The sequence below is a fragment of the Saccoglossus kowalevskii genome, chromosome 15 (assembly GCF_978046115.1).
Source record: "Saccoglossus kowalevskii chromosome 15, keSacKowa6.1, whole genome shotgun sequence".
Lineage (NCBI taxonomy): Eukaryota > Metazoa > Hemichordata > Enteropneusta > Harrimaniidae > Saccoglossus > Saccoglossus kowalevskii.
The window spans coordinates 14,116,540-14,179,239 of record NC_140655.1 but is presented as its reverse complement, the minus strand read 5'-3'; the positions used below and the strand labels follow the sequence as shown (position 1 = coordinate 14,179,239).

General features: G+C 35.9%; 5 protein-coding genes across 5 annotated transcripts; 3 read left to right on the top strand and 2 right to left on the bottom strand.

The window, feature by feature from the left end:
* Positions 1 to 13,786: 13,786 nt before the first annotated feature.
* On the top strand, positions 13,787 to 20,002 carry LOC146733970 (uncharacterized). Its single transcript, XM_085490478.1, has 8 exons — positions 13,787 to 13,864; positions 15,503 to 15,581; positions 15,798 to 15,819; positions 16,473 to 17,051; positions 17,574 to 18,146; positions 18,434 to 18,675; positions 18,806 to 18,839; positions 19,936 to 20,002. The coding sequence occupies exons 2-8, from the start codon at positions 15,504 to 15,506 to the stop codon at positions 19,950 to 19,952; spliced, it is 1,545 nt and encodes a 514-aa protein (XP_085346604.1). The 5' UTR covers positions 13,787 to 13,864; position 15,503; the 3' UTR covers positions 19,953 to 20,002.
* LOC146733971 (apolipophorin-like) lies at positions 18,845 to 20,002 on the top strand (the record flags this gene model as incomplete). The annotated part of the gene is made up of 2 exons (XM_085490772.1): positions 18,845 to 19,083; positions 19,705 to 20,002. Coding segments are annotated over 2 exons (249 nt in total), but the record flags the coding sequence as incomplete, so codon positions are not given.
* A 4,738-nt stretch (positions 20,003 to 24,740) lies between these two features.
* Positions 24,741 to 25,900, bottom strand: LOC100367665 (apolipophorin-like; the record flags this gene model as incomplete). Its single annotated transcript, XM_006815036.3, has 2 exons — positions 24,741 to 25,037; positions 25,659 to 25,900. Coding segments are annotated over 2 exons (252 nt in total), but the record flags the coding sequence as incomplete, so codon positions are not given.
* Positions 24,741 to 30,934, bottom strand: LOC146733969 (uncharacterized). Its single transcript, XM_085490477.1, has 8 exons — positions 30,871 to 30,934; positions 29,155 to 29,233; positions 28,918 to 28,939; positions 27,691 to 28,269; positions 26,596 to 27,168; positions 26,067 to 26,308; positions 25,905 to 25,936; positions 24,741 to 24,809 (listed from the first exon to the last, which is right to left on the bottom strand). Exons 2-8 carry the CDS (start codon positions 29,230 to 29,232, stop codon positions 24,791 to 24,793), a joined length of 1,545 nt encoding a protein of 514 aa, XP_085346603.1. The 5' UTR covers position 29,233; positions 30,871 to 30,934; the 3' UTR covers positions 24,741 to 24,790.
* An 8,475-nt stretch (positions 30,935 to 39,409) lies between these two features.
* On the top strand, positions 39,410 to 50,024 carry LOC100367357 (uncharacterized). The gene is made up of 8 exons (XM_085508302.1): positions 39,410 to 39,538; positions 45,585 to 45,663; positions 45,987 to 46,008; positions 46,463 to 47,041; positions 47,581 to 48,153; positions 48,418 to 48,659; positions 48,782 to 49,059; positions 49,722 to 50,024. The coding sequence occupies exons 2-8, from the start codon at positions 45,586 to 45,588 to the stop codon at positions 49,729 to 49,731; spliced, it is 1,782 nt and encodes a 593-aa protein (XP_085364428.1). The 5' UTR covers positions 39,410 to 39,538; position 45,585; the 3' UTR covers positions 49,732 to 50,024.
* The last annotated feature ends 12,676 nt before the right edge of the window (positions 50,025 to 62,700 follow it).

The window sequence follows — 62,700 nt, the reverse complement described above, 5'->3', positions numbered from 1 at the left end:
CGTACACTACCTTCCCCTTTACTAAACCTAAGCTACACAAATTGGACTTAAATTCGATGAAATATTAATATAAATTATAAAAATAGTGAGGGTCTTCACTTGGTAAGTGTAGTTAAATGAAAGTCGTCACAACATTGATACCACACACGCTCACACACACACACACAATACCCCAATAATATGACAGAACCAAATGGCCAACAACATTACAAGCTGACTCAAAACAGATAGTTCTCAGCTCAATGTGTAGTGACTCCATTGACTAACTTATGACAATACACTTCTAGGACTAGGTCTGTACACTGGTGCATGGCACACTGGATCCAGTCACATCTGTGACCACATCTTCCATGTTTGTCTCACAATATGCCTTCAGTTCAGCCATCAAACATCTTACAACTTGCTTCTTGTTGTCCTCCAATTCACTTTTTATCCAAGCATACTGCTCTGTCTTAGACAGCTTTAGTACACCATCACACTGCTGTGCACTGTCTATAAACTTATAAAGCCTTGCATATGGTCTATGTTAACTCTAGGATCTCCCCACACCCTAATCCACAGATGTTGCATCACTGGCAATTGAAGCTCTCAATTCAGCCGAAGGTTCTTGTCATAGGCAAGTTATCCTATGTAATTAGTACTTCAAGTGCAGAACCACATAATCGCTCTGGAAAAATAAAAGTAAACCACTTGTTCATCAACATCTTTCTTTCCCCGTCTGTGGAGCACACCATTTTTCAAGCACAGCATTCCTAACTTCTTGAAGGTAGTCTCACATCAGTAGTTGTGCGTTGGTCGATACTCTTGTTGTACTGTCTTCGTGCATACTTTGCAGTATCCTCGTAATAACCTCATAATATGTTGCAAATTACAGTATCCCACATAATCCAATGTTAGCATCATTTTTTTCTTGTTCATAAGAATTGACAATGTGTTTAAAAGAACTATGAAGTTCAAAATTTCCCCCACCATAGTCATATTCACCCAGACAATTACAAAAGTGGCAAAATGCTGAAAATTGGTTGTCATAGCTATGCCACTAAGCTACCACTTAAAATGTCTATCTCTAAGTGTTCTGAATATTCCAAAATAGTGTGATAGCACCTACGAATACAGCAATTGGTGCCAACAACCTCTCTGACTGGTGACTTAATTTTTGAAACAATATTTGTGCTGCCAAATTTGATATTTTGGTTAATTGCTCTCACTAATTGTTTTCTGTCTAGGGATAAAATTAGTAGGACATTTTCAACTATAATTCCATTAGGTTAGCAAAAAAGCCATGAGGATACAACCTCAGCCAATACATAAATTGGTGATTATATTGGTGTAAATTTTAACAGGTTTTGCGCATATTCCATATGATCAAATAGTGCAAATAATAGTTTAAGATCGCAATTAATCTGTATAGGAATAATCTTAAAAATCAAATTTTTATATGAGCTTTCATGGCATGTAAATTGCATATAATTAACAAAAAAGATTATTTCTGTAAACCAAATAATGCACAAATATAAATGGGATTGTAAGCCGTGTTCACAATATCCAAATGAATTAATGGGTTCATTCAAACCAAATCTCCATCAAATAGTTGGCGTTTATATTTCTCTGTGTATGAAAGTGAACACAACACTGGAAAGAATACATGAACCAATGTCCTCGTATGTCCTGCATTTAAACTCATAAACTCAGATGTGTCAGTCTATTTAATGCTACTGTTGTGAATGTGTACCCATGTGAAATTATTTTGCTTAGTGCGTGATTCAACTGACAGTAAGGAAACAAAAGAAAGCATAACAGATGGACCTGATGTCACCAGTTAGTTTTTGTTTTTTTAAATTTTTTTGTGCCAGGCGACAGTTCCGGACTGCGACCAGTTAGTTTATTGCAGTTCACCCTCCTCATAACATTTATTTCTCTATCACCAGTGACCACAACAGGTATCATTGAGCTATGTAAATATAATAACATCTATCTGACTAAAAAACCAATACCACAGACTGGAAGTCCTACATAAGGAACACACACCACAGAACAATGTCCACCAAAGTACATATCATAGTACCACATATCCCATCGAGGCAACAAAAATGTCATATGCACAAACAAGACACATCACGGCAATCAAGATGACTGGACTATAAGCGTCAGCAACCCCCCCCCCCTCCTACGATCACTGAATCAACTGTATGGCTTGTAATCCATTATAAATTGTACGCTAACCCTTTTACTAAACCTCAGCTACACAAATTGGTCTTAAATGCGATGAAATATTAATATAAATTATAAAAATAATGAGGGTTGTCACTTGGTAAGTGTAGTTAAATGAAAGTCGTCACACCATTGATAACACACACGCTCGCACACACAATGCCCCAATAATATGACAGATACCAAAACAAGGCAAAATGGAAAGGTCAAATGGCCAACAATATCACAAGCTGACTCAAAACAGATAGTTCTCAGCTCAATGTGTAGTGACTGCATTGACTAACTTATGACAATACACTTCTAGGGCAATGTCTGAACACTGGTGCATGGCACACTGGATCCAGCCACATCTGTGACCACATCTTCCATATTGGTCTCACAGTGTTCCTTCAGTTCAGCTATCGAAGGTCTTACAACTTTCTTCTTGTAGTCCTCCAATTCACTTTTTATCCAAGCACACTGCTCTTTCTTAGACAGCTTTGGTACACCATCACACTGATGTGCACTGTCTATAAACTCATAAAGCTTGCATATGGTCTATGTTAACTCTAGGATCTCCCCCACACCCTGATCCACAGATCACTGGCAATTGCTCTCCATTCAGCTGAAGGTTCTTGTCCTAGGCAAGTCAGCAAAAAAGCCATGAGGTTACAACCTTACTCATTAAACAAATTGATGGTTGTATTTGAAAATTGTCCATCTATGTATTGGTGTAAATTTTAACAGGTTTTGCGCATTTTCCATAATATCAAAAGTGCATATAATAGTTCAAGATAGCAATTAATCTATATGAATAATCTTGAAATCAATTTTTATATGAGCTTTCAAGGTATGTGAATTGCATATAATTAACAAAAAAGAATATTGTCTGTAAACCAATTAATACACAAATATAAATGGTATTTTATGCCGCGTTCAAACAAGTTCACAGTTTCAAAATGAATTAATAAGTTCATTCAAACCAAATTTCCATCAAATAGTTGGCGTTTATATTTCTGGCGTGTGGAATGTGAAAAAAAAATTACTTCGGTGTTAATATTTAACAGAAATTTATGCTAATACTTGACTCTAGTCTTGTGTTTTGTCTTATCAGAGCTGGTATTACATTTGTATCTGTACATGATTGTTATTGGACACATGCATCTACGGTGGACATCATGAATAGGGTAAGATTTCCAATTACACATTTGCAGACAATCTTAGAAGCTTTAGATTTACGTGCAGTAAAAGAACTTAGAAGTCAATCATTAGTTTGATACCTCAGACTGCTTCTTTAGTGTCAACTCTTTAACCTTTGAGCACTTATTAAAAATAATAATTTCGGACCAAAGACAATAATTTCTTATTGGCTGCAGGTTTTGATAAAAAGTTCTGAAAAAATTGTTTATAATTTGTTTATGGTGACAGCAAAAAGAACAAGGGAGTTGTGAATTTTCGTAGCTTGTTTGCTTCAGATAATTTTCAGACGACTGTTTTCTCGCGTGTCTCATGCTTTCAGATTACTGTGGGGTATTTTGTTATTGCACTTACTAAGCCGGCTGGTTGCCATTGGTTGCCTTGGTAACTAGTGGTCACATGGTGCATATATTAAATGCTAGATGTGTGTAATATCCTGGGATCTTTGTTCCCATGGAGATAAGAAATTCAAATCTTACTTTTTATTCAGTCGAAAAAAGTTTGACAGCTTAGCTGTTTTACCTTCCTAATAAATAATTTGTTTTTAGCTTAGACTTTTATTTACAGATTGAAATGTTTTGTAAAAATGCATGCAACATACCAAATAGTTTGACTTTTAATTGAAACGTGCGGAGCTATCTCAGCCGACAGGCTACTTGTGTTGGCTTACATTTGCTATAGCTATTTTGCACTGTAATTGTTTTTAATAATTTCGAACCAAAGAAAGTAATTTCTTATTGGCTGCAGGTCTTGATAGAAAGTTATGAAGAAATTGTTTAAAATTTGTATATCGTGACAACAAAAGGTTAAAGGGAGTTGTAACTTTTCTTTTGCTTGACATGACCGAACTTCCCCATTTTAGATATTATACTGCAATTTCCTTTTTAGTAGCATAACCATTAGCAGTAATAGCCTCATTTTCATTTTATTCATCTTTCTGGAGAAAATGCAGTACCCACAACTGGAATTTTTAATATTTTGAAGAGTAAAAGGTTCTATCAAACAAATAAAATTAAAAGAAAATGTTACCAGTACTTGTTTCCATGGAAACGGTGACAATATGGTTTGAGGCCATTTTGAATTGAAAAATTGTCAGAATACTAAGAGTTGAGGTTTATAATTGATAAATCTTTGGTTGAAAGTGTTAGCTGTGTCCATCTTTAAACTAATACTACTGATTAAATGTTATTGCCCGAAATATAAATTCTGAGATTTTTATAGATGATAGAGATCATCTATAGATACTGGTACAAATTCACTGTCAATAGGACTTTTCAATTTGTTTTATAAATAAATTAACAAGTTGTCAACTCGTGTCCATATTCTCATCAACGTAAAATTTGTTTCAACTTTTTGTAACAGATATGCAGAGAACAGTTTGTTTCGCTTCATCGAACACCAATTTTAGAGAATCTATCTGGCTTTATGGTGGACAAGTATTCACACCTAGACGAGTAAGTATGGCATTAAACATAAACAGACTTGATTGCTGCATTTCTCTCTTGACATAACCAATTGTCTTGTTTGTAGTCATTCCCAATCAGGTCTTTCGTCCTCTTCACTGTTATTTCATATAGAATATACATGTATATGTCTTTGTGTGAATAATTTGCATTACATATGATATTGTTTATTTTGTAGCCATGGTGATTTGACTGAACTGCATCGAAATGTGCCTGGTAAAGGGGAGTTTGATCTGAATAATGTGATTCAGTCTACATATTTCTTCAGCTGATATTGTACAGTGGCCACATGAACATTATGATTGGTATTCGTTTCCATGAAAATATGTTGGTCAGTTCCTGATTGGTTGCCATGTGAGCAGTTTCTGATTGGTTGCCATGTGAGCAGTTTCTGATTGGTTGCCATGTGAGCAGTTCCTGATTGGTTGCCATGTCTATTTACAATGTTGTAACAAATTATTTCTTGTCATGTATTTAGCACAATGCAAGTCATTTGGCAAGCAGATGGAATATTCCATAGGAACCGCTTAAACTGCAGATGTGGGGGGGGGGTGTATATTATATCAATCTTACAAAATTACTAATCAACAAGAATTATACACAAGACACAAATAGAAGCCAAGATCTTGAGAGTGAGAGAACCAATTGGAACTTGATTCTTGCTAACAATTACATCTCTGTCCTATGTAACCCTAAGAGAATGGATCAATATTTTAGGAGTGAAAACAAGTTTTGTGGCACACTCCACAAAATGTTACCAGTCATTGTCTACAATCTATTGCAATTAAAAATATGCCTTCAGATTTTCAAGTTTTTTAAGCGAGCTGTGTCATTTAAAATTCTTCTATGTGGTTAATTTATTTTGGTGAATAAATCCAAATCACTGTCACCATTAGTCACATGGTAAAACGTGATGCATTATTTTTATTATGTACAGAAAATGTTCATGAACAATTCTTGTTCCTGCTGAATGCGTTTTGATACATTTTATGTAGTAGCAACACTTGTAAATACATGTAGATTAATAATGTAGATCTATTATTACATGTTGTATTAAGCATATATGTGTATGTATTTTAATTTTCTTTTCTCTGGTGAATAAATCAATGGTATTCACTGTAAATTAGATTTTGTTCTTGTGTTGTTATAATAATCATCATTCAATTTACCTTCAATTACATATTTTCTATATGTATTTCAGACATGCCTTGACCCAATCGCATTTCTACATCTTGAAATGCTTTGCGCATCATTCGTTTTATGAACAGTTGTCAGCCACTTTAATGTTACTGCTTCAAAATAAAGCATTTGTCCTTTTTTCTATATTTAAGAAACGTTGTTTACTCCTGGTTGGTGGAATTACAGATCAAGCGAACTTTAAACATGCGTTTTGTTCAAAAAAGAACTTCTATAGGAGCTATATTCAGACCAAATAAAAATAATGAATCTTATTTCCAACTAGTGTTCTATTTCAGAGTACAGTCAGAGCACAACATTTAAGCAGCAATATTTTCAGTCTTGCGATGCTGTGTTCTTGATCTGGTTGTAATCACGCAAACTTAGTCACAGAATGTACATTATGTCCATTTGCATCATGAATATTTTTAGTTTTTATGTTTTGACCTCTGTGTGTCCATGTGTGCGTACGGACCTGTATCTTAGAAATGCTTGGACTAATCACAATCAAACTTCACACATGCACATCAATGCGTTTCACGATCTGATTCAAGATGGCCGAATGGTGGCCATTTTTGTGCTAAAAATCATCAAAATCAAGCATTTTTCAGCTGTTACAGATGGATTTTGTTCAAACCTTGTATGTATACATTAGACATTATAGGACCTTGATGCAAATAATTTTTTTTCAGATAACATTTTGTTTTAATGATTGGGCTTCTAGAGCCATATCTCATAAATGCTTTGACTGGTTATATATGTTCTCTCAGGTTCAGATCTCCAAATAAGGAGTTGCAACTTTAGCTATACACTTGTGTGTACCTTCAGCACACTTCCCGTCTCCACATTACACAGATATTTATAGCTACTGGGCGATACTATTCAAACGGAAGCGTACCTCGTACTCTCCCAATGTGGCAACAACTTGCAAACATTAATTATTAGGAAGAGCCCGTTACACCTCAGTTTATCACAAGTAAATACTGTGGGTGTGACACAATCTTCCTCCAAAGTTCCTGGCAAGATTTGTCTTTGAATGTCGAATACCATGAGCAACATCAACAACTCCTCATAGACAATCATCTTTGTCTTCATCTAGTCTTGTTGATTATTTCCATCTTCGCCATTGAGCTATGTACAAATATTAATATGTGACTAAAATAGACTAGCACAAGCCAATCTGCATATCACAAAAGTGCTCTAGATAATTAGTCTCTGTTCGAACGAAAACGGGGACTTATAATTCAGTCTCAGTCTGTGCGTCCGTCCGGAGTCGTATTTCAGAATCCGTCTGACAGATTCCATTCATTCTTTGCATGTGCCTAGTACTTTATGTGGGATATGTGCACATACAGTGGTTTAGCGATTCGCTTCAAAATGGCCGACTGGCAGCTATCTTGTTTTTTTGAAAATGTTGTATTTTGGACATGCTTTGTCAGTTTTCATTCAAAATTGGTACATAGATTATACATGTTAGGATACATGTCCATGACAATTTCTTTTGCAATTTGGTTGAAGATGGCCGACTGGCAGGCATCTTGTTTTTTTTTAATGTGGTGTCTTGGACATGCTTTGTCAGTTTTCATTCAAATTTGGTACATACTTTATACATGTTAGGATACGTGTTCATGACTATTTGTTTCAAAATCCGACCAAGGATAGCCAATTGACAGCCATCTGCCTTTTTGGCTTTACTACTATATTTCCAAGATTTATGTACCATTTGGCACATACATCATACATGTCACTTTGTTTCATAATCAGATCAAAGATGGCCGAATAATGGCTGTTTTTATTTTTGGCCATATTACTATATCTCTGTCACCCATGTATCATTTTCATTGATATTTAGCATTTTCAATGACTTGTTTGTTTTCCCATCTAGATATAAAATTAAACTTGAACCCTCTCTTCATATTCATAAACAAGACAACACGGCAATCAAGATGACTGGACTATAAGCATCAGCAAACACTTTTCTCCACAATCACTGACTCGACTGTATTCTTTTCTTCCTGGCTCAATGAAGTAGTTTAGAAGTACAGCACAATAAGATATATCAATGTCAGTGTCCCACATAATAATGGAACAAAAACGCGCGCACATGCACACGTCTTGCCATCGTCATGACGCTCATTGGATTAAATTTTAATATAATTGCATTCTAGTTGTATTAAAACGTGACTCAATTGGAGTTTAATTAAACTCAACATAGAAATGTTTGCAAAGCTCAAGTTTAGTAAAGAGGGTTGGTACGGTACAATTATATTGATATAAATTGTACCTTACCTCCACCTTTACTAAAACCAAGCTACACAAATTGGACAGCTCAATGTGTAGTGACTTCATTGACTAACGTATGACAATATTCTAGGACAAGGTCTGAGCACTGGTGCATGGCACACTGGATTCAATCACATCTGTGACCACATCTTCCATGTTGGTCTCACAACTTGCTTCTTGTAGTCCTCCAATTCACTTTTTATCCAAGCATACTGCTCTGTCTTAGACAGCTTTGGTACACCATCACACTGCTGTGTACTGTCTATAAACGCATAAAGCCACACATATGGTCTATGTTAACTCTAGGATCTCCCCCACACCCTAATCCACAGATGTTGCATCACTGGCAATTGAATCGCTCCATTCATCTGAAGGTTCTTGTCATAGGCAAGGTATCCTATGTAATTAGCACTTCAAGTGCAGAACCACATAATCGCTCTGGAAAAATAAAAGTAAACCACTTGCTCATCAACATCTTTTTTCCCCGTCTGTGGAGCACACCATTTTTCAAGCACAGCGTTCCTAACTTCTTGAAGGTAGTCTTACATCAGTAGCTGCGCGTTGATCGATACTCTCGTCTTCCTGCATACTTTGCTGTATCCTCGTAATATTCTCATATGTTGAATTATATGTTGTAAATCACAGTATTCCAATGTTAGCATTATTTTCCTTGTTCATAAGAAGTAATTGACAATGTGTTTAAAAGAACTATGAGGTTCAAAATTTCCCCCGCCATAGTCATATTCACCAAGACAATTACAAAAGTGGAATAATGCTGACAATTTGTTGTCATAGCTATGCCACTAAGCTACCACCTAAAATGTTTATCTCTAAATGTTCTGAGCATTCCAGAATAGTGTGATAGCACCTACGAACACAGCAATTGGTGCCAACAACCTCTCTTACTTGGGACTTAATTTTTGAAACAATATTTGTGCTGCCAATTTGATATTTTGGTTAATTTCTTTCACTAATTGTTTTCTGTCTAGGAATAAAATTAGAAGGACAATTCCATTAGGTCAGCAAAAAAGCCATGAGGATACAACCTCAGACAATAAATAAATTGGTGATTATATTGGTGTAAATTTTAACAGGTTTTGCGCATTTTCCATAAGATCAAATAGTGCAAATAATAGTTCAAGATCGCAATTAATCTATATAGGAATAATCTTAAAAATCAAATTTTTATATGAGCTTTCAAGGCAAGTAAATTGCATATAATTAACAAAAAAGAATATTATCTGTAAACCAAATAATGCACAAATATAAATGGGATTGTAAGCCGTGTTCACAGTATCCAAATGAATTAATGAGTTCATTCAAACCAAATCTCCATCAAATAGTTGGCGTTTATATTTCTTTGTGTATAAAAGTGAACACACAACCTGGAAGGAATACATGAACCAATGTCCCCATATGTCCTGCATTTAAACTCATAAATGCAGATGTGTCAGTCTATTTAATGCTACTGTTGTGAATGTGTACCCATGTGAAATTAATTTGTTTAATGCGTGATTCAACTGGCAGTAAGGGAAAAAAAGAAAGTATAACAGATGGACCCGGTGTCACCAGTTAGTTTTTGTTTTTTAGTCCCCGTTTGGACGCAGTCCGAAAACGGGAACTTATATTTTGACCTCCGTGCGTCCGTGTGTGCGTGCGTCCTGACCTGTGCCTGGAACAATCACAATCAAACTTCACACATACATCATCCATGACATTATACATATGTCAATTACATCAATTTGTTTCACGATCTGATTCAAGATGGCCGAATGGCAACCATTTTGTACTGAATAATCATCAACATTAAGCATTCCTCAGCTGTTTACAGATGGATTTTTTTCAAACTTGGTATTTACATTGTACATTATGGGACCTTGATGCACATCATTTTGTTTTTCAGATAATAAATGGGCTTCTAGAGCCATATCTCTGACATGCTTTGACTGATTATGTTCAAATTGTATATATTCATTATACATCATGTTATAGATATATACATGTATTCAAAATGGCTGATTTTGTTTTAATTAATACTGCTCCAAAGCAAAATCTCTCAATGTGGACAAGTACTCGTTTGACGATCAGATACAAATGGCAATCATTTTATTGTTAAACAATCATCATAATCATATTCATGACAGGGTTATATTCCAGCTATATTACTATAAACAAAACTATATATCTTAACTTCGATAACTAACGGGGACTGTGCCATGCATGGCTTGTTTTAAATGTTTTTGTACTAGGCGACAATTCCGAACTGTTACCAGTTAGTTTATTACAGTTCATCCTTCTCATAACATTTGTTTCTCTATCACCTGTGACCACAACAAGTACCATTGAGCTATGTAAAAATAATAATATCTATCTGACTAAAAAAAAAGATTAGCACAAATCAATCTACATATCACAAAAGTGCTCTAGATAATTTAATTTTATAGCTAGATGAGAAAAGGAACTGGAACCATCTCTTCACCATGCATCTCCGAAGTTCCAGTTACATCTGCTTGCAGGACATTTCTTATACTCTCCTCTCAGGCACCACATCTTGCCAATACCACAGACTGGAAGTCCCAAATTAGGAACATAAACCACAGAACAATGTCCACCAAAGTACATATTATAGTACCACATATCCCATCGAATGTCATATGCACAAACAAGACACAACACGGCAATCGAGATGACTGGACTATAAGCATCAGCAACCCTGCTCCTCACAATCACAGTCGACTGTATTCTTCTCTTCCTGGCTCAATGAAATACAGTAGTTTAGAAGTACAGCACAATAAGATATATCAATGTCAGTGTCCCACATAAGAATGCAACAAAAACGCGTACACATCTTGCCATCGTCATGACGACGCTTATTGGATTACATTTTAATATAGTTGAATTACCTTTTAATATAATTGCGTTCTAGTTTGAATTAAAACGCGACTCTTAATTTGAGTTTAATTAAACTCACTTACATTCCAATTACTGTGATTTAACATAGAAATGTTTTCAAAGCTTATGTTTATTAAAGAGGGTAGGTACGGTACAATTATATTAATATGAATCGTACACTACCTTCCCCTTTACTAAACCTAAGCTACACAAATTGGACTTAAATTCGATGAAATATTAATATAAATTATAAAAATAGTGAGGGTCTTCACTTGGTAAGTGTAGTTAAATGAAAGTCGTCACAATATTGATACCACACACGCTCACACACACACACAATACCCCAATAATATGACAGAACCAAATGGCCAACAACATTACAAGCTGACTCAAAACAGATAGTTCTCAGCTCAATGTGTAGTGACTCCATTGACTAACTTATGACAATACACTTCTAGGACTAGGTCTGTACACTGGTGCATGGCACACTGGATCCAGTCACATCTGTGACCACATCTTCCATGTTTGTCTCACAATATGCCTTCAGTTCAGCCATCAAACATCTTACAACTTGCTTCTTGTAGTCCTCCAATTCACTTTTTATCCAAGCACACTGCTCTGTCTTAGACAGCTTTGGTACACCATCACACTGCTGTGCACTGTCTATAAACTCATAAAGCTTGCATATGGTCTTTGTTAACTCTAGGATCTCCCCCACACCCTGATCCACAGATGTTGCATCACTGGCAATTGAAGCTCTCCATTCAGCTGAATGTTCTTGTCCTAGGCAAGTCAGCAAAAAAAAAAGCCATGAGGTTACAACCTTACTCATTAAACAAATTGATGGTTGTATTTGAAAATTGTCCATCTATGTATTGGTGTAAATTTTAACAGGTTTTGTGCATTTTCCATAATATCAAATAGTGCATATAATAGTTCAAGATAGCAATTAATCTATATGAATAATCTTGAAATCAATTTTTATATGAGCTTTCAAGGTATGTGAATTGCATATAATTAACAAAAAAGAATATTGTCTGTAAACCAATTAATACACAAATGTAAATGGTATTTTATGCTGCGTTCAAACAAGTTCGCAGTTTCCAAATGAATTAATGAGTTCATTCAAACCAAATCTCCATCAAATAGTTGGCGTTTATATTTCTCTATGAATAAAAGTGAACACACAACACTGAAAAGTATACATGAACCCATGTCCCCTTATGTCCTGCATTTAAACTCATAACTCAGATGTGTCAGTCTATTTAATGCTACTGTTGTGAATGTGTACCCATGTGAAATTATTCTGCTTAGTGCGTGATTCAACTGACAGTAAGGGAACAAAAGAAAGCATAACAGATGGACCTGATGTCACCAGTTAGTTTTTTTTACATGTTTTTGTGCCAGGCGATAGTTCCGAACATTGAATGACACTGTTGTCTCTCCTGACTTTGTTGTATGTGGAAATTGCAAGTGCTGATACATAGTGCATTGGATGGCCACCTCTCTATCAAAATGGCAATTTGAATGCGCTACCTTTGCGTCGACCAGGCTCAGTCAAACACAAGCACCTGCGGATCTTCACCAAGGTTCGCCGAAAGTCGCATTCGTCAATGAATGAATCTCGGCCAGTGAAATAAGCCTTCCCATTGAGTCTGTGGTACACTCACCCAGGGTAGGGGTTCGACCTTTTTGATGTTCAGCCATGAGTCTGATGAGATAACTATTAGGCTACCAGTGACCAGTTAGTTCATTGCAGTTCGTATTGCTGTGGCGACAAAATTGTCTTCAAATACGAGTTGTTTAGCTTAACTTAAGTATTTATGCGTTTTCACTGGCAAATATGATACATCACCCAAGGCTCATACTTATAGATTGTGTACTTTACACAAAGTGTTCGCCTAGCTATATGTTATCTTGAAATTTACTTCTGGGCAGTAGTTTTGAGTATTGTACCGAATTTAACAGAAAAGTCTTTTTTGTCACCTAAAAAACACATTAGATCGATGAATCCCACATGCGTCATGCTACGTCGTTCTGTTAATCCTTCTCTTCTGAAAATCGTGTCATCATCAATAATAAATAATATTGGTATGAAGCGTATATCTTTGGAAATTAGCAATGCTCAGAGAATGAGATGATGGTTTCATCATCACACTCGGTCCAAATCATCTCCGAACCATAATAGCTTTACCCTTGTTCACCAAATCGAAGGTGAACGACAGTACAATTAAAGAACAAACATGACTCTCATGGGAACTAATAAATATATTACGTGGACAATACAATCGACGTTTAACAGCAATGTTTTTCGACAACATTTGTAATTATATATTTTAAAACATTTCTTATTTCATATATTTTGAGTTTTCGTTAAAAAAGTACACATCAGATCGATGAATGTGAGATACGTCATGCCACGTCGCCCTGTCAATCGTTCCTATCTGACAAGCTTTCTATCATCTGTCAGAATTACGATTGGTATGAAACTAACAGCTGTAGAGACTGGGAATGGTACACGGACAGAAGGATGGTCCGGTAGTCGCATATGAACAAGATATAATGCATTTTGTAAATCCAGAGTGTCACATCAGCGAATTCAACTGAAGCTTCAAGAATTCCGAGTAGCTCGAAACTTACCAGGACGCAACGTAACGAGTAAGGTAGGCTCATTATATTGTATACCACCTACGGTTAGTTCCAGTTCGTATATGTGAGTGTTTAAACAACTGAGATATAGTGAATTCATTTACAGCGTGTTTGGTTTCATCAAACGCACCTTGACTCCAGAGTGCCTGTTCAATATGATACCTTTCTAAGCCACTTCCTACAAATTTATAAAAATCTGTTTGTTTTTTATATTACTTTGGGTCACATGGAATTCCTCTTCATTGATAGATTCAACGACGATAACGGTTTCCGCGGACACACAAACAACAGCCAACCTTTCCAACAAAATTCGAACTGCTTATTAAATCGCCATCCAAATGCCCGGTCAAAAATCCAATAATAAAATAATATAAAAGTGATCTTCCTGTGCAAGGTGTCTTCGACTTCAGTACTTATTTTAAGCGCAACATAAACGCATTATTACCAAAGTATGTATATCAAGAACGGTTGGAAATTTGATGGAAGTTGTGCCAAAAGTGAGTCATCGCTGTTAATTTAGCGGCTTGGTGGTAGGGAGGTTTTCGTGGAGATACCGAACTAATACCACAATCTGATTGCCAAACTCACAAAACGGTTATAAAAGAACTTTGAATTTATCCGCATACTTTAACCCAGCTCTCCGTTGTAATATCTGAATCCTGTCTCCCCCTCCAATTCTTTCAACTAGTCAACCAACATTTTTCTATAGTAAATTGTGGAAGGCGATTCCCTCTCGAGCAGAAACATTGTTTCACAGACAGCTAGTGTTTTGCAACTAACTTGATTACCAGACCGTATTTTCGCTTAATGGGTGTTACAACTTACATCAAGCAGCGGAATTCCAGAACTTTCATAATAATTTATATTCATTTAATTTACATGTGTCTGCCCTATCCACACTGGTCACACTGGTCACATAGTGTGTATTACTGACGTGATAGTTGCATGCGTGCGACAAATTAATTTCAGTTTTGCTCTAACACCGGAATTACACCACACTGGAAATATTGTTCTACGTCATTCTAAACATTGTCTCGTTGTTGAAAGACAGTAATTTTGTATGTTTCCGTGGACAAATAGGGCCATGGCTTTATTCGACTACAAATTCCACTACAATTACCACAATGTTAGTTATACCTACAATCGTATAAAAACGTTCCCGAAGAAAGCGATATTTATTTCTAATCTGGTATATTACCAACACAGACCAATGTATTGCATAGTAGTGAATTTAGTCGAACTGGGACTATGCCACTAGGGGAATAGTCAGCAACAAATACAGGTGTACTTGCAGACGAAATAAATATTACACTATTACTGGCCATATCAACCAATCTTCCTGTCTTACTTTTTTTTCTCTAAATCACTTAGCTCGAAATATAGTACAGTAAGAAATTTGTTTCGTGAAGTAATCAGGAGTTCAAGCAGAAGCATGTCAACTTGAAAGCATAACCACAATGTGTATGGCTTTACGAGTTTTATAGCACATATATTGGTTACAAAGTGAGGCTAAAACTGCAATGGTCTCGATAGACGGATTCTACAAACTTGCAAATTTCGATAAAACTAATAAGTGGTTTATATTATCGTGTTGAACATTGTTCAGATTACCATTAAACAAACATGTAACAACAATGTAATCTTGATTCCAGGATGCAGGTATATTTGCTGTACTGTATAACAGTTTGTCTATGTATCCACCATGTACTTGGCGCAAAGCTTGAAGATAAGGTACATTTTTAGCCTGAGATAATAATCGAATTATTACATTCATTCTATTGAAATTTAGTTTTTAAACTACTTGTGGTTCATTCGTATTTAAATGTTCTTCAGAAATATTTTATTGTATAATATCTTATTGTGTAATCAGTATGGCACACGGAACATTTTACAATTTTGGAAAAGAAGTTGCATATTCGTGAATTAGCATCGACTTTTTTTTTTCAGAAGTCATTACAAAAACGTGCAGGTAAGCAGGTATTTCACTGTGTGGTTATTTCAAATTTTCTAAATATTTCTAAATATCGATTGTTTTGTCTTTTTTTCCCCAGATATATGTTAGCATTTATAGAATAATCAATGAAAAGTATAGTAATCTTTAAATTCATATTACGTTTTCGTCTAATAGAAGTGTTGGGAATTCATGATGAATGTTTTCAGTCATACACTAACATTAGTTGTGACGTCGCAATATATGACTATGATTTTATGAATCAATATTCCACTTGTAAAACTATGGCTATTTCTGTATTTATTTTGAAACTTATATACGAATTTGTCACTATTTCGTTGGGGATTCGGGTCGTCGCCTATACAATTAGTGGTTACATACATTTCAAACATCAACGAATGCATCATTATATTTATTTATTGTTGGTGGTGCACTTTTTCAGATACAAAACGTTGAGGAACAAAATCCGACACATTATTGAGATGAACATACCTGTCTAATAACATCTGGAAAAGATGTTTTGTTGTAGTCAAGTGGTACTATTCATTCGTGTGTTATGATAACTTGCAAACAAATTAATCCAGCTGAAAATCAAACTTCCCGTACAGTTTGTGTGTCTTAACATCATTTGAGTCACCGATATTATATTTCCAACTGTAATCTTTTTTCAGTACCAGCCAGTCTATTATATTATAAAGACACAAATTCTAATGTAAGAATTACTACACCTGTACCAGACTTGACCGAAGTCACGTTTTGTCTATGGATGAGGTCAACTAACACCAATGATGGTACAATGGTATCCTATGCAGTACCTGGTAGTCACAACGAGATGACTCTCTTCGATTACGGTTATCTTGGTTTATTGATCAATCTAGAATACAGGGCGATAAATGGAGTTGCTATCAATGATGGTGAGTGCCACTATGTCTGCGTGACATGGGCATCAGCGACTGGTCGATGGGAGGCATTCATTGATGGTGTATCAGTTGGAGTTGGCACAATTTCCAAAGGAAAACCGATTCAGGGTGGTGGTGTTCTGATACTGGGCCAGGAACAAGACAGTGTTGGTGGAGGTTTTGACCCAAATCAAGCGTTCATTGGTCGATTGACGGGATTCAACTTGTGGGATTATATACTTACTAAGCAGGAAATTATTGATAAACTTGACCAGGGCAATATTTATTCATGGGACTTTAATCACCTTCTAATGCAGGGTACCGAGGAAAAGAGAGATGATGATATATGTCGTGAGTATTATCCTTAATTATCAAAGAATAAAATAATATCAACATATAATAATAAAATCACTATCATGCGCCACAAACTAATCTGTGTGACAGCCTTTTGTGCATAATGTCAAAAAATATCACTACCCATTTAAGATTCGTATGATTTAATTGATCTAATTAATACATGTTTCAACATCGAAGGTTACCTTTTATGGGCTCTCTGCATGTAACGTCACGAGAGCTTCACTACGTGTTGGAGGTATATAGTATTTGCATCAGTATAGAGAATATATTTGTTTATTTTCAGCCATGTTCTTCCAATAAATAAAACGCTTGCATATAATCCCAGAGAGTGTTTGTTGACAATTATTTTTATATATTTTGTTTCAATCGTGAAGAATTTACATTATGCTGGTGATATAACTTTCATGCTTTTTACATATTAGCATTATTAGCCATATGAATATGTAGATGCATTAACTGCATTTGAATGCACAATTGTGACATTTCAAAGCCTAAACTATTTTGTTTACATTTCAGCAAGTCTAATATGTTATAACGACACAGACTCTAATGTAAGAATTACTACGCCTGTGCCATCATTGACTGAAGTCACTTTCTGTCTATGGATGAAGTCAACTAGCACCAATGACGGTACCCTAGTTTCTTACGCAGTACCTGGTACTGACAACGAGATGATTTTGTATGATTATGGTTATTTGAGATTACTCATCAATGGTATTTATAGATCGACAACTGGCGTTGCTGTCAATGATGGTGTGTGCCACTATATCTGTTTGACATGGACTTCAGTTACAGGTCGATGGCAAATATTCGTAGATGGAGTGTTAGTTGGATATGGTACAGTTTCCCAAGGAACACCGATTCAGGGAGGTGGTGTTCTAGTGCTGGGTCAAGATCAAGACAACGTTGGTGGAGGTTTTCACCCATTTCAAGCGTTTGTTGGCAAAATGACGAAATTCAACTTGTGGGATCGTGTGCTTACAAACCAAGAAATTAAAAATAAGCTTGACTATGGCAATATTTATTCATGGGACATTTCAACCCTTTTGCTGCAGGGTACTGAGAAAATCAGAGATGTGGATATATGTAGTAAGTATTGTATGATTAAAACAATGAAATAATATTATACAATTACAAATAAACACTACCCTACACCGCATGCATTTTGCATCATGTCCACAATGGATACTAACTACAATTCTTAGATTATAAATCATAATTTAATAACATGTGTATGATCCAAATGACACCAATTATAGCGTCCTTCATGGTACGTGATTTAGTCAAGCGTCTTGTTGTAAACTATCACCTTATATAAATTAATGTTGCCATGCTGCCAAATTCATTGTTATGATCTTTATTCAACTTTTCAACAGGTGGCGCTGTTACATGTGATCCTCATTTCACCACATTGGATGGTCGTCATTACAGCCATCAAGGCGTCTGCTGGTACACCCTGGTGAAAGATAGCTCCAAGCCCAAACCAGATTTCGAAATCACTGCTAGGTTTGAACCACGAGAAGATCATCCAAATGGTGAAATAAAAACCCGGGCGGTAGCTCTAAATATTACAGTAGGAGATGACTGTGTTGAAGTGGACAGACTTGACGTAGTTTCTGTAAGTAACTTGGAACAATTCAAAGCATTATTTGTTTTCTGTCTTTGTAATTAACAAATTATTATGATTAATAAATATATACTACAACATTATTCCTCCATTAATTACACAATTGTCTACTTTATTATAGAAACATGCAAAGGGAGCAGCGTCCAAGATACATATCATTCAAACTGATAAAAACATTTTACTAAGTTTCACACTTAAAGATACCACTTTCAAGATTGATTGGACATTACGAAGACATATATTCAGTATTGATATATCTGGTCTTGATTATGAAGACAAGCTGCGTGGGTTATTGGGTAATTACAATGGTGATAGCCATGATGACTTTCAAAAGCCCGATGGTACTATGGCTAATGACGCTGTTGAATTTGGCGAGAGTTGGAAAGTACCAGGAATTGAGTAAGTATAAATCTAATTCCTTTCAAACTTTATTACGAACGTCATTTTTGTCTTCCATTTAATCAAATATGGCCGACTTGCGGCTAATTAAATTATCAAATAGACATACATCCAACTATTTCCTGTGTTCGTAGTACACGAAAATGTGATGTGATATAAAATAGATAGATGTCGGTAAACTGAGCTAAATCTCAAAAAGATAATTATTATGAAATTATATATGAAATTGAGCGAACTTCATAATTCGATTCGAACGCACTTTGGATTTAAATCTCGTGCACTGTTTTGAATATTCTTTGACATTAATATAAATTGACGACAATACAATATGTTAATAGAATAGTCTACTCATCTGCATATAAAATATAATTGTTCGTGTAAGCCTTCACAATGATTGATTACCCAGAATGCCTTTGTTTACATTTACATGACACACAACGAAGTTTATTTGTGACACTGAGTCACAAATTACAGTAATAGTATATCCATAACTACAATAAAGTGTAGAGTTGAATGACGGAGCAGTTGTTGTTGTTTCCTTTGTTCAAATATTAGAGTCATCCACACCATCGATTATCACTTCAGTATATTTTATTTTCTGCATTATTCTTTGTATTACAGGTGTGACTAACCGTATATTGGAAATCAAGGACAATTTTAATGGTTTAATGGACTCGTTTTCATAGCATGTTAGCGGCGTACCGTTTTTTTTTCAGGAAATGCATGGCTCTATATCGAAATCATTACTGATTATGTTATAGTAAAATATGGGTCACATTCTGAGGTTGAATTGTGCTAATATAGATACTTATACTACTAGTCATAGTTAATCGTCTAATATAACTTACGGTAATGGGTTTATGTGCTAAATATAATCTAATGTAATAGTGGTATATTAAATAAATGGTCAACGCAGGAATATGTGTAATGTTGTTCTGTGATGTATGAGAATATTAGAGCTTTGAGAGTCTGTCGGAAAAATTGTTTACTACCTTCTGTTATTACTCATATCTTGTTTATTATATCAAAGAAATAATGATACAAGTTGGTTTAATTAAATTCGGTGCCATCAAATATTCTCTGAGTGAGTATGTCGCCAATGGAGTTGTAAATCAACATGATGAACTTGCAGTATTTTTATCTTAATACTAGGGAATAATGTTAACCCCAATCAGAAAACGGTAAAATCGTCCCACTCTTTTTCGCGTTAGTTGAGGTTGTCGCTTCCCAGGAGATCCGTTCAGCCCTGCATTGACAACATACAAACTTCAAGAGCGAGCTGGCCTGTTTTCCGTTCTTTTCAATTCACATCGTAAAATATACCATGCTGTCACGAGTTTATTTGTATCAACCAAATGCACACTTACAGACAACACGTTATGTTAAACCGTTGGAAACAATTAAGCGGAATAGTTGACAAATCATCCGTTAATACGAAAGTCTCAGTCAATCGGCGAATCCGGTGCGAGTACTTGAGAATCAAGGTTGGTTAGACGTATAACAACATACGTGGTAGTCTTTCCTTAGGAGCAATATAGTTGATGACATCAGTGTTCTATATATTTATTCTATATATTTAGGCTTCGAAATAGTGTTTCATATCAATTTCCTAGCTAGGAGCTAGAATTGCCACTATATCTTTTGGCAATGGGAGGTATGGTAACGTTATTATTGCAGGAGATGCAATACTCATGTCACTGAGAATGGATGGATCTGTAAATGATCATTTCCATCGTGCTGCACACAAGTGTAATCTAAAACCTACAGAAATGTATGCAGAGGTGGTGGAGACAGTGCCACGTACAATGTCGGAATCTCAGAGTAAACCATTCCATCTTGCAGGTGTTAATGGTGTCAAGAATGATGGGTTTCTAAGCAGACTCTGATTCCAAAGCAGATACTTACAAAGCATTGCATTGTAAATTAATACTTGTAAATGCATTGGTGTATGTGCAATGGGAGCATAACATGACAAGATTGCTTTATATCTCCAACAATTGTCGTGAAACTGCATATACAATTGGCACACTGCTAGTTTAAGCAGTAATCCTGAAGTACTTTAATACAAATGGATAGCACATACACAATGTAGTATTAACTAACTATACAGCTATTACATAATGTGTACTAAGAATGTAAATGTCTAAGTATTCACCGTGTACATTTATACATGGAAATATACATTAGTAAAGGTAAGAGTTTCAGTAATCACAATATGAATGTGTCTGGCACATTCCATGACAAAATAATTATCATTAACGATATATCATGCTAGCCCGACAATTAAACGCTGGCTGGATAAAGATACACAATACAAGTTACTCTAAATGAAGACTAACGTTATAAAAAGTAATAGTTTGATCAAGAGGTAAATCCTGGCAATATACAATAATAAATGTCACAGTCAGTTCTTATACTTTCTACACGATGCTCAATGTCACATAAATCAAGTTTTAGTAGATATTCAATTTGATTAAATATCGATTAGGGGAAGTCGCGTGATATTGGTGGTAGGTATTTTCTTTTCTGCTTCAAGGTAATTCTAGGTAATCTTCTGAAGCAGTGAATTTCAAATGCATTGATTATCTTTTCCAGACTTTTGGTGTAGGTCTTTTTTCACTTCCGTGTTGAACAATAGATGTTATCAGTGACTTGAGCAATTTGTAATTTATTGAAGTATTTATTGAGCTTGATTATTTTGTCCAGTTTTGCGAGTTGGTTTGTAGCAATCGCAGGCTTCTTCTTAATTTCGTGTTCTGAAGTAACATCTTCATTTAGGGTTGAGGTATTGGTACGTCTTCACTTCTTCTAACTCTGTGCCGTTAACTGTGATCTCACTCACTAGAGTAACACAGCATCTATAACCAATTTCAATCAGTTTTTAGAAAGAAATTCAGTCGAGAGAATTGACCTTCCCACACAGACGAATATAATTCGACTATTTCCCATCAAACGCGAATACTGACAGCCACTGGGATTTCACAGACTTATTCCTAAACAAAGTCATTCCAACACCATACTATAGATGGCGCTGTCACATAACTTTAATATTATCAGTACTTATGCCAAAGCTGCTGCAACAACATCAGATGAATGACATAAGTGCATATAAGGTTGGTTTTATCAAATAAATGATGGAGACAAAACCCTGTGATCAATCATAAATAATTTTCAGTGATTAATGCGTTTGTATATCCTGCAAACGAAATTATGTGGTAAATGGTTCCAAAGAATGTTAATCTATTTTGAGTAAATTAGTTATGGTATGAAACATCCTGTGACATGCTTCAATTTAATTAGTTGATTGAGTAGTATGGCGCCAAGTAATAGTACTGTCATTTTACTTAAATGCGATAACTTGACTGTAATGTTGATAATACGTATAGTAAATTTTACAATAAAACAAGTGAATGGATTTTTTGGTCAATGCAAAAGTAAATATAGCTGGCAGGACCATGGATGGAACCATTTCACCGAATTTAAAATTGAAGTATTTTGTAACTAAATATCAAATTCAGCAATTTACAACACAGTCCACAACAATCAACGGTAACTATGGATTTGTGATGTCCAAGAGAAAATCATCAAATGCATTTTTATTGGTCCATGTGTAAACTACTCTGCACACTTGCTTGTAAGTCCTGCTGATCACATTGGTCATATTGGTAGCGGAACGATATAAACTTCTCTCTCTCTTTTCTGTGTTGAGTTTCATAAAGGAAACCCAGGCGGCTGATGCGGAATAGGTTCAGTAAATAGGGCGAAGGATTGCGGAATCAAATCAAAATGGGAAGAGATGTCACGGTTGGCGCCCGTCGTGAAAGCTTACTAGGAAAACTGGAAGCAACTCGGAATAAGGAATGATGATCGAAGTGATTTGTTGTTGAATCAGATGAGGACACAAAATGGAACTGAACTATAAACTGAGTTTAGATGACATAATTATGTATTTCTATTTTGATTTAGTGTAACTAGAAATTTAGAAGTACAAAAACCGCACTTGTGCGTAAAGGATAAACTACTCCATATAGTTTTTTATTATTTTATATTTTATGTGTGGCTGAAAAGGTCTAAAACTACATTTCTACTGCTGGGCTGCAGACCAGCATTGGGAGTTGGGGGAGAGAGAGATTGAATTGACAAACAAAATGGCGTTGAACTCAGGGGGAGGGGACCTTATATATTGTGGTGTTTTGATTTACTGTACTCGTTACTGGTATATTTTCTTTCCTGCACAGCCTCAGTTATGGTGATATACATTCACCAAACGATCTCCCACCACGTGACAGCGGGAGAGCTGAAGGGAGAAATAAGATAAGCACGTTAACAAAGATGTCTATTATTAGATCGTATTGAAGACAAGCCAGCTCCTCAATGCGGAGTAGCCACACAAAGGTCCCCCCGCATTTTACGCCACAATACCAATAGTAATCCCAACAGATAACGAGATTGCCAGGACAACGTGGCGTGACGTATGTGACATTCATCGATCTGATGTGTAGTTTTATAATTAAAATTCAAAATATATATTTTAAAACATTTTTAATTTCTGATAATTACCAATATTGTCGAATAACATGTGTTTCTTTTTAACGTCGTTTATGACACAAACACACATTGGTACATAAAAATAAAGTTTATTACGTTGGCAAAACAGGGGACACACACTTTGTAAGTTTCTGCTTTGGAATCAGAGTCTGCTTAGAAACCCATCATTCTTGACACCATTAACACCTGCAAGATGGAATGGTTTACTCTGAGATTCCGACATTGTACGTGGCACTGTCTCCACCACCTCTGCATACATTTCTGTAGGTTTTAGATTACACTTGTGTGCAGCACGATGGAAATGATCATTTACAGATCCATCCATTCTCAGTGACATGAGTATTGCATCTCCTGCAATAATAACGTTACCATACCTCCCATTGCCAAAAGATATAGTGGCAATTCTAGCTCCTAGCTAGGAAATTGATATGAAACACTATTTCGAAGCCTAAATATATAGAATAAATATATAGAACACTGATGTCATCAACTATATTGCTCCTAAGGAAAGACTACCACGTATGTTGTTATACGTCTAACCAACCTTGATTCTCAAGTACTCGCACCGGATTCGCCGATTGACTGAGACTTTCGTATTAACGGATGATTTGTCAACTATTCCGCTTAATTGTTTCCAACGGTTTAACATAACGTGTTGTCTGTAAGTGTGCATTTGGTTGATACAAATAAACTCGTGACAGCATGGTATATTTTACGATGTGAATTGAAAAGAACGGAAAACAGGCCAGCTCGCTCTTGAAGTTTGTATGTTGTCAATGCAGGGCTGAACGGATCTCCTGGGAAGCGACAACCTCAACTAACGCGAAAAAGAGTGGGACGATTTTACCGTTTTCTGATTGGGGTTAACATTATTCCCTAGTATTAAGATAAAAATACTGCAAGTTCATCATGTTGATTTACAACTCCATTGGCGACATACTCACTCAGAGAATATTTGATGGCACCGAATTTAATTAAACCAACTTGTATCATTATTTCTTTGATATAATAAACAAGATATGAGTAATAACAGAAGGTAGTAAACAATTTTTCCGACAGACTCTCAAAGCTCTAATATTCTCATACATCACAGAACAACATTACACATATTCCTGCGTTGACCATTTATTTAATATACCACTATTACATTAGATTATATTTAGCACATAAACCCATTACCGTAAGTTATATTAGACGATTAACTATGACTAGTAGTATAAGTATCTATATTAGCACAATTCAACCTCAGAATGTGACACATATTTTACTATAACATAATCAGTAATGATTTCGATATAGAGCCATGCATTTCCTGAAAAAAAACGGTACGCCGCTAACATGCTATGAAAACGAGTCCATTAAACCATTAAAATTGTCCTTGATTTCCAATATACGGTTAGTCACACCTGTAATACAAAGAATAATGCAGAAAATAAAATATACTGAAGTGATAATCGATGGTGTGGATGACTCTAATATTTGAACAAAGGAAACAACAACAACTGCTCCGTCATTCAACTCTACACTTTATTGTAGTTATGGATATACTATTACTGTAATTTGTGACTCAGTGTCACAAATAAACTTCGTTGTGTGTCATGTAAATGTAAACAAAGGCATTCTGGGTAATCAATCATTGTGAAGGCTTACACGAACAATTATATTTTATATGCAGATGAGTAGACTATTCTATTAACATATTGTATTGTCGTCAATTTATATTAATGTCAAAGAATATTCAAAACAGTGCACGAGATTTAAATCCAAAGTGCGTTCGAATCGAATTATGAAGTTCGCTCAATTTCATATATAATTTCATAATAATTATCTTTTTGAGATTTAGCTCAGTTTACCGACATCTATCTATTTTATATCACATCACATTTTCGTGTACTACGAACACAGGAAATAGTTGGATGTATGTCTATTTGATAATTTAATTAGCCGCAAGTCGGCCATATTTGATTAAATGGAAGACAAAAATGACGTTCGTAATAAAGTTTGAAAGGAATTAGATTTATACTTACTCAATTCCTGGTACTTTCCAACTCTCACCAAATTCAACAGCGTCATTAGCCATAGTACCATCGGGCTTTTGAAAGTCATCATGGCTATCACCATTGTAATTACCCAATAACCCACGCAGCTTGTCTTCATAATCAAGACCAGATATATCAATACTGAATATATGTCTTCGTAATGTCCAATCAATCTTGAAAGTGGTATCTTTAAGTGTGAAACTTAGTAAAATGTTTTTATCAGTTTGAATGATATGTATCTTGGACGCTGCTCCCTTTGCATGTTTCTATAATAAAGTAGACAATTGTGTAATTAATGGAGGAATAATGTTGTAGTATATATTTATTAATCATAATAATTTGTTAATTACAAAGACAGAAAACAAATAATGCTTTGAATTGTTCCAAGTTACTTACAGAAACTACGTCAAGTCTGTCCACTTCAACACAGTCATCTCCTACTGTAATATTTAGAGCTACCGCCCGGGTTTTTATTTCACCATTTGGATGATCTTCTCGTGGTTCAAACCTAGCAGTGATTTCGAAATCTGGTTTGGGCTTGGAGCTATCTTTCACCAGGGTGTACCAGCAGACGCCTTGATGGCTGTAATGACGACCATCCAGTGTGGTGAAATGAGGATCACATGTAACAGCGCCACCTGTTGAAAAGTTGAATAAAGATCATAACAATGAATTTGGCAGCATGGCAACATTAATTTATATAAGGTGATAGTTTACAACAAGACGCTTGACTAAATCACGTACCATGAAGGACGCTATAATTGGTGTCATTTGGATCATACACATGTTATTAAATTATGATTTATAATCTAAGAATTGTAGTTAGTATCCATTGTGGACATGATGCAAAATGCATGCGGTGTAGGGTAGTGTTTATTTGTAATTGTATAATATTATTTCATTGTTTTAATCATACAATACTTACTACATATATCCACATCTCTGATTTTCTCAGTACCCTGCAGCAAAAGGGTTGAAATGTCCCATGAATAAATATTGCCATAGTCAAGCTTATTTTTAATTTCTTGGTTTGTAAGCACACGATCCCACAAGTTGAATTTCGTCATTTTGCCAACAAACGCTTGAAATGGGTGAAAACCTCCACCAACGTTGTCTTGATCTTGACCCAGCACTAGAACACCACCTCCCTGAATCGGTGTTCCTTGGGAAACTGTACCATATCCAACTAACACTCCATCTACGAATATTTGCCATCGACCTGTAACTGAAGTCCATGTCAAACAGATATAGTGGCACACACCATCATTGACAGCAACGCCAGTTGTCGATCTATAAATACCATTGATGAGTAATCTCAAATAACCATAATCATACAAAATCATCTCGTTGTCAGTACCAGGTACTGCGTAAGAAACTAGGGTACCGTCATTGGTGCTAGTTGACTTCATCCATAGACAGAAAGTGACTTCAGTCAATGATGGCACAGGCGTAGTAATTCTTACATTAGAGTCTGTGTCGTTATAACATATTAGACTTGCTGAAATGTAAACAAAATAGTTTAGGCTTTGAAATGCCACAATTGTGCATTCAAATGCAGTTAATGCATCTACATATTCATATGGCCAATAATGCTAATATGTAAAAAGCATGAAAGTTATATCACCAGCATAATGTAAATTCTTCACGATTGAAACAAAATATATAAAAATAATTGTCAACAAACACTCTCTGGGATTATATGCAAGCGTTTTATTTATTGGAAGAACATGGCTGAAAATAAACAAATATATTCTCTATACTGATGCAAATACTATATACCTCCAACACGTAGTGAAGCTCTCGTGACGTTACATGCAGAGAGCCCATAAAAGGTAACCTTCGATGTTGAAACATGTATTAATTAGATCAATTAAATCATACGAATCTTAAGTGGGTAGTGATATTTTTTGACATTATGCACAAAAGGCTGTCACACAGGTTAGTTTGTGGCGCATGATAGTGATTTTATTATTATATGTTGATACTATTTTATTCTTTGATAATTAAGGATAATACTCACGACATATATCATCATCTCTCTTTTCCTCGGTACCCTGCATTAGAAGGTGATTAAAGTCCCATGAATAAATATTGCCCTGGTCAAGTTTATCAATAATTTCCTGCTTAGTAAGTATATAATCCCACAGGTTGAATCCCGTCAATCGACCAATGAACGCTTGATTTGGGTCAAAACCTCCACCAACACTGTCTTGTTCCTGGCCCAGTATCAGAACACCACCACCCTGAATCGGTTTTCCTTTGGAAATTGTGCCAACTCCAACTGATACACCATCAATGAATGCCTCCCATCGACCAGTCGCTGATGCCCATGTCACGCAGACATAGTGGCACTCACCATCATTGATAGCAACTCCATTTATCGCCCTGTATTCTAGATTGATCGATAAACCAAGATAACCGTAATCGAAGAGAACCATCTCGTTGAGACTACCAGGTACTGCATAGGATACCATTGTACCATCATTGGTGTTAGTTGACCTCATCCATAGACAAAACGTGACTTCGGTCAAGTCTGGTACAGGTGTAGTAATTCTTACATTAGAATTTGTGTCTTTATAATATAATAGACTGACTGGTACTGAAAATAGATTACAGTTGGAAATATAATATCGGTGACTCAAATGATGTTAAGACACACAAACTGTACGGGAAGTTTGATTTTCAGCTGGATTAATTTATTTGCAAGTTATCATAACACACGAATGAATAGTACCACTTGACTACAACAAAACATCTTTTCCAGATGTTATTAGACAGGTATGTTCATCTCAATAATGTGTTGGATTTTGTTCCTCAACGTGTTGTATCTGAAAAAGTGCACCACCAACAATTAATAAATATAATGATGCATTCGTTGATGTTTGAAATGTATGTAACCACTAATTGTATAGGCGACGACCCGAATCCCCAACGAAATAGTGACAAATTCTTATATAAGTTTCAAAATAAATACAGAAATAGCCATAGTTTTACAAGTGGATTATTGATTCATAAAATCATAGTCATATATTGCGACGTCACACCTAATGTTAATGTATGACTGAAAACATTCATCATGAATTCCCAACACTTCTATTAGACGAAAACGTAATATGAATTTAAAGATTACTATACTTTTCATTGATTATTCTATAAATGCTAACATATATCTGGGGAAAAAAAGACAAAACAATCGATATTTAGAAAATTTGAAATAACCACACAGTGGTTACCTGCACCTGCTTACCTGCACGTTTTTGTAATGACTTCTGAAAAAAAAAGTCAATGCTAATTCACGAATATGCAACTTCTTTTCCAAAATTGTAAAATGTTCCGTGTGCCATACTGATTACACAATAAGATATTATACAATAAAATATTTCTGAAGAACATTTAAATACGAATGAACCACAAGTAGTTTCAAAACTAAATTTCAATAGAATGAATGTAACAATTCGATTATTATCTCAGGCTAAAAATGTACCTTATCTTCAAGCTTTGCGCCAAGTACATGGTGGATACATAGACAAACTGTTATACAGTACAGCAAATACACCTGCATCCTGGAATCAAGATTACATTGTTGTTACATGTTTGTTTAATGGTAATCTGAACAATGTTCAACACGATAATATAAACCACTTATTAGTTTTATCGAAATTTGCAAGTTTGTAGAATCCGTCTATCGAGACCATTGCAGTTTTAGCCTCACTTTGTAACCAATATATGTGCTATAAAACTCGTAAAGCCATACACATTGTGGTTATGCTTTCAAGTTGACATGCTTCTGCTTGAACTCCTGATTACTTCACGAAACAAATTTCTTACTGTACTATAATTCGAGCTAAGTGATTTAGAGAAAAAAAGTAAGACAGGAAGATTGGTTGATATGGCCAGTAATATTGTAATATTTATTTCGTCTGCAAGTACACCTGTATTTGTTGCTGACTATTCCCCTAGTGGCATAGTCCCTGTTCGACTAAATTCACTACTATTCAATACATTGGTCTGTGTAGGTAATATGCCAGATTAGAAATAAATATCGCTTTCTTCGGGAACGTTTTTATACGATTGTAGGTATAACTAACATTGTGGTAATTGTAGTAGAATTTGTAGTCGAATAAAGCCATGGCCCTATTTGTCCACGGAAACATACACAATTACTGTCTTTCAACAACGAGACAATGTTTAGAATGACGTACAACAATATTTCCAGTGTGGTGTAATTCCGGTGTTAGAGCAAAACTGAAATTAATTTGTCTCACGCGTGCAACTATCACGTCAGTAATACACACTAGTTATGTGACCAGTGTGGATAGGGCAGACACTTGTAAATTAAATGAATAGCAATTATTATGGAAGTTCTGGAATTCCGCTGCTTGATGTAAGTTGTAACACCCATTAAGCGAAAATACGGTCTGGTAATCAAGTTAGTTGCAAAACACTAGCTGTCTGTGAAACAATGCTTCTGCTCGAGAGGGAATCGCCTTCTACAATTTACTATAGAAAAATGTTGGTTGAATAGTTAAAAGAATTGGAGGGGGAGACAGGATTCAGATATTACAACGGAGAGCTGGGTTAAAGTATGCGGATAAATTCAAAGTTCTTTTATAACCGTTTTGTGTGTTTGGCAATCAGATTGTGGTATTAGTTCGGTATCTCCACGAAAACCTCCCTACCACCAAGCCGCTAAATTAACAGCGATGACTCACTTTTGGCACAACTTCCATCAAATTTCCAACCGTTCTTGATATACAGACTTTGGTAATAATGCGTTTATGTTGTGCTTAAAATAAGTACTGAAGTCGAAGACACCTTGCACAGGAAGATCACTTTTATATTATTTTATTATTGGATTTTTGACCGGGCATTTGGATGGCGATTTAATAAGCAGTTCGAATTTTGTTGGAAAGGTTGGCTGTTGTTTGTGTGTCCGCGGAAACCGTTATCGACGTTGAATCTATCAATGAAGAGGAATTCCATGTGACCCAAAGTAATATAAGAAACAAATAGATTTTTATAAATTTGTAGGAAGTGGCTTAGAAGGGTATCATATTGAACAGGCACTCTGGAGTCAAGGTGCGTTTGATGAAACCAAACACGCTGTAAATGAATTCACTATATCTCAGTTGTTTAAACACTCACATATACGAACTGGAACTAACCGTAGGTGGTATACAATATAATGAGCCTACCTTACTCGTTACGTTGCGTCCTGGTAAGTTTCGAGCAACTCGGAGTTCTTGAAGCTTCAGTTGAATTCGCTGATGTGACACTCTGGATTTACAAAATGCATTATATCTTGTTCATATGCGACTCCTGGACCATCCTTCTGTCCGTGTACCATTCCCAGTCTCTACAGCTGTTAGTTTCATACCAATCGTAATTCTGACAGATGATAGAAAGCTTGTCAGATAGGAACGATTGACAAGACGACGTGGCATGACGTATCTCACATTCATCGACCTGTTGTGTACTTTTATAACGAAAACTCAAAATATCAGAAATAAAAAATATTTCAAAATATATATATTCACCAATGTTGTTGAATAACATGTGTTGTTGTTTAACGTCGATTGCGTAAAATAGTGAATTATTGTGCACGTATTATACCCGTGAGAGTCATGTTCGTTCTATGGTACTATGGTTCTATGGTTAACCGTTGGTTAGCTGAAAAGCTACTATGAGTTGGTCATAATTGGTCATTATGAAATAAGTGTATTTATATACAATTAGTTCAGACATGGTTTGGAACGAGTGTATTTAAAGCATCATATTGTTTTCTACCATTGTTAATCCCCACAGATGTACGATTCACACCAATGTGATGACACGAATGACGGAAAAGGATTGACAGAACGACGCCTGTGGTATCTATCGATCTAATGTGTGTTTTTAGCAAAAACTCGATGTCACCAAATATTTTAAAATTCAAATATTTAATTAATTTAGTTTTGTCAATAAACATCTGTTAGAAGTCGTTCGTGAAAAATTGGTACGATACTCAAACAAAGACGCTTGGTTATCAAAACTGCTGCTCAGAAGTCAATTGTAAGGTAACTTGTGTCATGATATCCTAGTAATATGTTTTGTTGCATTGGACGGTGATATAGATATACTATTCGGACTATATATGGAGGTCATTTATAAAGTTAAAAATGTCAATGGTTCTATGACACAATGCACTATTTAGTCGATGAGGATGTATTGAAATACCAGGAGAACATTATGTCACATAAATAACGACGTTTGTTTTACACAATATTTGTCAAACGTGCAATTAATTAGAAACTGGTATTATCGATGCTTATGTCAATTCAATTCTATATAGTGTTTGCTTTCGCTCAGATGAACCAGAGTAAGTCTACTATATATGGGTATAAATGATAACAAATTTAACTTAAATACACACTCACAATAGAGACATTAAATGAAGAAATAATAGAACTATACTGTAAACTAAGGCATATTTCCCGTCAATCATGTGGATTGCACTTCATATAAGTAATTACTACATTTTACACAACATGAAGGCAAGAATAGTTTATGTGACTCTAAATTCACAATGTGTGAAGTGCAGGTATGAACAGCATATTTGGTTATGGAAAAAATATATGTGAAGTACACAGCCTACAGTTATGAACAGCACATATGGCTAGAATAACAATTTGTATAAAGTACACAATCTACAGGTATGAGCTGGGCGATGATGTAACATATTTGCCAATGAAAAGTCTTATATACTTAAGCTAAACATCTCGTACTTGAGTAAAATTTGTCGTCACAGCAATACGAACTGTAATTTGTGACACCAGACATCACTTCAGGTTGTAGCGTGTCATGCCATGTCCGTCTGTTCCGTGATCTTTTGTTTCATTACTGTCAGCTGAATCACACACGAAATAAAATGATTTCACATGGGTACACATTCACAACAGTAGCATTAAATAGACTGACACATCATATGACGAAGTGGGTTTAAATGCAGGACATATGGAGACATTGGTCCTTGTATTTTTTCCAGTGTTGTGTGTTTTATTCATTAGGGAATATAAACTCCAACTATTTGATGGAGTTTTGGTTTAAATGAACTCATTAATTCATATGGATACTGTGAATTTGTTTGAACGTGGCTTAACATCCCTTTTATATTTGTGCATTATTTGGTTTACAAACAATATTCTTTTTTGTTAATTATATGCAATTTACCAGCCTTGAAAGCTCTTATAAATATTTGATTTCAAGATTATTCCTAAAGATTAAGGTAGCGAGCATGTTTTTGAAAACGATTAAAAAAATAACATTTGGCCTATAAAATTGTAGTACCATACCCATATATTTTTACTGTCAAGGTGATGTTAAATATATACACTCGATATCGGTAAAAAGGTAAAAACATTCGTCAAAATATAAGGTACATGGTTAAAACCAAGTTCACGCCGTCACCTGTAGCGGCAACAACGTCACCGTCGAGCAAAAGCAGCCCCTTGTACGATCGGTAAACGACCAGCGCATCCGACGTACCATCACAGACATTGCTTATCACCAAGAAGTCCACACGAATGCTTGTCTAAACACGTAAATGTTTATATTTTGACGAATATCAGCTAAGTTTTCATAATTTAAAAACCCTGGAAAACGGCCTTGCTTTCAACTGTCATCATAAGTGGGGGGGGGGAATAGATTCACTATTCACCTTTCTTTTTTTTGGAACAAATATCCTGATTGGTTGTTTTTCGTGTCAATGCGTGGTTTTATCCAATCAAATGCATCTTTACATAGTATCAGGGTTCACACAGTCAATGAACTATTTTCTGGTCGTAGCAATTTTCAACGAAGCAGACAGCAACAAACTTCGATTCGAATGAAAATTATTTTTGTATGAATTTTTCGTACAAAGTGCTATTGTCACAGTGTAAGGCCTGCTTATCGCAATTGAGAGGGCCACCCACAGAACTCACACTGGACAGGGGGTTCGTTCACTGCTAGTATGGGGTAGACAAGACAATAGTACTGAAAATGAAATACACATACACCAAAATATCGAGTTAAAACTCCTGGCTTTAATACCTCTCAAAATAATTACAAGAAATAAAGCACAGAAGATTACAATGAATAAAGTCACTCAAATAGGGGATTGCCTAGGGAAGTGTGCATTGGTGATAACTCACAGTTCCAGGATGTATTATTGGACGACAGTCAATGGCTTCTGCAACACAACAACGGTGAAATACAGGAGTCTTGCTTGCAGAGGAACGCTGGTATTCTGGAGGGCACCGCTTGAAGCAGGAGATCGCTGAACAGTTCATACAAGTCTCACAGAATGATGGTTGTAGCCTGTAATATCGTATCGTAGCAGAACACACAGGACAGCAAATTGAAATGATCGACTCTAAACTGTCCTGATTTGTCCAATTCATAGGCAGTGACACCACCTGGGTTTCTACATTAGCCAATCAGAAATTTGATCTTGCTCGCAGCTGTGTCACGTAGGCAACGCCGTAGATCATAACCATCTATTGTTATTCAAATAACAGCACACCTGGTAGATTCCACTTCTCTTTCCAAAGTTGTAAACACCCTTTGTTATGTAAATTACAAGCACACCTGTTAGAACCCACTGTCTTTCCAGAGTTGAAAACAAGTATGACCTATCAATCACCTTTATGACAGTTCTCACAATGCACACCGTTTCTTCCCATGATTCCATGCACACTTCGTAGCAGAACACACAGGACAGCAAATTGAAATGATCGACTCTAAACTGTCCTGATTTGTCCAATTCATAGGCAGTGACACCACCTGGGTTTCTACATTAGCCAATCAGAAATTTGATCTTGCTCGCAGCTGTGTCACGTAGGCAACGCCGTAGATCATAACCATCTATTGTTATTCAAATAACAGCACACCTGGTAGATTCCACTTCTCTTTCCAAAGTTGTAAACACCCTTTGTTATGTAAATTACAAGCACACCTGTTAGAACCCACTGTCTTTCCAGAGTTGAAAACAAGTATGACCTATCAATCACCTTTATGACAGTTCTCACAATGCACACCGTTTCTTCCCATGATTCCATGCACACTTCGTAGCAGAACACACAGGACAGCAAATTGAAATGATCGACTCTAAACTGTCCTGATTTGTCCAATTCATAGGCAGTGACACCACCTGGGTTTCTACATTAGCCAATCAGAAATTTGATCTTGCTCGCAGCTGTGTCACGTAGGCAACGCCGTAGATCATAACCATCTATTGTTATTCAAATAACAGCACACCTGGTAGATTCCACTTCTCTTTCCAAAGTTGTAAACACCCTTTGTTATGTAAATTACAAGCACACCTGTTAGAACCCACTGTCTTTCCAGAGTTGAAAACAAGTATGACCTATCAATCACCTTTATGACAGTTCTCACAATGCACACCGTTTCTTCCCATGATTCCATGCCCACTTCCATTTGCAGGGTTTGAGGTAATATGACAAAAACATGAAATAAAGGATGCTGACAGCTAGTATTTTTGATAGAAACTGTTAACTGCTGATCGAAAATCTTTGATCAGCTTTTTGGTTCCGATGAACCAATTTCTAACGTTTCTGCAACAACCTAAATTTTATATTGCTTCGTCCAAATAAATATAAATATAAATCACAATTTGTGTGGCTAATATAAAGTTAAATGATGCATGTATGCATCTATTTGATAACACAATCCAACAAACTTGTTTGTCTTTTTGTGGACGCGATAGCCGTGATAAAACATAGAACTAAATCAGCTGATTGCATATGGTGACGTTTACTTAATAATATCACTTCAAAGTTCTCATCTGACTTTTATAAAATGTGCTGGACAAACAGCCTCCAATAATGTGGCAGTGTTTGGGTGGATACTATCGTGCAGCAGTCAAGAAAACTAACAGTGTGCATGTCTTCGCTATCTGTAGGTGTTTACAAATGACAAATATTAAAAGTAATCCTATTTGCCATTATCTCGGCTTATGTTTGTCAGTCATGAATATTAATGAAGAGGTTATGCTTTTGTTTAAGGAAGAGAAAAACATGCATTTGTTCACCAGAAAAAACATGCTTTCCAGCAAAATAAAGTTAATGCAAAAGTGTCATTTATCTAATTTTTGAAAAAAAACACATTGAAAAGTCCCCCCAAAACTATCTCGCTACCTTAATTGGGATCTCGAATATTTGATCTTATGAAAAATGCGCAAAACCTGTTAAAATTTACACCAATACATAGATGAAAAATTTTCAAGTATAACCATCAATTTGTTTAATGATTATAATTACACGCTTATTATGACTGATTTAATGAATAAGGGAAATGTAGTAGATAATTTCCTTCTAATTGTATCTCTAGTCAAAAGACAATTAGTGAGAGCAAATCTCAAAAAATGAAACAAAATATCAAATTCGCAGCACACATTTTGTTTCAACAATTATAGAGAGATTTGATGGTATTTTATCAGAAATATGCCAGAATTAATTATGAAGTTATTTATAAGTATAACGAATAAATGAAAACAACTTATCTCAGCAAATGCAAGATATAAATAATAATAAATCTTCAATATCACAACTATTTATTCAAATTACATTTGGTATATTTAGAATAATTTAATTTGCATAGTTTTAAAAAGGTATATTTTATTTAATGTTACATTGCTACATTTGCTGCAATTTCTTAATTCAGTGATTTTCTTATAAGCTTGTTAGCCTATTGTTTATGTTAGGGCGGATTTTTTGTCGTTTAATTGCAAACTGTGCGGTTGCTGCATGTTGAGCCGGAAGTTTTTACTTTACTGAATTGTCAGTGAAGGATAGAGCGCGTAACGCATTAATCTTCTGGCTTCTGGCATCAGAGTGTGCGTGCGAGCAGCGCTTTAATGGCGTCTTCCTTGGAGATGTTCCTACACAAACTGTTTGACAACGTGGTGTTAATAGCAGATATGTGCTGATGTTTCAAACCGTGAGTATTCTTACTTGTATTTGCTGCATGGTAACGAAAGTCTATTAACTGGGGAATAGAAAAAATAGCAGGGGTGGGTACATGAGAACCGACATTGACCCTTGTTTAATCGGATGATATGGTATCTCGGGGGAACATAGTGCTTGTAGGTGGAACATATGTGTGTTGATAGAGTCAATCTATATCAATGGAATTGCGGAACGTGTATGCACTAACAGACAACACTTAATTACATATACCGATGCACAGTTTCAGAAGTTTGTCGTTTAGTGAACCAATACTAATTCAGGGCCTTTCTTTTATGCATTTTACCTGCACTTCTAGTGTTTACAATGCTGTTCAAAGAGCATTGGTAGTTCTACAAAAAATGTGCTACACAGTGTGCAGCATGATCCTAATCAGCACTATGCCAAATTCTGAGCATATATTAGGAATCAGACATGTCAAGTGATTCCCGTTGAACATAGCAAAATCTCTGACCACTTGTTGATTTATCCTGCATCATTCTGATGGGCATCTTGGACACAGGTTCACATAATAGATCTGCAAAGGGACACATAAATTGGAAGGAGCTGAGGGCGATCGTCTACTACTACAAACGCCTTTAATTCAGAACAGATCAGTCCAGTGAAAGCGTGACAACTTCATGGCCACTGTCTTTCTTAATTACCAACTTCCTCTGTCAAACAACACAATGGCGACATTGGTAGTGTTCTATCTCTCTGTCCCAAGTCTTCTGAATAGTTGTCTAGAAAGTGCATTGTGCATATAATTATATATTTATTAACTATAACGGATAACATGTTGTACACAGCAGATGTAATTATGCATTTAATTATTATCTATTCTAAACTGATAACATCCCACAATTCGAGACAGAATTTATAGCCCACAATTGGTTCGACGTTCCTATTTGTGTAATCCAGTCACTACTGGCTATTTGAAAATTACTAGGGCAGCCAACTCTGCACTGGACTGCTTTAATTGAAGCACATAAGAAAATTCCAGGCACTCAAAAGTCTTACATTCACATTAGTTAGTCATTAGCTGTAAGTTATCATATTATACATGTAACTTCATAGAAATTATTTTTCTAGCCAGTTTATTTAACTTTATTTAGCATCTATGATTAGTGTACCGAAATGTGTTATTAGGCAAGATAATAAACATGAAAAATTGAAGAGTTTGTTAACAATCTCCATCTAAAAATAGGTGGCGTGTATATGAATAGAACTAAACACACAACACTGGACAGAATACATGGACCACTGTCTCCGTATATCATGCATTTCAACTCATTTCGTCATATGATGTGTCTGTCTATTTAATGCTACTGTTGTGAATGTGTACCCATGTGGAATTATTTTACTTCGTGTGTGATTCAGCTGATAGGAGGGGAACAAAAAACACGTAACAGACGGACATGGCATGACACGCTACAACCTGAACTGATGTCTGATGTCACAAATTATAGTTCGTATTGCTGTGACGACAAATGTTTACTCCATAACCAAATATTCTGTTCATACCTGCACTTCACACATTTTGAATTTATAAACTATTCTTGCCTTCATGTTGTGTAAAATTTAGTACCTACCTATATGAAGTGCAATCAACATATGACTTTTACAGTATCGTTCTATTATTTCTTCATTTAATGTCTCTATTGTGAGTGTGTATTTAAGTTAAATTTGTCATCATTTATACCCATATATAGTAGACTTACTCTGGTTCATCTGAGCGAAAGCAAACACTATATAGAATTGAATTGACATCATAAGCATCGATAATACCAGTTTCTAATTAATTGCACGTTTGACAAATATTGTGTAAAACAAACGTCGTTATTTATGTGACATAATGTTCTCCTGGTATTTCAATACATCCTCATCGACTAAATAGTGCGTTGTGTCATAGAACCATGGCAATTTATTAACTTTATAAATGACCTCCATATATAGTCTGAACAGTATATCTATATCACGGTCAAATGCAACAAAACATATTACTAGGATATCATGACACAAGTTACCTTACAATTGACTTCTGAGCAGCAGTTTTGATAACCAAGCGTCTTTGTTTGAGTATCGTACCAATTTTTCACGAACGACTTCTAACAGATGCTTATTGACAAAACTAAATTAATTAAATATTTGAATTTTAAAATATTTTGTGACATCGAGTTTTTGCTAAAAACACACATTGGATCGATAGATATCACAGGCGTCGTTCTGTCAATCCTTTTCCGTCATTCGTGTCATCACATTGGTGTGAATCGTACATCTGTGGGGATTAACAATGGTAGGAAAACAATATGATGCTTTAAATACACTCGTTCCAAACCATGTCTGAACTAATTGTATATAAATACACTTATTTCATAATGACCAATTATGACCAATTCATAGTAGCTTTTCAGCTAACCAACGGTTAACCATAGAACCATAGTACCATAGAACGAACATGACTCTCACGGGTATAATACGTGCACAATAATTCACTATTTTACGCAATCGACGTTAAACAGTAACACATGTTATTCAACAACATTGGTGAATATATATATTTTGAAGTATTTTTTATTTCTGATATTTTGAGTTTTCGTTATAAAAGTACACATCAGGTCGATGAATGTGAGATACGTCATGCCACGTCGTCTTGTCAATCGTCCCTATCTGACAACCTTGTTATCTGTTGGGATTACTATTGGCATGAAACAGCTGTAGAGACTAGGAATGGAAAGCAAACAGGAGGATGGTTCGATTGTCGTATATTACATATTGAAACATAATACATTTTGAAAATCAAGAGTGTCACACCAGCAAATTCAACTGAAGCTTTAAGAACCCGGATTATCTTGAAACTTACCAGGACGCAACGTAGTGAGTAAGGTAGGTTAATTATATTGTATTCCATCTTTTTTTGCTGTAATATAATTATAATATTATTGTATTATTAAATTAGTATTATTCGACATATTCTGGTTGTGTGCCTTTGTTTGACCTTCAGTGTTGCGTCCTGGAGTGCTAAATATTGGCCGTCAGGTTCGCAGGAGGCTACCTCGTATTCCCGTTCGTAACAGATTGGCGAGCGTGCTAGGATACGGCACGAATTTTTGAATTGCGTTTGGTGGTCGTACTAATAAATTTAAATTGTACTGATTTTTTTGGATGGATATATCCGTACTGTCGTATGCCTGTAACAGGTCAAACAAAGCATACTGATAATTTGCTTACTATTGAATATTTTTATGAATATTGTGGATATATAATTTAACGGCTGTCCACTATATTGTATTGCCTATAGATTCTGGATATTGTGTTGATACTTTCTGTTTTAGGGTGCATTTGCATTTGTAGGGTGCATTTGCATTTGCATTTGCATAAGTGCATTTGAGTCTTATTTACGTAATACTTGTATTGTAATATATTGTATCTAATACCTCTCCAATCATGACTTCTAGTGTAGAATTTAATGCTGAAAGATTTTGAAATCTGACAGCCTATGTGTTAAATACTTAAGAGACATTGCGCAAGGATGAGTTGAAGATCCTTGGGGAATACCTGGGTATTGGTGAAACACTGACAGGTATGTAGAAATCTATAAGATAGTGCGAGTATTAAGTGAACATTTGCGGCTAGTTAGGGAGGAGGAAGAAGAAGAGGAAGAAGAAATGTCCCTTGATAGCCAGGTAGTTCTAGCTAAGATAGCATGGGAAAGAGAGAGATTAGAAAGACATGAAAGGGAAAAGGATAGAAACTTTGAGTTAGAAAAGATGCGATTAGAGCAGGAACGTCATAGAAGTGGTTCTAGTGGGTCAGAGTTTGGGCTTAGGTATGGTGGTGGTAAAGTTCAGGAATTCGATATGGCTCGGGAAATTAAATAAGTACCGAGATTTCAAGAGTAGGATATGGATGCCTATTTTTTGTCATTTGAAATTGCCAAACGACTTGAACGTTATTGGAACTTATTGTTGCATAGCGTGTTCACTGGAAAAGCTGAGTATGTTCTACTCTTGATGAGGAGCTGTATTCAGATTATGAGTGGCATATGAATTAGTGCCCGAAGCTTATAGATTTAGGCATTTGCAGCATACCGGTGGGCAGACATTTGTTGAGTTTGCCAGGGAGAAGGAGATAGTTTTTGGTAAATTGTATAGGTCCCTGACGGGTATAAAGACTTTATGTCAAAGAGTAAGGTATCCCTTGGTAGTATTGTTGGTGATAGTAAGCATGTAGTTATACTCCGATATATAGGTGCAGCTCAGTCTTTGATGTTAGCAAAGTTAGTACCTTTAAATGATGCTAGTACAGATGCCAGTGTGCTGGTTCAGGGTATTGGAGGTGGTTATGAGTATGTTCCCTTGTATATGGTTGAGTTGAGGTTTGATTTGGTCACTGTAGATGTGACCGTTTGCCAATGAATTGTATCGTGGCGTGTTTGTCACTGAATTGTATCGTGACGTGTTGTGTTTGCCACTACATCGTATTGTGGCGCGTTTGCCACTGCATCCTATAGTGGCGTGTTTCCCACTGAATTGTATAGTGGCGTGTTTAGGTTAAGTTTATTCCGTCAGACGAATGCTACAACCATACTCTTTGAAAATAGTACATATAGCTGGAAAAGATAATTTATTATCTGATGCTTTATCACGAGTTTGAGATTTGTTATGTAAAATTGCATTAAGAGTTTGAATTTGTAGTTCTTTAGAAAAGCGTTCTTTTTTGTATGGGGGAGATATACCTTTTTTGCTGTAATTAGAATTAGAATAGACAGCATGTATTGCCATTGCTAGCTAATATTCTTTTGTTCGTGCTTGTGCAAGACAAACGTGGATACGAGTCAGTTGTCACCCAGCTCCCGGCCAGTGCATTTCAGCTCCGGTGCAGTGTGGTTCAGTGCCGACGTGGCAGCCAGCGCATGTCTCAAGATAATGCTTGTCCAATTCGGCATGTGGGATTGATAGATGCAAGACAGCGTGCTGTAGTTCTGCGCTGAAAAACTAACATTACTCAAAGACCTGTGTTTCGCGTGGTTTGCTGATCTTGGTCCTTTCTCTGCCCGGACGGTATGGAAGTCGCGTAACATTACGGTCAGTGTCGTTTGCATTCCTTGAAACCTTGTAGTTTGGAGCTGTAGAACTTTCATCGTCGTAAACGTTGCTGTGAATGACTGAACTATTGCTAAAACTACGCAGTACGAGTTTTGCACCTAGGTAGGGTAGGCAATTCCGAGCTTGGCTATTATTTTTATTGTAATGTATATTGCTGACCGGTTTGTGATTTATATTACTTCTGCTAATGGTTTATGCTTATTGTATTATTAAATTAGTATTATTCGACATATTCTGTTGGTGTGCCTTTGTTTGACTTTTGTTTGTTGCGTCCTGAAGTGCGGGATATTGGCGGCCAGGTTCACGGGAGACTATCTCGTATTCCTGTTCGTAACAATACTCCGTCTAAACAACTTGTCACTCCCTAAATTTAATAATTCTCTATTCCTTAAACGTTGACTTTTTAGGATTTTAAAACACCATTATTTTTTTTAAATAACTTGGGTCACATGAAATTCCTCTGCACATTTTACGACGATAAAGATTTCTGCCGACACACAACAATTCGAAATGCTCATGCATATTCAATCACCCATTATTCTATAGTCAAGTAATTACTTACGTGATAGTTACACTCGTGAGACAACTTAGTTTCAGTTTTACTTCAGTTTCACTTTAATGCCGGAATTCCTCAGATTAACATAGAAAAGAGAAAAGTCGATAACTATAACAGTGATAAATAATAAATAATGTTTGCATACAAATATTTTGTTATTTTTTTGTTTATTTCTTTATTCCTTACAATAGAGTAATCTGTACACTTTTTTTATTCAGTCCCCTATTGCGCACCCTTTTAAAATCAGAATCAAAATCAGAATCAAAAAAAGAGAGGAAATTATATAAATATGATAGTTGTATAAATAGGGTATAAATTGTATGTTTGTTCTTGTTCGAAATTTTGAAATATAAATCACCTAGTAAAATTGTGGGGAAAATATCTGTCATAAAGTGTTAGATTGATATATCTGATATATCTGTTCATCACGAGTGAAAGATTCAACTACGGAGTGGATTATTTCCCTTGACATCTACACAACATGAATTACAGGACATATTTACCACACACTGTAGAGAATGATGCTTGAAGTATGCGATGATTGTATATCCACTTACGAAGAAATCTTTTAAATTCCGCGCCATATGGTGGACTAACGTATAAGCCAAAATATTCTCTGTGGTAAGTGGTCCTTCAAATAGAAAGTGACCCAATGCGCCCCATCCTGCTACTGTCATCTGTGTTAGATCCGAATGCTGCAGGATACTCCAACACTCTCACTTAGACAGATGGTCTCTAGCGTAATCGTCAAAAAACGCATTTCACAAGTACATATCAGATGACAGAATACAACCCAGTTGATTCGTGTCCATCACAGCTAGTTCAATACATTTCTGTCTCTGTCAATCTTAATGACGTTGTCATATTCAGCATAAATCAAAACGGCCTCAGTCTCCATCAATGCCTGTCTGAGTTGATAATCGCTGGTCGATTTGTCGAGAAGGAGGTCAAATGTGAAGATTGTCTACCTTTCGAGATATTCGTCTCAAATGATGCCATTGTCTCGGTCTTGTCCAACTTCTATCACAATCTGCTGTTAAGTCCAACTTCAATGGTTTTGCGGAAACTTGCTTGCCTCTAATGTTGAGAACGAATGATGTAATACTGCGATTCTGGAAGGTGAATTGATTGGTTTCGTAGGATCCATTGGAAAACGCATTGGAAACCAGACACAGAATGACCCTTTTGGGCAACTGACTGATGAATATCAAATCAACCGGAATGGATGTGATTTTCATAATGTATAAGTCGTTTATTTTGCAGTACCCTGGTCCATTGATGTCAAATCCCGGTTCGGCAAAACCAGAGCTGCGTACCACAAAGACAACAACCCACAAAGTACAGACCTTTGCCTGCCTACAATCCTAAAAATTCATTGGCCGGATAATATTAGCAACCTTGAGCTCTGGAAGCAAACCAGACAAGCCTTGACATGGAATCCACAGGGAAAGCGGAAACGAGGAATGCCAAAAACACTAGGCGGTGGGACATCAAGGATGATGTTAGGCACTCAAGATCCACCTGGTAATGCTGTCTTTATTGTATTGCTGGACATTCACCATCTCGTCGGAAACAAAGAATATATTTGTGACGTCGTTTTTAGTATCTGTCATCAATTTTGTGACCATTTCTATGTATGCTCTGTCAAAATTTGAATTCTGTCCAAGCTTTCCCAGAACGAGTGAGATTTAGCTTGGCGAAGGCTGGATTGGGAGTTATCTTGCTTATGATTGCAAATAACGCAACATGAAGTGCGAGAAAATACAACATTACCTACATTTGTTCTCGTGGAGTTGACTCGAAGCTAACACTGCATGTCTCAATCGCTAGACAATTACCCGGCTGTAGAATCCTGTACCTTGTCTCACCATATCGATATTCCGTGAGAAAAACATACACGACGGATCAAATGAACACCAGCAGTTCAACTTCAGCAAATAGTGAGGACGTATCAGTATACATAAATACTTTCAAAGTTATCCCACGAAATGCAGCATTAGTTTACCCTTTGTAGAAATAAGCAAATCATTTGATGAAATCGTTATGGAAAAGGCGATCGCTAGCTTAATCTGTAGACAATTATCCAAATAAACTGTCTTGGCTGTCAGATCAATCACGGGTCCCAGCGCCAACACCTTTCTTTATAAGCTTGGATTATGGTACTTTGGATGATTTATGAACTCCAGCAATACATTCTTCAAGCTTTACGCGAGATAGATTGCGTTTACTCCACGCGTTATTCCCGTATGTTATTTCATAGATTCACGTCAAAGTCTATGTATTACTGCCCGAGATTTATCAAATGGATTTTCAATTATCTGAAATCATACCACAACATATATAATGAACAGTTTTTTTTAAATCAATTACTTATATTATATTTAGTGGCGTTCAAAATACTTAACCACGCTATAAATTGATACTCCATGTAACTATTTCATCAATTTTAACCATTATAAACTGTATTAGTATGCAATAAACGCCGTGCATTTAATATCGTATGCAGAATGAATGGGTGTGCGCGTGTGTGTGTGTGTGGGGGGGGGGGTGGTTGATTATGAAGCCATTGTACCTGGAACACACCAACGCTATGAAGCCACCCAGAATTATGAAGCCACATACACTGGCTTCACAATTTTTCATAAATTATATTAATATTTAATCGAATTTAAGTCATGTTTGCGAAGCTTATGTTTAGTATCGGGGGAAGGTTCAATTTATATTAATATTAATATAACCTTCCTCAACTCTAAATCTAAGCTTCACAAACATTTCTATGTTTAGTTACGGGATATTCAACTTTCCTATATAGGAACGCGTTTTAATATAGTTCATATCGTAACTATATTAAAAGTTAATTCAACTATATTAAAAGTTAATTCAATGTGTGGTGTCACAACTAAGGTTACACAACAGTATGTATGTGAGCGCCCTCTACAGTTCAATCATCAAACTCATACCGAGTGTGACTTCATTACTCGTACGATTAAAAAAATAGGTGTCATTGAACCTGAAATGATGCCATAACGAATGTGACGTCATAATTTATTCACGACGTCATTACTCTACAATTAAAACATATATATTAAATTTATGATAATTTATTCACACGAATCTATTGTGGCATCATAATTATTTAAACTTACCTATAGTTTCCACATACTTGCAAATCACAGATAAAAGGAATAGGTGGTTTATATTATTGTGTTGAACATTGTTCAGATTACCATTAAACAAACTTGTAACAATAATGTAATCTTGATTCCAGGATGCAGGTGTATTTGCTGTACTATATAACAGTTTATCTAGGTATCAACCATGCACTGTGCGCAAAGTTTGACGATAAGGTAAATTGTCATCCTATGTTAATAACCGACTTATTACATTAATCCTATACAAATTTCGACACAACTTGTGATCCATTTGTATATTAATGTTCTTCAGAAATATTTTAAAATTGGTCCTCTATATGTATGGGCAGATATGTTAATTGTTAACAGAATCGTCAACACTATAATTATCGAGTTCAAGACGACCTCATAAACACAATATTGTATAATGTGATTGTAAAGTATCCTATTGTGTAATAGGTATGGTATGTGGAACTTTTAAGAATTGTGGAAAACTAATTGTATATTCATGAATTGGCATTGACAATTTTTTTTTACAGAAGTCATTACAAAAACGTGCAGGTAAGCAGGTGTTTCACTGTGTGGTTATTTCATGTTTTCTAAATATTTCTAAATATTGATTTAATTGTTTCGTGTTTGAATGATTGTTACGAATATTGAGTATATAACATGTCATGTAATGTAATGTTACAATGATTCTTTTTTTTTACTTGGAATTGCATAATCAATGAGAACTAGTGTAAGCATTTATGTAGAGCCATGACCTTTAAATTCATAATACGTTTTCGTCTAATGGAATTGTTGGAAATTCACGATGAATATTGTTTAGTCTTGCATTAATCTTGGTTGTGACGTCGCAATATATGAACATGAATCAATATTCTACATGTTCTGGAGTATGTAAGCTATGGATATTTCTGATGCCATACTGGACGAGGTAATCCCCGTACAGTTTGTGCGCCTTAACATCATTTGACTCACAGATTTAATATTTCCAACCCTAATCTATTTTCAGCACCAGCTAGTCTATTATATTATAAAGACACAAATTCTAATGTAAGAATTACTACACCTGTACCATCCTTGACCGAAGTCACTTTTTGTCTATGGATGAGGTCAACTAACACCAATGATGGTACTATGGTATCTTATGCGGTACCAGGTAGTCACAACGAGATGGTTCTCTTCGACTACGATAATCTGGCTTTATTCATCAATCAAGAATTTAGAACGATAAATCGTGTTGCTGTCAATGATGGTGTGTGCCACCATATCTGCGTGACATGGGCATCAGCGACTGGTCGATGGGAGGCATTCGTTGATGGAGTATCAGTTGGAATTGGTACAATTTCCAAAGGAAAACCGATTCAGGGAGGTGGTGTTCTAATACTGGGCCAGGAGCAAGACAGTGTTGGTGGAGGTTTTGACCCATTTCAAGCGTTCATTGGCCGATTGACGGGATTCAACCTGTGGGATTATATACTTACCAACCAGGAAATTATTGATAAACTTGATCAGGGCAATATTTATGCATGGGACTTTAATCTTCTTCTAATGCAGGGAACCGAGGAAATAAGAGATGATGATATATGTCGTGAGTATTATCCTTAATTATCAAAATAATCATGTGTAATTGTAAAAAGCACTATCATAGACCACGTGCTACTCTGTGTCATAGCCTCTCTAGTGTATTGTGCATAATGTCAGAAAATATCAATAACCACTTATTATCAGACTCGTATGATTTTAATAATCTGATTAACACATGTTTAAACATCGAATGGTACCTTGCATATACTCTACGTACGTGACGTCACAAGTGCGTTACCACATATAGATATAGGAAACTTTTGCATCGGTGTAGAGGATATATAATATATATATGCAGCCATGCCCTTCCAATAAATAAAACGGTTGCATATAATCCCAGTGCTACAATAAAGAGGGTGTTTGTTGAGAATTATTTTTATATATTTCTTAAATTGTGAAGAATTTACATTATGCTGGAGATATAACTTTCAATGCTTTTTACATATTACCATTATTGGCCATGTGAATATATAAGTGCATTAACTGCATTTGAAGGCACAATTGTGGCATTTCTAAGCCTAAACTATTTTGTTTACATTTCAGCAAATGTAATATGTTATAACGACACAGATTCTAATGTACGAATTACTACGCCTGTACCTTCATTGACTGAAGTCACTTTCTGTCTATGGATGAAGTCAACTAGCACCAATGACGGTACCCTGGTTTCTTATGCAGTACCTGGTACTCACAACGAGATGATTTTGTATGATTATGGTTATTTGAGATTACTCATCAATGGTATTTATAGATCGACAACTGGCGTTGCTGTCAATGATGGTGTGTGCCACTACATCTGTTTGACATGGACGTCGGTTACAGGTCGCTGGCAAATATTCGTAGATGGAGTGTTAGTTGGATCTGGAAAAGTTTCCGAAGGAACACCGATTCAGGGAGGTGGCGTTCTTGTACTGGGTCAGGATCAAGACACCGTTGGGGGAGGTTTTGACCCATTTCAAGCGTTTGTTGGTAAAATGACGAAATTCAACCTGTGGGATCGTGTGCTTACATACCAAGAAATTATTAATAAGCTTGACTATGGCAATATTTATTCATGGGACATTTCAACCCTTTTGATGCAGGGAACTGAGAAAATCAGAGATGTGGATATATGTAGTAAGTACTATACAATTACAAATAAACTCTATCCTACACTACACGCATTGTGCATAATGCCCACAATATTGACACCAATTACAATTCTCAGATTAGAAATCAAAGATTTAATAACATTTATATAATCCAACTGACACAAATTATAGCGTCTTTGAATATGGTACGTGATTATGGTACGCGTCTTGTTGTAAACTATCACCTTATATAAATTAACGTTCATGCTGCCAAATTTATTGTTATGATCTTCATTCAACTTTTCAACAGGTGGCGCTGTTACATGTGATCCTCATTTTACCACATTGGATGGTCATCATTACAGCCATCAAGGCGTCTGCTGGTACACCCTGGTGAAAGACAGCTCAAACTCTAAACCAGATTTCGAAATCACTGCTAGGTTTGAACCACGAGAAGATCGTCCCAATGGAGAAATAAGAACCAGAGTGGTAGCTCTCAATATAACAGTAGGGGATGACTGTGCCGAAGTGGACAGACTCGACGTCGTTTCTGTAAGTAAAAATTCAAAGCAATATTTGTTTCTAACTTTGTAATTAACAAGTTATTATGATTAATAAATATATACTACAACATTATTCCTCCATTAATTACACAATTGTCTACTTTATTATAGAAACATGCAAAGGGAGCAGCGTCCAAGATACATATCATTCAAACTGATAAAAACATTTTACTAAGTTTCACACTTAAAGATACCACTTTCAAGATTGATTGGACATTGCGAAGACATATATTCAGTATTGATATATCTGGTCTTGATTATGAAGACAAGCTGCGTGGGTTATTGGGTAATTACAATGGTGATAGCCATGATGACTTTCAAAAGCCCGATGGTACTATGGCTAATGACGCTGTTGAATTTGGCGAGAGTTGGAAAGTACCAGAAATTGAGTAAGTATAAATCTAATTCCTTTCAAACTTTACGATCGTCATTTTTGTCTTCTATTTAATCAAATATGGCCGACTGGCGGCTAATTAGAATTTCAAATAGTCATACATCCAACTTTTCTCTGTGTTCGTAGTACATGAAAATATGACGTAATATAAAATGTTACTACGATAGATGTTGGTGAACTGGGCTGAATCATTTCATTATTATTCTATATCCATAAACTAATTTCCTAGAAAAAAATCCAAGCGATAATTATTATATGAAATTGAGCAAACTTTATGTTTTGATTCGCACGCACTTTGGATTTAAATCTCGTGCGCTCTTTTTAAATGTTCTTTGACATTAATATAAATTTATGACAATATAAATGTTAATGAACTCAAATACTCATCTAAAATATAATTATTGGATAAATTATAATTACTCATGTGAGCATTCGCAATGATTACCCATAATGCCTTTGCTTACATTTTCGTGACACATAACTACGTCGATTTGTGACACTGAGCCTCAAACTACAGTACTGGTATATCTATGATAAAGTGTAGAATTAAATGACGGTCATGATCAGTTGTTGCCTTTGTTCAAATAATTGAGCCATCCACACCATCTATTATCACTTCAGTATATTTTATTTTCTGCATTATTCTTTATATTACAGATGTGAATAATCGTTTATTGGAAATTAAGGACAATTTTAATGGTTTAATGGACTCGTTTTAATAAATAGTATGTTAGCGGCGTACCCTTTTTTTTCAGGAAATGCATGGCTCAGTATCGAAATCAGTACTGATTATGTTATTGTAAAATATGTGTCACATTCTGAAATTGAATTGTGCTAGTATAGATACTTATACTATTAGTTTCATAGTTAATCGTCTAGTATAACTTACGGTAATGGGTTTATGTGCTAAATATAATCTAATGTAATAGTGGTATATTAAATAAATGGTCAACGCAGGAATATGTGTAATGTTGTTCTGTGATGTATGAGAATATTAGAGCTTTGAGAGTCTGTCGGTAAAATTGTTTACTACCTTCTGTTAATACTTATGCCTTGTTTATTATATCAAAGAAATAATGATACAAGTTAGTTTCATTAAATTCGGTGCCATCAAATATTCTCTGAGTGAGTATGTCGCCAATGGAGTTGTAAATCAACATGATGAGCTTGCATTCTGGGATAACTTTTTTTGATCGGAATGCTTGGAAAGAATGTTGACCGCCAATCAAAAAATGGTGACTTCTTCCTTCACTTTTTTCGTGTTAGTTGAGGTTATCGCAACAACATTATGAATCGACGTCAATGTTAAACCATTGGAAACAATTAAACGAAATACTCGACAAATTCTCTGTCAGTCGGGGAATTTGGTGCGGATACTTGAGAATTATGGTTGATTATGACGTAGCACAATATACATGATAGTCTTCCCTTGGCAGCAATATAGTTGACGACATCAGTGTTAATGGTGAATAGAGATACAGTACGTTACATTTCTATAGAGCTCAGAGAGGCGGCTGGCAGCACGGCATACTAGACATCTTTGTGGCACACCAGGTTTCATTGGGAAGTATAATGCAGAGAGGCAATGTTTTGTTGTGTACTTCAAAATTTACAACAACGCGTAGAATAATACAATAATACTTTTGGATTAATTAGCAGAAACATCATCAGTCGGACGAACAATTTTAAAATATGACAATGAACTTGACTTCCTATGCGTAGCGTTTTTCGAACTTCTTTTGACAGCCTTTCTAGCAGTGAGTTCCCCAGTGGCAATTTCTGTTACGCAAAGCACACGATAAAGAGCGACTGCATCTGTGACCACATGTATGACACTCAATATGGCGTTCATCAACATGTAGAAAGCGGATATTTTTGACATTCTCTATTGTTAGGCTTCGGAATGGTCTTTAATATCAATTTCTTAGCTGTAAAAGTACTATGTGGGTGGACTTTCTCTCCCAGTTTTTCGGGCTTCAACAAAATAAAGAAAGCTCAACCTAGGTTTACAGCTCTAGCCAAAAAGTGTCCATAAACCACGACATGGAAAATAGCTAACATGTGGCCCTAGAACATTTTTTTTTTCTGAATCAATTATAAAAGATCATGTACATAGCCTGTGCATCCTAGCATTTTTCTCTAATAGTATATTTATTGATTCACGCAAGTATGAGTTTACTCTGTAAAATATTAGTTTTCGCACTGTAAATATATATCAACGGAGGCCGTTCCCCTTTAAATTATGTAAACATTGGCATTGGAGTTGCTTATTTCAATCCAGTGTTACATGAATGAGAATCAAATATATTTGTATTCATTAGATCTTATTTGAAGACGCATCTTAGTGCAAATAAAAAGTTAACATAGTATTGGAAAAAAATATGAACACGAAACTGAGATGGTTATTTTGAATACCGTGGTCTTTGAAAATTTGAAATTTTCTGCCATATAAAATGAAATCTAGTTCTTGTGTGCTAAATTATGCGCTGGATTCGGGCCAGCAATATTTTTAGTATCGCCACACATCATTTTTCGTCGTTAGCGAAGGAAAAATGGGTCATCGGAGTGAGTTTTTATTATTCATAATACTATATCTTCGCATGTATATGGTGTAGCACGATAAGTAAGATATCGTTGGAAAGCCAAATATGTCGACTTTAAGCTTACGGATTTTCTTAAAAACCACTCTTCTTATAAAAAAATGCGACACTTCCGAATCTTCGAGAGTAAAATGGTAGAATGTATCTTCGTTTACTTGTACTATCGATTTCGATTTTTTTTACTAATGATCCATGATTTCACGCTATAGTGTACTTTTACCTTCACTTGCTAAATATCACGAAGTTCATATATCATTTTTTTACTGGTTTGACTATGATGTGTTGTACTTTGTTTTGTCGATTGTTTTCGGTCATTTGTTTTGTGTTCTTATACTTGTAAATTTCCCAACACGACGTTTGTAAAGAGATCCGCCATATATTGTTTCCACTTCACAGAACACGCCGCCCATTCCTCAATCGTATTATGCGTTTATATGTTTCTGCCATGACATATATGTTAACATAATAATTCAGTCAGTAAATTGATCATAAAGCCAAACATTTTAGAATTTATGATATCAAAAACTGAAATCTCAAACCATCAAGTGAATGTTAAAGAAATCTGAATGAAAGTTTAGCTGAATTTACAGGTATTAATTTAATGAATTAGGCATTGTAACTGAGCAATTATGCAAGCCTGTTTATACATTGTATACATATAATCTGTATAGTAACTAACACACATTCAGTGGTGAATGATTACACAATTTTAACACTAGCAACGACATGTTTCCTGGGTGCTTCCATGCAATTAGTGCCAAGATTATGTAGAGGGCAATTAATAATACACGGGACAATTAATATAACGAACAGTAGATGAAAGAACAGATAGAAATAGACAGCTACGCAAATGATGATAGAACGAGTCCTGATTTGTCGATTCAGGTCACCTCTCACAGCAAATTGTCGGTTACAAACGCCACATTTGTTGTGTTTATCAGCAGAACGTAATCTCGCATGTTGATTCAAGCCGACGGACGTAGAAAGACACTTAGTACACTATCTTTAATAGTTTTTAACTGTCTTTAAGACAAATCGCAATTTCTGCATCCGTATGGTTTATTACTGGTATGTATTATCATACGTTCTCGTCGGTCTTCCTTTGTGGGGAAGGTGTTTTTACAGACATCACATATGTAGGTTCTTTTCCGATATATATTAGCTGATGCATTTCAAAATTTTATGGTGGACTCATAATTACGATCTGTACGGGTATCTGGTACCCTTGTCCGCAGAGTAAACACACATGACAGGTGATTCAATAGTGAATGACCGACTTGTGGATGTCCCTCAGTACATATTGTGAGTAGCCTCTATATAAAACCTACACTAATTCATAAATACATGCCATTCTTTTCTTAGTTAGGGTCACATCAACCAATGTAATCTCTTGTACGTAATAAGCACAATATACTAGCTTACACGAACCAGACACTTTATTATTCTCACAGATAAGGGATTAGTCAGTCCTCAATGAAATCACGTGGACAAAGTTAACTAATGGCAAATTGGCATGGCAGTGTCATATTGGTCAAGGTGTCGCTGTTTATCTGACATTATTGTTCTTCCGAATTTGTGAAAATAGAAGGAAGCTGATATCTCTGTATTTTTTTTTCTCTTGGTGCATTGGTTTTGAGTTGGATTGGAAAACAATTTAATAGACTGGAATCGTAAAGGTCACTTTAAACTTGAAAAGATGTTTGATTTATGTGTCTAATGTTATTTATAAGTCAAAAAGACGCACATACTACGCGTTGTGTAACATGGAATAGAAAAATGATCATTGTAGCAAGTGTATATTCTCGATTATAATTATGCCATATGATAATCGCCACATTAGAGTAACAATTCTAACCGGTTTCCATGGTGGTGCATGGGGAAGGCCACATTTAACAGAACTGTTGCAGGGGCGGCGATACTGCTGGGGATGAGACCTATAGTAAGTATAACTTTTTGTTCACCTATTCCACATAGTTCATGTGTGACATATCTATAAGATAGACTGGTTGCATTCTTGTTTCTATTTATAACGCATAAAAGCAGTATGGATAATACTGGGAAGAAAGCGGCCTCAAAATGTGAAACACAGTCTGCTGATCCTTACGAGCCACATTATACAGCATGTATAGCTTATTAGACAAGAAATTTGTTTTTCAATTATTCTTTGTACAAGACAGAAAATGTAGTGAATTGCATGCAATTGTTTGCTTAAAATTGTCTTACAAGCCAACTCAATCACCTAGTAAATGATCACCTCTTCAGGGTTAAAAACTAAAGACCAAGTTAACCAGCAAACTTACATCTCATGGTTAATACTGGCTCTCTGTTTAGGGAGGGAGTTGTTGCACTACTGTCATTACATGCTCTACATCAACATCAGAGCCACTCTGTCGCGGTAGTTTCAGGAAGCTAGCAGGGTTGCATTTTGAAATTCGGACTCCAAGAGCTATCTAGCATGGCATGAATTTAGGATATAAAGGCTCTGGGAAACCGGGAGTTCTGCGATGGAGCCGCTAATAATCACGTGCTGAAAATAGTTACATGCTCATTCCTATCACAAAATATGGAGCAACAGAAACGGCATTATATAAAACGAAGATTAAAATTATGTAAGAACAGAATGGAATAACGATATAGCGAGATGAACGGGCAAGACGGTGGTAGAATGCCTATGATCAACTGAAGACAGGAAAAAAGAGTCGTTCATTCATCCAAAATGACTACAACCTGACCAGTGATTTTGCATGTATACTAGCTTAGCTTGGGCCCAGGCATCTCGGGTTAACATAATCATTTTTATAGAGAAGGTAAATAAATTATATGAAGGCTTTATGGTAATTACAGTTTTACAAACAGATCAAAATATTTGTATTGATTTCTTCTTGATAACTACAAGTATTATATATATCGTGTGTTTGATATGTAGGTGCCTTGTGTAAACAAACACAAGTTGCAATGGGAAAGGAGGGGAGGTTGTCGCGTGATATTAGTATTTATGGCTAATTTATCAGTTGTATAAGAATTGCATTGACGAATGAACGGGGAGCACATTTTCTCTATGCGATGTCTGAAGCACCATAAAGATGGAATTTTTTATACTGTATATTACCGTCTACATTGGTCTATGATTTACCATGACCAGAAAACCAGAGTATTCCTAAACAGAAATTTTCTAATATGCATTGGTTGTTTTGCTAGGTACAATATTTGTACAATATCATGCGTATTTGTGGTTTAGATTTTTTATCTAACGAATACCTCCGTGAAACGTAACGTTTCAGTTTATGATAAATCATACAGCCGGAACGCAGCCAAGCGTTTTGGCCGTTATTGGACGCGATTATTAGATTTGAGAAGCGCCACCAACGGCACGAAATCCTATTTTTATATAAATGCGGAAGTGATGTGGTAATTTCCCACGGTATTTTCTTTTTGTGTTATTTTAGAATCTTGGGCAAAAATCATAATTTAAAATGATGAACTAATATACAGGTCTCAAATGCAACGTTGTACTATATGTTCTCGATCAAAAATCAAGGAATGTATTAAAATATCATGCAATTTACAATAACCTTCGTATTCACCGTTCAAAATCAAAACATTAAGTTTGGCGTTTTTGTAGATGTTGCATTTTTTGTAAAAACACTTTTTAATTTTCTGTTTTGACTAGGATAAAAAATATGTTTGAATTCATAATTTAATATAAAAATATCAGTGCTACACTCAGCGGACCTTTGCACGGGCGTGTATGACAATACACTTTCTGTCTCCTGATGGCGTTGGCGTAGCATGACATGTTTATCGAGCGGTCTCAGAATCTTTAGTGTTTGGCCGAATTTAATCCGAAGCTTTACCAAAGAGACCAGTATTGCCTACTAATCGTATTGTGTTGTTTGAGGTCAAGTTTAGGGTTTCAGTGTATTTTTTTATTCAGTTCGTCCTCATATATGGGTTAACATACACAGTGATGTGTGTACCGTGCATGGTACACGTTTGTTTTCTTGAGTTTGAATTTCTTAATCTCGAATTCTTGTCGAGTATATTGTAAACTTAAAAAAAATTTTGCGTTAGCTCTGACTACTCAGCGCTTGTTTCTGGAGTGTTGGGCTTGAGGCAGAAATATTTCTAATTTCCGGCTAATATAAAGTTACGTTTTTAGAGTTACCAAAACAGTCATTTTCATAAAAAAGATTTTAAAATATAATGAAATAACAATGTCTTCTGGCATACGGATACATTGAAAAAATGTATGAAAAAGTTGGATTCCTAATCACAAAGCCCCATTTACAAAATCTAGTAAAACACATGCTATATAACAATTTTGATTGAGTCAATGTTACATCTTCCAGCGTTAGTATTTGAAAATCCATTATTTCAGTGTTCACCATGAAAGGTTGTTAGGATGAAACAGACGCAAATTTGAACACGGTTATTTTGTATAAGAATTAGACGTCCAAATGAGTGATAACTTGTGTACACAAATTAGAATCAATTTTTTAAATGACATTTATCCTTATCATAAGCTTATAAACTAGACGTTGATTTGAATTTATTACATTCGTATCAGGTGTAACCATACAGTGGCCAGAAATCCTTAGCTAAATTAGCGCATATTTAGTAGAAATGTAAACATTAAAGTTGTTACTTTGCCAACAATTTTATATAAGCGAGATTACGTACGTGTGCCCTGTACTATGCATATTATACAATAGAGAGACTCGCACACGTGTGACTGGTATTCGTGCACTGATAATAAGAGAGGGAAATGGCCAAGTAGACAGATTTAACAAAACTCTTCTTAGCGTGATGAATTAAGACTGAAAGTCGCATGTTTCAGTCCTGGTACATGGTGCATCATGTTTGCCAATAGAACCAGACGACAATGTTTCGAAGAATCATTATGAATATACTAAATCTGAGAGATAGACTGATATTTGCATATGAAATGAAAACAATATTCTAATCAAAACTTACCTAAAACTACTTGATATTATGCAGTGAAATTTGTATCTATGACTTTGTACTACAATTTAAAAAAATGTAATAGTGGTATACCAACGGAAAAAAAATTGCAAATATAAATTACAGGTAAACTGTAAGGCCAGTAACATGGCAGATAAATTGAAATTCCTAGAGTGACCGTTATTTTACTCACTAGTATAAAACATATGTTAAAACACATATAGTTCTATTAGTTCTGTTACCTGCGGTGCTTAGCGCTGCAATATTGTACTGGTTTTCGACCTTGAACATTCGACCTCACCAATGAAAACACAAAATAGATAATGGCGCATCATATATGCTGAAATGTACGATGTACGAGAATTTATCTATATAGTTTAATTTTGTTAAATCTTGTATTATTGTACATTATTTCATTTATATGCTGGAACGATTCGATCGACTAAAATATGGCTTTCACTTTCAGAACTAGTTTACCACCAGGCGCTGTCAGTGACGAACTCTAAATTTGTATAATCGAACGCTGTGTCACTCATCTAGTAATATAGCCACTGGGCTTGTACTCGATAATTGGTAATTTACAGTACTAAAAGTAACAATTACTGTGTATTTAGTATTAGTGATAGTATTTCTTCAGCAAACAATGTATGTAGAATGCATGTGAGCTATTGAGTAATGTTTCACTTGTTATAGTACATAAAATAAATTATTGCATACCTCAAATATAAGTGTTGTTATATTGTGGGGGTGCGGATGTTAGGTGTAGTTGTGCGTGGTATACTAAGTGATTGGATTTGTATTTGTAAACAGGTTTCAAGAGGTGAGTTTTTTTTTTAAATTTGTTTCATGGGGTGAATTATGGCCTCCCTGAGCGATTTTCACCAAAAGTTGGTGCTGTCACCAACTGACCTCCACTGATTGGCTAACTCCTATACACGACGCTCTCAGCTGAGTGTATGGTAATTGGTTTAAGACAGTGAGGGTTGGATTCGGTAACGGGCAGGCCGGGGAGTTCTGTCCAGAGTCTCGTAACGTGAACATCGTGGCTCGCAGTGTGGGGTTTGACAATAAATGAACCCTATATATGTCTGTCATTTATTACACGTTGATGGGGTTCAAACAGGTGGTACAAAGGTATTACTTGTAATGTATATATTCATGCTTGTATCTATGCTCATTTGTTAATCAATGCTACGTCATTGATAAGTCATGAATAAAGATTATCAGTCTTCAATATGACGTTAGGCCCGTAGCCAGCACTTTTGAATAGGGGGTTCGAAAACAACAATTATATTTTTGATGTGAAATGTGTGAATTTTATAATATTCAAAAAGTGTATTTGAGCTCTTATACAGACATTTTCATATTATCGGTTTTAAATTCAATTGATTTATTTTGTGTTACGTTGGTAAGATATTTCACATAACATCTTTGAATTATTTTACCATTTTAGAGAAGGGATCCTGAGCCATTCTCCACCTACAGACAAACGCATCCACACCATTGATCCACTACGGCAAAATGTTGTACACAAAAAAGACAAGACTGTACTTATCTTAGCATTATTGTCTAGGTAATTTAAGGTAGAAGGCTACTTACGAGTTTTTTCGCTCTTCGCAGATGTTAGCGCACATAAAAGTGGCACGATTTTACGTCGAAATCTGTCTACAATTATTCATTTTAGTATTAGTCAATTTTGTATTATGTAATTTTATTTCTGTACAGGGCCTCAGCCTATCGTACAAAATGTAATGGGTAGAAAAGTGCATAGCACGTTTTAAACACAATACAACATCCATGTAAACATATGGTACTAAGTTAAGCTGGATTCATATTCATCTCGTCGCTTGAAAACTTTTAAAAGATATAAGGCTATTTGATATATGGTGTGGCAGTTTGTGTAGCGACGAAGTAAGCCCAGACTGTCAGTATTTGCATAATTGCATAGGGTTATTAGATCATTATAAAATGGACATATAAAAACAAAGTGAATTTCATTTTCTACCATGCTAAATTCGAATGTATCACTGCAAAAACTAAAAAAATATTGATCTAACTGTATTGTTGTGTGTCTGCCTAACTCAACATTATGTTTATGGCCAAAACAGCAAATACTCGTCAGTATATATTTTAGTCTATAATTGCTTACCAATAAATCTCCCAGGTTATAATACTAATTTGATTTTTCCAAAGGTACACAGCCTGGATGATTGTGAAATTCTCCAACTTGTTTTTCAAACCAGACAATGCCGAAACCATATTTGAACAGGAGATTTTTATGTGGGTTTCCCAAGCAAGTCTGCCGGTCTTGTCTAATCGTTTAAGCATGATATAACATGTTTTGGGGTTTCAGTAATTTTAACCATTATGAGATACAACGCTTGAAATAACTACAGCACAACAGCAGCCTTCCACATTCGTCTAACATCGCTACATTGTTTGTACAACTATTAATGCTTAGTACCGGGTAGATATCTGCAAAATGTTATCTGTATCCTCTCGATTTCCGAATTTACGTACTCCCATATCGCTACCATAAGAAATAGTTGGCACAATGATTGCATCAAACAAATTAAATGCACCAACCAATGGCATACTACCAAGTTTCTTACAGTATGTACTACTATTCCGGGTTGAGTGTCCCGTTTACCGCAAGTAAGCAGTTAGTGATAAACGATGCCCGACGACCAGTGTGTTTTGTATATGTCATTAAAAGTATCAATATTGTGAAAGGTGCGCCCCGGCGAGTCAAAACAAAAAAACACTTCTACTCACTGTAAACGTGACAAGACATCGAAATACACTAAACGGGAAATGGGAACACAGCACACTGTGATTCAATTATTTCAATTTTTATTTTTCCTGGTAATTGCATGCTCAGTGAATACTAATGATATCTCAATGATGGCGGAGGCATATAGTGAACAGGGCGCAAACAGGATTTTTTTTTTTATCGGGGGGGGGGGGACAAACTTTAAAATCGCCAGACTAAGTTAATGATTTTTTTATATTATACAAAAACAAATTGAATAAATTTTTCAACGGGAGGGGGATTATGACCCCCAAACCCCCCTCCCCTAGATCCGCCACTGAGTGAAGTATAATCACATATCTGTATTGTAGATTTACCTAAATTTATAATTCATAGACATAATTTCAGTTCACCAGTCTACGTAGCACAGACTTCCAACGCGATGTAAAATGTGGTACAATCATTGCTTTGTGTGACATAACATAGTGTTATCGTGTTAAGTTCACATTTGAAATAGTCCAACGTGATTCATAAAAACCGTGGCATTCGGCTGTGCCAATGGGCATTAGTGCATGGATTACAGCAACCTCTAATTGCGTCGAAGCATGTCTTTGTAATGTGGGGCCTTTAGTCGAGTATTCGAAACATTGAACAGGCACTATTTTAGAAATATGGCGTTGTCAAAACCAGCTTGTGATGACGAACTTGAACTCATCATTTATTATTCTTACTATGGTGAGCGAGGCCATTGATATGGATGGGTTGTTGTGGCCTTGAGGCGCGGCTACGACAGGTAATAAGGTACATTGGTCGCATGGAATGTATTCGACACTTATCGCAATGCCGATGGACTGTGGATTGTTACCGAATTGTTGTTTCCACGATTAATGAGGGTTGCTCGCCGTACATCTACGTCTGATGTGACAACGATTCATATCCGTGTAGTGGATGGAACGTCGCCGTTTACAAAGAAAATGGAGCAGTCCCATAATAGTGATCAAACGTCTAGTACGCGACGTGGCTTAATGTTTTCTGGAAGTGAAAGTCAATTACTATCAACGAAATATTCATCTATTGCCAGTCCTTGCAAAACGAAATGTAGATCAGTACCAGGACTATGCAAATCTACCAAAAGACGTAGGACAAAAGTACGTCTACCGATTGCCAATGGAAATATACATAGTTATGAAAAAGAAAGAGTTATGATGAATATGATGAGTACAAGGAAATATATTATAGTCTACAGGAATGTTATGTAAAAATGAAATCATACGAAATAGTGAACAACAATTTCAGAAAGAGTCACATTTTATTCGTTCTAATCCCACTAAGTACATGGTCGATGCAACCGGTAGACGACTTTATAATTTACAATTGCAGACTGACATCAGGATTCTGAATAAATACTACAATCTACAAAGGGAAACTACCAGCTAACTTAGAAATTGCGTACAAGTCGTTCAAGACCATAATTGGCAATGGAACTCGCCATTTAACTGAAGTAACCGATGCAGTAGCGTTGACTAAACATAGAAAAATTACACCCGTTGAAATGTTAATAGCAAAAAATCTAACCAAATACAGACTGCAGTCGCCGTCCCCTGCTGGTGTAAATACAGACCAACGAAGTGCGTCGATGTCTCCCGATGTTTCCTTGTCGTCGCCACCAGCCATGCAATAATATCCACAATAGATCCTGTACTCATACTACCCCTATCAATATGGATGGACTCGCCTACACTATTACATCTACCGAGAATGCAAGCTCCTACTAGTACAGCCGTACTACCAATTTCTACCTTTGCCACTAAAACCACCCACAGAGAAACCACCACCAGGGCCACTATAAATAACACCCTATACTTGTGTCCAGTTCTTTGTTACTTCTTCTCATGTAGTTATTTTATAACGTAACATAACATTTTAAATTATTTATTCGGAGTTTTATATTGTGTTCATAGTTATAATTAGTATCAGGTGTTATTACTACCGGTAACACCTGAGCGGAGCGAAACAGTCACACGGCGCAGTCAACAAAGACGCTTACAGTGAGTGTAAAGTAATAATATTATGATTGTTTCCCCGATAAGCATCGAGTGATATTTACAGTTGTGACAATGTTTCTGTTTAAAACTAGTGTTCGATTTCAACTGTTATTGGCGCCAATATTGCCTAAATGTGTAATTAGTGAAGGATCAATGCAAACCAAAACCCAATCGTAGAAATGCAGGTGAATCAGCTTGGGAGAGTATATCGTTCTGGCAAACCTGTCAGTGGAGTATCAGGGGGAAAATCCTCTCCGGGGGTTCTCCACACTTGTCAGGGGGGAATCTCGTCTCGTCTCTCTATATCTCGTCCCCTTGAGGTACGGGATCGGGAAAGTCACTTTAACTTTACAGTCAAATAAGACACACACAACGAAATACGTTTCAGCTCTCGTCTTAGTCGATCTTTCGAGCACTCTATAAGACACAGCGCCCTGGGGAAAAGTCCCCAAGACTCTCGCAAGGCTGACCCAAGACTAGCCCAAGACTGGACTGCGTCAAGGCTCGCCCCTGGACTCTCTCGGACTCTCAGACTGGACTCGACTGCCCAAGGCTGCGTCTGTCGTGGAGTATTCGCCAAGACATACTCAAACTCTCTTTATTCATTTTCAAAACTCTAACCAATTACAAAGCAGTAAAAAGACTCTAGGGCGTAACCTTCAATCATAAAGCCAATCACACTAAGTACTGAATACGTCATATCTTTTGATTAATCGTTCACTACATTAATAACTATGGATGTCAGAATAGCGACGGTATCTTGTAATTAGTTCCGAATCACTGAGCCAAGTTCCGTCCAAAACTTCAAATAGACCTAAACGATGACAGACATAACACAGCAATTCGCTAATAATCAGTTAATTAAGTCGACCAACAGATACGCGAAAACAAATTCATGACAGGAGACCTCGGATTTCTCCTAGTGAACGACATCAGTGAAAACGGGGGTGACAAGTCAAGTGGTTATATTCCTAGAGGAGTGGTACAGCGCACTGCCGATAAATTCAAGTTTCCAGGTATAGTGTAAAACGAATTTGGAACCGTTACGTCGAAAATGGTACATGTGAAGCAGCAAAACGAGAAACTGGGAGGCCAAAGAAACTCATTGAGAATGACGTCGCCTACTTGGAAAGCCTGAAGACAAACGAACCTTCCATAACGTATAAAGAAATGAAACAACAATTTGAACAGTTTTCGCCAACTGTAGTGTCAAAGATGACGATATGTCGCGCAGTGAAGACTGCTTTCGCAGGTGGAAAGTGGACGTACAAACGAAC

Bases quoted from the DNA above. Each gene is read 5' to 3' on its own strand.
- LOC146733970 (XM_085490478.1), top strand. From the start codon at position 15,504: ATGCAGGTATATTTGCTGTACTGTATAACAGTTTGTCTATGTATCCAC. The intron at 15,820-16,472 runs GTAAGCAGGTAT...ATCTTTTTTCAG, and splicing joins GTCATTACAAAAACGTGCAG to TACCAGCCAGTCTATTATAT. The intron at 18,676-18,805 runs GTAAGTAACTTG...ACTTTATTATAG, and splicing joins ACAGACTTGACGTAGTTTCT to AAACATGCAAAGGGAGCAGC.
- LOC146733969 (XM_085490477.1), bottom strand. From the start codon at position 29,232: ATGCAGGTGTATTTGCTGTACTGTATAACAGTTTGTCTATGTATCCAC. The intron at 27,169-27,690 runs GTGAGTATTATC...TTTACATTTCAG, and splicing joins GAGAGATGATGATATATGTC to CAAGTCTAATATGTTATAAC. The intron at 25,937-26,066 runs GTAAGTAACTTG...ACTTTATTATAG, and splicing joins ACAGACTTGACGTAGTTTCT to AAACATGCAAAGGGAGCAGC.
- LOC100367357 (XM_085508302.1), top strand. From the start codon at position 45,586: ATGCAGGTGTATTTGCTGTACTATATAACAGTTTATCTAGGTATCAAC. The intron at 45,664-45,986 runs GTAAATTGTCAT...TTTTTTTTACAG, and splicing joins GCGCAAAGTTTGACGATAAG to AAGTCATTACAAAAACGTGC. The intron at 48,154-48,417 runs GTAAGTACTATA...ACTTTTCAACAG, and splicing joins CAGAGATGTGGATATATGTA to GTGGCGCTGTTACATGTGAT.